Below are 72089 nucleotides of genomic sequence, written 5' to 3'. Positions count from 1 at the left end.
GGAAACCCCTAGAACTACTATTATCAAAAGAGTAAACCAAAGCAATCTCACTTTCCTGAAGAAATTGCAGAGATTAATGCAACCATCAGAGAACTGAAAGAACTGGAGATTATGATTTCTACATCATCATTCAACTCACCTGTTTGGCCTATGCAGAAGAGAAATGGTCATGAAAATGATATTGGTTTCTTATTAACTTAACGAGATGATGACTCCTGTTGATGGTGCCAGTCAACACAGCCCATCCTATCTGCTATGTAGTTGTTGATCCAGAAAATAGTTTTCTTTTTACCTGTTAATAAAAACCACCAGAAGTAGTTTGCTTTCACCTGGAAATGCCATCAATACACCTTTTCTGTTCTACTTATTATTACATCAACCCTCAATCTTCTGTCTTAATCTAGTCTGTAGGGATCTTGATCATCTCTCCATTCCAAAGAATATTACAGCCCTGTGGCATAACTTAGGAACAAAGAGAAAGCTAGGAGGATAGTGGTAGAAGGCAAGGCTCAGAAGATGGGCATGGGCCAGACAATTCAGCTTCTTTTAGAGGATTTCAAGAATGTTAAGGATTTTGGTCTTTAGATTAAACACAATGGAAAGTCTTTAAAGATTTTAAAGCTTGAGGGATTGATAAAAGATGGCAACATTCTTTTAAAACTGTTATTCAATAACAATAAGAAACTTATTCTAGCTGAGAAGAACATGAGAATTGCATTTTGAAGAGATCACTCAGTATCTTGTCAAAAATGGATTAGAATGGTGAAGTACAGGAACTGAGGGGAAATTAATTAAATGACTAGTATGTTATTCAGGTTAGAGATGGTGGTGGCTTAGAATATGGTGACAGAAGATATGGAAAATGTGAATTGATAGAAAAGAATAAAGAATAGATGAATCTCAAAGAAGGATTAACTTTTGGAGTGTGAAAAGAGTCCAATATCATGGATGAATCTGAGATTTTAAAGTTATGCATCTGTATGCATTGTGTAACTGTTCAATGACATTAGAAACATTGCAGAGAAAAATAAACTTTGGAGGGAGTTTGGTGTTTGACATATTGAGACTGAAGCATTCATATGGAGATGTGAAATAAGATATATAGTAGGTTTATTAGGCTTAGTAGACTCAGGCTTAGAAGAGAGATGTGAGCTACATTTAGAATTTTTAAAGTTATGTACATATACTTGGTAATAAATGTATTTGCCTGTAGATATGTAATAGAATGTGAAGAGAGACCAGGCTTGAGTCTTGAGAAAGTCCAACATTTAATTAACAAGTAGAGGAGGATGAATCTGCAGAAAAAAAATTTTTTTAATTACAGAAAGTTAGAATGGCCAGAGAGCCAGGTAGAAAACCCGTAGATAACACTATCTATCCATGGAAACCAGCGGGATTGTTTCAAGACGAAAAGTGAGGTTAATAATGTCAAAATCTGCCAAGAACTGAAAAATGTCCATTGGGTTTGGCAGTATGGAGGTGATTGTTAACCTCAGAGGCCAAATTAAAGAAGATTGAACATCAGTCAAAGTGTTGAAAAGAACAGAGAATCTATAACTCTTTTAAAAGGTTAAAACATTTGGCTCTGAAAGTGACGAGAAAGGTGGAAAGTGAGGTGTTAGCCAGAATGGAGTCTGAGTATAGAGGTAAAAAATAAACTTTAAAACTTTTTTTTTTTTTTTTTCCGGTACGCGGGCCTCCCACCGCTGTGGCCTCTCCTGTTGCGGAGCACAGGCTCCGGACATGCAGGCTCAGCAGCCATGGCTCACGGGCCCAGCCGTTCCGTGGCATGTGGGATCCTCCTGGACCGGGACATGAACCCCTGTCCCCTGCATCGGCAGGCGGACCCCCAACCACTGTGCCACCAGCGAAGCTCTAAAACATTTTTATGCATGTTTAAATGTCATTGGGAATGATCCAATGTTAGGAATCGCTTTAACATGCAGAAAAGAGAGAGGAATTATTTGGTTGTGTAATGTTTATGAAAGATCAGGAAGGAGTAGAATCCAAGACTCAGGTGAAAAGATTGACCTTAAATAGGAGTAGAGACAAGAGAGAAGGAAAAGATGAGTGCAGGTGGAGGTTCATAGAACTGGTAGCAGGAAATTGGGAAAATGTATTTCTGATGGCTTCCAAGTGAGAAAGCAGGAAGGAGGCAGTATGTTTGGAAGGGTGAGGGGTATAAAGAAGTTACAAAGTAATTACTGAGAAAGTGAATTAAGAAGAAAAAAATAGTTGTAAGGTTGCTATGCAAGGTGGAAAACCGATTTGAAATTGGTTACCCTAAATTTATCTGCCATTGCAACCTGCAGTTGAAGAAGAGCATTCAGAGAAAGAGGAAAATAGGGCTGATCCAGGTCTGGGGCTTTCTGAACACTTATAATAAGAAAGCAAAGAGGCAAAGGAACATTTGTTATTGGCGGGAGTGCTATTGAATTTGAGCTTTGTAATCTCTTGACTGATTAAGGAACTGGAGAAAGAGTGGGCAAGCAGATTAGGACGACAGGGAAGGGCAACAGAAAGTCCTGATGTGGTCAAACAAAGGTCAAGAGTGAAATAAGTAAGCTGAATATAGAGGAGATTATGGACAGAGAACAGGATGTTCGAATTATGTGTGCAATATTGAGATGCAGTATTATGATGTAACAAGGTCTAATGTGTTACCAAGGAAGTAATTTGGTGGAAGAATCTACTTGAAACCTTGCTAAATTTTAACCTCACTCTTCAAAGTCAATACAATGACAATTATCATTTTTAACCCTGACATTTGGGGTTTATATTATAAAAAAAAAATAAATCCACTAGGGATAGCTCTGCATGGTTAATCTCTGAATCCATTCTCATAGACTTCATTTACATGTCTTCACCTGCTAGCAACTGTAAAATTTTATATTTAGAGGGCATACTTCCTCTCCATGGCATTCAAATTTCTCTTACCCATTTACCAGAGTTTCCTAAGTCTGTGGTTTCACAACCTTGGCTGATCATCAGTATCACCTGTGGAGATTTTTAAATTCATAATTTCCCAGCCTGCCCAAGGTTAACCAGATTCAGTAGTTCTCAGGTGGTGCGTGGGAATCTGTATATTAAACAAAAGCTACCCAAGTCATTCTGACAATTCACCAGGGATGGCAACCATTGCCCTGTGGGATGGGGGAAGTATTCCGCCTCTGACTTATCAACTCCTCAATACAAACTTCTGGAACTAGACATGTCAAGGGAACCAGGTGGAATTCCACAGACTTTAAAATAATGAAGCCAACATTTACGTTTCATTGAGCTAATTTATGTATTTTGAATAATTTAAAATATTAAGACATTCTGTTACTTTGCCTTCTGGTTGTCTTTAAGGTCAAGGACTGTGACTTGACCTAAGTAAGGAGAAGGGAATATTTCACAATTTCTCTAAGAGTAATACCCAGATAATTTTATTGTAGCATTACTGTATAATAACAGTGTGATAGACTTTACTGTAAAATGGTATAATTATTTGTGATATCGATTTCGAAGTTTTCTTTATTAAAAGATTCCCCTCTATATCTGATTTTTGGAGACTGAAAAAAGAGAGAGGACTTGGGAAGCTGTTGTAGAAGACTACATTAGAGATAATGGTGATGGAATCTACAAAAGTAGCAAAATGAATTCAAAGAAGACAAAAGGTTGAAAGTGATTTATGAGATAGGATAGAGACAATTTGGGATTAGGGATAGTACATTCAGATTTCTACTGGAGTTCTAAAACTAACTTTGTATGAGTTATATCTTTAAGTGCCACAAAGTAGAAAGCGTCTTTATTTTGGCTTAAAGACTGTACCTTTGTCTTATTTCAAATTATACGATTATTCCTAATATTAGCTTATTGTTTTAACCAAAAACAGAGACTTAAAACCAAATTTCAAAGTTGTCACAAACACTCTTAACTCTTCCAACTTAAGAAGGACCAGAAAAAGAAGAATTGAGAAACAAGTGCAATGTACCTTGGTTCCTATTTCATATGGGAAGTCTTATGAGAGTTTAAGCTAAAACCCGTGGGGAAAAGGAGGAAATGAACTTAATTATGTAAGTCAGATCACCAGAGAACAGATAGAATAAAACAGTAACAAGACTCACCAACTCCAGGTGGAGGAAATTAAACCCTTTTAAAGTCCACATGTAAGGAAATAGAGTTCAACACCGCAGGGAAGCATATGCATGATCTATGAGGTTGTGCTTAAGTTAAACTCATTTTATTTTTACCTTAATCCTTACAAAATAATTATTCCTTGCAATTGATAGTTCATTCTAAATAGAAGCATGACTTTGGCTCTCTGGGTGACTTGGAAGAATTACTTATGACTTGTGTATAAAATGTGTGATTGATATGAATTAAGAAGGAACAGCCAGAGCTAGTTGAAAGGATGAGGATCTAAAATAATATTGACCTAGGAAAAGTTTAGGCCCAATGCAGCATGAAGAATATTGTAAATATAACTATAAACACTGGTACTTAATTTTTAAAGCATCTCCAAGTGTTCAAATGTGTAAATTCAGTATGGGAGCTAACATGGCTTAAGAGCGGCACATATGAACTTCAGGATTTAATGAATTCAATATTAGCCAATAATGTGATGAAATAGTCTAAACTGCTTCTGTTATCCTGGAACACGCTGACACAAGTATAGTGTTCAGGAAAAGAGAAATGATAATCTCATTCTTCTGTTCACTGTTTATACTGTGCACTGTTGAGGTCAGCTTTGCCCACCATATTTTAGAAACAACATAAGCAAACTGGGTTGTATCCAACTGCGAGTGAAGACAATCATACTAGAACTTGAATCCATAATGTAATTAATTAAAGAAGCAAAATACTTGCCCTATATAAGAGAAAGACATAGCTGGTATCACATATGTGAAGTAGCCTTAGATTCATTCTGTGTAGTTCTAAGTGGCAGGACTCAGAAAGGCCAATGGGTGAAAATAGCAAGTAAGCAAATTTTGTCTGTGTGCCAAAATAAGTAAGAAGAGAATGGTTTAACAAATTTCAAGCCAAGAGGGAACTAGTAAAGCTTCTTGGGGATAATACTAACACAGAAACTCTTGCATAAGGTATAAGAATAAAATGTTTAGCGGCCTTCAATAATTGTTCAAATATTGGTGCTAAACTGACTACATGCAAACAATCACCTGGGAGATCATTAAAAAAAAGTTCTAGATTCTTCACCTGGGGCTTCTAAGTTATTTGGACTTAATTGTGTTGTGGCACAGGAATCCAGATCTTTAACATGCTCTTGGGTGATTGTGATGAACAGCCATGTTTGGAAACCACTGAATCATATTTTTTCCAAAAGTCTATTTCAGCTCTTAAATTCTATAATTCCAAATACTGAAAAAAGATCATATTATTGGCCAAATGATCTAATGAGATATTCAGTGAGGTTAAGATTTAATGTGTATTTATTAATTTGTCATTGGTTAACATATATGAATGTCCTAAAAAAAACAGGACCTGAAAGAGAATTTGGAAGAATTAAGAAGCAAAACCAAATACTAGGTTTTTTTTGCTATCTAGTCATTCCACTAGATCATTTAAAAACATAGATGTTTGTTAGATGTCATGGAAGCCCTGGGGTCAAATATAATACTCCTTTGCAATCCTGCAGAAAGCACCGGTCTTTCTTAGTTTGATATAGGGGTTTTCCAAAAGGGAGCAAGGGATCTTTTGTCCAAATAGCCAACTGTATTGTCTACTATTGCTGCTCATTTAAAAAACATATTAGAAAGAAAACTGTTTTGATTAAAAGTTTTACAAAGCACAAATGTTCTTTAGTCAGCATGAACATAAGCCAGTAACACTTAGAAATTGTTTCTGCAATATCTGTTTTCTACTCCTGGATTCTTGTCCCACTGTGTGTACTCAAACATGTGGCAACCAGGACCTTGGACAGTAATTTGTTTCCTCAGAACAAGGATACCTGAACTGAAAAGGCTGGGATAAAAGCAGAGTTTTATGGGTGAGGCCGTAGACCTATTTTCAATAGGTCAGTCCTGAAAGTGCTAAGAGACTTAAAAATCATAACACACAAGAGTTGAAACAGCCGTTAAACAGTATAGAGTGCAACCCGCTTTACCAACAAGAAAACAGATCCAGAGAAGGACTGTGACTTGACCTAAGTCTTTCCCTTAGATAGTAATAGAACTGGGACTGGAATCTGAATCTCCAGTCTCAGGCCTGTTGAAAAAGAAAATCCAAGATACCACTTTGAGGAAAAGGAGCCCCATATAAATGGAGAAGTCGTGATGGGAGATGTAATTAACACTTGATATGCTCTGTGCTGACAACCAGAACTGGATAGTGATTTGTTCTGCATGTAGAAGGCAGGTAGATAGGATGACAATGAGGTGGAATCAATAATTGTGGTAATTTAAGAGCCAGCCAAAGAAAAGAACTGCAGGCTAAATTCAGGTTATTGGGATGAAAATTTAATCTGGGATCTCTGGATTAGCCTTTATAAAATGTCATTTATGTCATAAATAGAACATGAGAAATAGAAAAAGAACCAGAAACTTAAGAGTACAAAGAGTGCAATCCTACAAAGAAAGAGAATTAGACACACTGTGGATTCTTTGGGGCTGGAGTGGGAGAGATAACATCTAGAGAGAAAGCATTGGAGTTCCCTGTAGCACCACGGTAGTATCACACCATTCACGTTAAAATACAGTTCTAGAGCAATTTTAAAATTAAAAATGAGGTAAACGTTAGAAGGATCTTCAAATAAATTAGTGTCTAGGAGGGAATATTAGGAAAGAATATTCTAGAAGGAAGTTAGGATTTTGATTCACCTATCAAATTGGAAAACAGTCAGGTATTATAAAATGAGACTTTGTAGAAATGCTACAAACCTAAAACTTAACCAGCTGTCATTCAATCTTTTTGGATAGGAGTGTGGAGTCATAGTTAAATTGGGTAAATGGTTAAGTAAATTTTGGAATATGTTTGGTGAATATTATGGGACTATTAAAGTGACACATATGAAAATTTTAGAAATAAATTTTTTAAATGTAAGGCCTAGCATAAGTGAAACATATCACAGGTTTATTGTGAGGATTAAAATAAATAATCGATGATAGTAATTTTAAACAATACAATGGCATTAAATATAAAATATCATTATTATAACTACAGGAAAAATATTTTTACATTTGGATAAAGATTTTAGAAGACCATAGAATATATATAGCTGTAGTTTTAAGGAGAGTGGTCCTAATTTTTCATAAAACTGTTCAAATAATAAGCATTTCTTTTAAACAGTTAAATTAAATTCTTTACCAAAAGTGAGAACTCACATATAATGTAAACTTCAGATGCTTCATAGATGGAACTTAATGGATAAAATTCAGTTTTATCAAACCATAAAATCTTTAGGAGGAAACACTCAAAGAAAACATGTACTGCACTTATAATGATCTTATTGAAAGTGAAGGAATTGTAGAATTTTTTAGTGAAACTTTTTCACAGTATAGAATTAGAAAGTGGACCAGAGAGCTAATGACTGGGACAACAAAGTTGACCCCCAAACTCCAAACTGGTTTGGAAAATCTGCAAAATAAATGACAAGATCCAGAATTTTGTGTGGGATAAATGGCAACTTCCCAAACAGGTGGTGTCAGAACCACAAGGAAAGAAGTTTGTGTGCATTCTTGATTTAGCTAAGAGAAGTCTTCTGTCCTCATCTCACCTGAATCCTACCACAGTTAGCACTCAAACGGAAGTATCTGGATTGTCTTAATTCTACCATGAAAACCCTATGCAGCTTGGAGATGACTAAGGACATTCTCTTTTTAAAAATGCTTCTCTAAGTCACAGACATCTTGATGTTTCAAGTTTTTAAAATTACCTGCTTCTTTCATTAGCCCTCATCTTGACTTGTGTTGCCCCAGAAGCAAACCTGAGTACAAGTAGTCTGAAATGGAGGCGACTCCAGGAAATACTAATAGGAGTATGAGAAGATGAGGCATGGAAGGGAAAGAGACCAAAAGTGGGCATTATCATACTCCAGTCCACTGGGGAACTCCAACAGTGAAGAACCCACCTCAAATTTATCCCAACCGAGGGGAAGAGAAGGTGGGATGCTTCTCCGCCAACTTCCAATTTGTCACTAGTTGAGAATTGCTTAGGGGAACATGGCTTTCAAACAGTTCTGACTTGCCCTCTTTGGGCCCAATATTCCTTCATAGTAAGAAAAAAGTCCATGGACAGAGGATCCCAGTGTTTACAGTAAACAGCCTTAGGTATGTAGAGGTAAAACAACAAGGGGACCTCTAGCTATAGCGTCATCTGCTACAGACCTTTTCATATAGGACAAAAGATATCCCTCAAGAAGAGTCTCTGTGCTTCTGCTCTTCTATATATATATGAATTTACTCAGAGACCTAGTTGTTACTTATCACTTTACACCTTTTCTGTGTTGCAAATTTGTAATCTGTATTTCACATTCTGTCTTTCCCTCAAACCCTGGTTCCACATCCCTGGTTGTTGATAGCATAAATCCATTTGGATGTCACCATCAACAAATATCCACTAATATTTTCTGAGCCCTAGCTATGGTGCCAGGCATTGCTTAGGTAGTGGGGATATGCCAATAAATAAACAAAATTTGCCTTCACAGATTTTAAAGCCTGAAGATGAAGAGAGGTATATAGTCAAACAAACAGGTGATTTTAGTGTGTGAAATGCCCTGGGATACGGAACAGTCCAGAGTACTGTGGGAGATGCTGGAGAGGCATAAGCCTGGGTGTGAGGAGTCAGGAATGTTCCTTGGAAGAAGTAAGGCATGAATTGAGACCAAAGGATGAGTAGAAGTTAATGATCCTTGTCAAGGCTGTTTTCCCAAGACTCAGCTCAGGGCCTAGAGCAAATTCCCAATTAATGTTTGCCAAATGTGTGAATAAGGAAAAAACACTTCAGGCAGCGATAAAAATGTATAGGGGACTCAGTGTTTTGAGAGAAGTCACCTTACGTTTGGGCAAATGGTAGTAACATTGTATGGATAGAAAAGGGATGAATCTCCATCTGAGATGAATAATACTGATGATAAAAGAAAACTATTCATTCCAATAGATAGAAATGTGATTGCAAACTTTTAAAAGTGCATTTCCTTCCTGTGCATTGTGCACTTCCTTCTAGCTCCAATAACATTGAGAATAGTTAAGTTTGAAACCTGAGAGATGAGTAGTTGTCCAAAAGAGGGAACGTGGTAATAGTTGTGGAAAAGGAGTTGGAAAAATATCCTAGGCAAGGGAATACCTTGTTCAAGGATGAAAGCTCAGAGATTTGGCAACTTTAGGTGGTAAGGCAAGTGATTCAGTAGTGTGGAAGTGAAGACAAGAGCAAAAAGCCCAAAGGACCCTACTCATAAGTCTTAAAGGTCTTGTTAAAATATTTGGACTTTACTTGAGGATAATGATGAGTCAAAGATTTTATATGGAGCCATGTGATCAGTTAGAAAGAAAGAGTGAGGTGTTGAGAAAATCTGACTGGATGGCCACCCAGACAAGGTTTCTCATGGTTACTATTTGCATCCCCACATTCCAAGGTCTAATCTTTGACTTCAGAGTTTCAGAAATTGGCTTTCATCAACATAAGAACAATGGATTGTTCCTTGGTGGATAGTCTCACACTAACAGAACTTCCAAGGAACTTTTTCTATCAGTTATATAAATTTTCCAGTTACCAGTATATTCATGTCTCCTACACGGAATCTCACCTCCTTTCTCTGTATCCAAGTCTGGACCCAGAAATTTACTTCTTAAGTTAGAATCAGAGAAAAGAGACAAGTCAAGTATATTGAGGGATATTTTACCCCAGCCTGCAGCTCTCAACCCTGACTGTTCATTAGAATAATTCAGGGAGGTTTTTTAAAAAATTATTGATGTCTCTTTTAGCCCAGTTAAATCAGAATCTCCAGGAGTGAGCCCCAATTTACTTTTGTAAACCTCTCACATGATTCTAATGTACAGCCATTGACCTAGGCCCTGGTATAACTTGATGAGACAACTCCTCTACTGAGTAGATGTTCACACCCTTCCAAATTCAGTGTTTGCTCACTGGACAAGACAGGATACATATTGCCAACTTCTTGTCTCTGACCCCAGAGACAAGACCCTAGTTTCTGTTGCAAACCACCTCTATTCCATTGACATATACTTTCTTTTTCACTTTAAACTATTTCAAACATAGACTAGAATAGAAAATAGAATAATGAATGACTGTGAATCCAAAACCAAACGTTGTCAAATCTAACAATTTTGTACATTTGTTTCAGATATTTTGTAAAATTACAGATACGAATTTTAGTCCCCTATACACCCTTGTCCAATCCAATTTTCCTCCTTCTCTGCTTAGAGGTAACCATGATCGTTAGAGTGGTATTCATTATTTCTAAGCATATCCTTTTACCAAAAATGGATGCCTTTTTAAACGGATGCAAAAAAATAGAACTGTTTTGTGTACTTGTAATTTTTATATAAATGACATCATCCTTCATGTAGCCTGCAATTTTCAATATTGATCAAGAGTATGTTTTGGAGAATTATTTATTTTAATACATTTAACTTCATTTCAACCATTTTCACTGATGTATAAACTATATGAATTTATATAAATGTAGCTTCCATGCTAGAGTTTCTCTTGGGTATATATCTAGAAGTGGAATTACTGGGTCAATATATATATATATATATATATATATATATGCATATTTAACTTTCCTTGATGTAACTAAATTATTCTCCAAAGAAGTTCTAATTTAGTCACCCACCAGCAGGGTATGAAAGTTCCATTTGCGTCACAGCCTTATCAATGCTAGACATTGTTGCCAATACGAACTTTAAAATTTTGCCAATCCAATGAGTGTAAAATAATATGGGTTTTAATTTGCAATTCCTTTATTACTAGTGAGATTGAGCATCTTTTCATATGTATTGGCTATACAGTTTTCCTTTGCTAGGAAACAAGAGTCAAACATTTTTATCCAGCATAGAAAAACTTAATGATCTTTTTTTTATTTGTTCTATATACAATGGAACTTGAAATGACTACGAATTACCAGTTAAAATTATATGTTAACTGGCAAGAATTTATAGACTTTCTGGGAGATTTACAGTTTGGGGGATGACAGATTGTCTAAGTTTCCTATTTGCTGTCACTACTAATTTTATGGATCTTTGCTCAATAAAAACCAGAATCAAAAGTGAGATTGTATACATTGTGTGCTTTAGTATATTGACTCTATTGTCTTGTGATTACAAGTTGTAGACCCATTATGAACTTTGACTTTTTCATCTACTTGCTATATGTGCAGGTGTTAGCTATCTATTTCTACCAAATATGTATAAAAATACCATAATCCCAAATTGTTTTGTATTACCCAATGATCTAAGAACTTTAAAAAGGGATTTTTCATAATCTCTAGGTCCATGCCAATCACATTATTTCATTCTTTTTTATGGCTGAGTAATATTCCATTGATATACATACCACATTTTCATTATCCATTCCTCTGTTGATGGACATTTATGTTGCTTCCATGTCTTGGTTATTATAAATAGTGCTTCAGTGAACATTGGGATGCATGTATCTTTTTGAAATATGTTTTTTTCTGGATATATGCCTAGTAGTGGGATTTCTGGATCATATGGTAGTTCTGTTTTTAGTTTTTTAAGGAACCTCCATACTGTTCTCCATAGTGGCTGTATCAAATTACATTCACCAACAGTGCAAGAAAGTTCCCTTTTCTCCACACCCTCTTCAACATTTATTGTTTGTAGACTTTTTGATGATGACCATTCTGACTGGTGTGTGGTAATACCTCATTGTAGTTTTGATTTGCATTTCTCTAATAATTAGCAATGTTGAGCATATTTTCATGTGCTTTTTGGCCATCTGTATGTCTTCCTTGGAAAAATGTCTATTTAGGTCTTCTGCCAATTTTCTAATTGGGTTGTTTGTTTTTTGATACTGAGCTGTATGAGCTGTTTGTATATTTTGGAGATTAATCTCTTGTCAGTTGCTTCATTTGCACATATTTTCTCCCATTCTGTGGGTTATCTTTCCATTTTGTTTATGGCTTCCTTTTCTATACAAAAGCTTTTAAGTTTAATTTGGTCCCATTTCTTTATTTTTCTTTTTCTTTTCATTACTCTAGATGGTGGATCCAAAAATATATTTCTGCAATTTATGTCAAAGAGTATTCTGCCTATGTTTTCCTCTAAGAGTTTTATAGTATCCAGTCTTACATTTAGGTCTTTAATCTATATTGAGTTTATTTTTGTGTGTGGTGTTAGAGGAGGTTTTAGTTTCATCCTTTTACATGTAGCTGTCTAGTTTTCCCAGCACCACTTATTGAAGGGACTGTCTTTTCTCCATTGTATATTCTTGCCTCCTTTGTTGTAGATTAATTGACCATAGGTGCAAGGGTTTATTTTTGGGCTTTCTATTCTGTTCCATTGATCTATATTTCTGTTTTTGTACCAGAACCATACTGTTTTGATTACTGTAGCTTTGCCATTTACAGCAACATGGATGGACCTAGAGATTATCATGCTAAGTGAAGTAAGTCAGACAGAGGAAGACAAATATCACATGATATCACTTATACGTGAAACCTAAAGAAATGATACAAATGAACTTGTTTACAAAACAGAAACAGACTCACAGACTTCAAAAACAAACTTATGGTTACCAAAGGGGAAAGGTGGGAGGAGGGATAAATTAGGAGTTTTGGATTAACACATACACAGTACTACATATAAAATAGATAATCAACAAGTACCTACTGTATAACACAGGGAACTCTACTCAATAATCTGTAATAACCTATATGGGAAGTGAATCTGAAAAAGAATGGATATATGTATATGTATAACTGAATCACTTTGCTATATACCTGAAACTAACACAACATTGTAAATCAAATTTACTCCAATATAAAATAAAAATTAAATTAAAAAGGAGATCTTTCAAACTGTTTACAAAATTAACGTTTTATCATGTTTATTGCTGCTATTGCTTTTTATTGTTTTTGAGTTTAGAGGCATTGCTCTTATTTTAATTTTCAGATCCTATGAACTCAAGTGAACATACTGATTTAGAGCTTTTACAGAGGTGTTAAAATTGCTGTAATAAGCTTATCAACTTTTTATGTATATAAGTATTCTTGTCATGAACAAATTAAAATTTTCACTGGGTTAGTTATACTATTTGTCATATTAATTACTAATTTTACAGATTATAGATTTTGACAGAAATTCAAAACTACTTCACTTGATTACTCTTTGTCTTATTTCCGATGTTGAGAATAATTCTTTCTAATTCCTCTTAATACACAAACTGAACTCCATCTTACAAAAATTTGCTTCCTGTTAGAATACCAAATACTCTTGGGCTTATAAAGATGCCTTTATAAACTCATACTTTGTTCTTTGTAAGCTTGTATATATATTTCAACTAACTACTGATAAACTGTATAATTTGGCACTGTCTTTCCTCAATCTTCAAATCTTCAGCGAAAAGTTTAAAAAATATACTTGATTGCTGAGTGAATTAGGGAAAGTGATTTTTTGAAAAATAAAATTATGTCTTAAGTGTTTGGAATTTAAATTAGTGTTATCAGTAAATTAGTCTGTTAAAGTTATTTTTAAAGTGAACTCTCTGCAAGGAACATCAAATGAGGATTTCTTCACATGTCAGGCAGAAATGGGAGACAATGAGCGGTGAGAGTCCTGTGTCTTCTTGACACCAAAGATCTTTGTTTAAATGAAAATTTGGATAAACCCCAAGTAAGAGAAACAAAGGAACCATTAAGAAGGTTGGAGACGTCTGGAAGGAGTGTGAAAGGACACTTTCCTCCACTACGTACTGTCCCCTCACTGCTCTTCTTAATCAGGCCTCCTCAGGAGGCAAGATAGGATGACAAAAAGGACAACAGTCAGTCTCCTTTCCCAGGGCCTTCATGAGGAACATTCAGGGGTTCTGCACTTCTGAAAACTGTAATTGGTCAAGCCTTTGCTTCAGTAACCTATAAACACAGGATCACAGGATATAAGTTAAATATAGAAAAATATGATATGTAAATTCATGAGTTTTGCAGGTAGGTAGATCCAAATGGTAGCAAAATCTCTTCTGCCTTGACTTTAAAGGAATGAAAACAGAAATGGTGATGAAATGAATGTCTATAAAGAGTTAGGCAGCCTGCAAAGCCCCTGTAAATGTCCCTGTCCCCTAGTCTCCTGACCACCCCACACCATTATCACCACTAGCACCACCACCTGGCCTCAAGGCTCCGAATTAGAAATTGATGTTTGACCACTTTTGTGGACATTTCATTCATTGATTAACATTATGTGATAGAAGTATTCTGAGGCAACTTAGTATAGGAGGCACTTGTTTTAAACTGGCCACTCACTGAAATAATCAAGCAGTTTGGGAGGGGGAAGGAATTGTCCTAGCCAGAATCTAGACACTGATTCTACTCAGTCTGAAACTACATTAAATCTGCTTTCCAAAAGAGAAAAGACATTCTTCCTTAGGTGACTCCTAAATGAACTTATTTAACTATTGAGGTCCAGCATTCCACACCCCCAAGCCAGTGTGGAAACTCCCCAAAGGAGCAGTTCTTCTTCTGCTTTTTAAATGAATTGACCATATCTTTTTCCCCTCAAGAAATCCCTAGGGAATCTTTCTTTCTTTCACACACATTACTTTTGTTGTATTCAAGAGACCACATTCCAAGCAACGTTAATGTTAATTAATTAGATGGTAAAAATATTGCAGTTCTTTTAAAACTCCATATCAATGTCACGATAGGATTAGTGTCATGATAGATTTTTTTTAACACTATTTATTTTAAGTTGCGAAAAATTAAATTTCATGGAGAATGATTTTCCTCTCTTGTAGCTATCTGGGTGCTCTCTACCATGTCTATACACCCCCTATACATATGTGTTCCTGGCAATACCCCAGGAGGTTTGCGTCCCAGATCCTGTCACCACTGAACATCACAATATGCAGATGTGGTAGCCCCACTCTTATAATGGCAATTGCTCCATGCTGGAGCCATGTGCCCACCCACAACCTATGGTAACCTAAGCGTAAATATAATTTTGTCGTAGGAAAGGGGGACTGGAGATTATTTATGATGACTTGAAATCAATCTCCTTTATAATTCACCAGAAGTTTGGAAGTTCCAAAACTGCTCATAGTCATAGATAAATATCTTTGAGTAAATCATAGACTGGGAGGCATTTTGCGAGGGAGTTCTGGGTTGATTCATTCAACAAACTTAGCATGACTTTTTTTTTTTTTTTTGTGGTACGCGGGCCTCTCACTGTTGTGGCCTCTCCCGTTGCTGAGCACAGGCTCCGGACGCACAGGCTCAGCGGCCATGGCTCACGGGCCCAGCCGCTCTGCGGCATGTGGAATCTTCCCGGACCGGGGCACAAACCCGTGTCCCCTGCATCGGCAGGCGGACTCTCAACCACTGTGCCACCAGGGAAGCCCTAGCATGACTTCTTGATCCATCTGCAGTAATGACCCTATAGATTTCCCTATTGTGGATTTTCATATGAATGGATCATATAATGTGTGAAATTTTGTGACTGGCTTCTTTTGCTTAGCATGTTTTCAAGGTTCATCCAACTTGTAACATGTATCAGTACTTCATTCTTTTTATTGAAGAATAATATTCCATTGTATGGTTGCTTATCCTTTCATCAGTTGATTGACATTTGGATTATTCCCACCTTTTGGCTATTAAGAACAATGCTACTATAAACATTCATTTACAAGTTTTATTATGAACACGTTTTCATTCTCTAGGGTATTTACCAAGGAGTGGAATTGCTGGGCTTAATCATTTGAGAAATTCCCAAACTGTTTTCCAAATAACCTGCACAATTTTATATTCCCACCAGCAGTGTAAGAGAGTTCTGATTTCTCCATATTTTTAAAGCACTTTTGTTATCTGATTTTGTTATTTTAGTCATCCTTGTGAGCCTTGATTTCTGTTCTCTGTGGCTCAAGAAACTTTTAGAATCAAAGCTCAAATTCTCCCACACCCCCCAAAATACCTAACTGGCTTCCCTCTTTCTCTTTTATTTTGCCCTGATAATTTCACTTACATATTCTGATTACATATACTTATATGGATATCTAAATAGATAAATAGATCCATATCCATACACACACACACACACACACACACACACACACACACACACACACACACATACTAGCACTTAGAATTGTTTTCAGTAGAATGATTTGTCTAATTTACCTAGGACATAATATAACTGAAAGTAGAAATTTGTTCTTTTGTCCATTTTTTATTGGGACTTTTTTATGATTGATTGTAGGAGTTCTTTACATATTCTGCATAATAATCTTAATTTTAGTTATATGTGTTGTAAATGTCTTATGTAGTTTATATTATTTTACTCTTAATACTGTCTTTTAATGAACAAAATTCTTAATTTTAATATAGTTGAATTCATCAATCTTTTCCTTTAGGGTTTTCATTTGTATGTCTATTATAAGAAATACTTCTTTACCCCAAGGTCATAAAAATCCTGCCATATATTTTCTTTTAAATATTTTAATGTCTTTCACATTTAAGCCTTTATCCATTTGGAATAGATTTAGTCTGTGAGGTTGGGATCCAATTTGATTATTTCATTATGTGTAACTGACTGTCCTAACAGTGTTTATTGAACAGTCCCATCTTTCACCAGTGATATAGAGTGCCTGTGTCATATAGCTCTCTTCTATATATGACGTCCTTTTCTTTTTTTCTCATTAATTTGTCTGTGTATTTATAAATACCACACTGTCTTAAATATTAAGAATTTATGTCTTGATACCTAATAGAACAAGTTTCACCAAGTGCCACATTAACTTTCTGTCATTTTGCTTTTCTTATATATTTTAGAATTACATTACAAATTCCTTGAAAGCTGTTGTTAAATTTTGACTATAATTGCATTTAATCTATAGATCAGTTTGTAGAGAGCTGATATATTTTCTTTGTCAAGTTTTCCTACCCATGGGTGAGCTTACTTATCCACTTATTTAGGGCATATTCAACTTCTCTGAATAATATTCTATAATTTTCTTCATAAAGATTCTTCACATATTTTGCTAAACATAGTAAGCATCTTGTCTTCTTTGGATTTAAAACGGGATGCTTCTAATAGTTCACCATAAAAAATGGTATTAACTGTAGGTTTTTTTGCAAATACCTTTATCAGGCTAAGAGAGTTCCTCTAAATTCTGATTTATTTGAGAGGGTTTTTAAAAAAATATATGACTTAAATTTTATTAAATACTTTGATTGTGAGTTTATATTTGGTTGATCTTAATCTCTGAAAAATCTGATAGCCTCCATCAAGTATGCTTCCTCTGAAGGAATGTGTTTCCTTCAGTCAGAAGCTGGAGAATCACAATAGCCCCCTTTTAGGTTACTCAGCTTAATTCAAGAATTTTAGATGGGGACTTCCCTGGTGGTCCAGTGGTTAAGAATTGACCTTCCAATGCAGGGGACATGGGTTGGATCCCTGGTCAGGGAAATAAGATCCCACATGCTGCAGGGCAAGTAAGCTTGTGCACTGCAACTACTGAGCTCACGCTCTCTGGAGCCTGTGTGCCACAACTAGAGAGGAAAGCACGCCACAACAAAAGATCCGGCATGCCACAGTGAAAATCCTTCATGCCACAACTAAGACCCATTGCAGCCAAATAAATAAATAAACATTAAAAAAAAAAGAATATTAGATCAAATTATCTACCTTTTGCAAATCCCTACATGCAAACCTTAGTCCCTTGATTGCAGTAAAACTTGACATTTGCTCTCAGGGAACTGCCTTTTGTGAATACATATAATTCACTGTTACAGTTTCAGTTCCATTTAGATTTTTTAAATTGGCCCCACAGGCAAAAACATATGTATTCTGGATTTTGTTTATTAATAATAATTAGAAAATCCTCCCAATGCATACCTAGTGTCTTAAGTGCAGTACAGGAAGAAAACCCTGTGCAGCATCCTCATTCCTTCATTGGATTCATATATTTTTTAAATTCAACAAATTTCTATTGAGTGTCCACTATGTACCAGACAATATTCTTGGAACTAGGGAGTTTGGTCATGGATAAACAAAGAGACAAAAAAAAATTCTGCCTTCATGAGTCTTACATTATAAACACAGATAAACAAGATCATTGTAAAATATATAAAGCATTCAATAAGGTTAAGTACTAAGGAGGAAAAATAAATAAATCAAAGGGAATATGAATGGAAAAGTAGGTAAAAAAGTGAGATAGGCTATCCAGGGAAGACCAGACTGAGAAGGTGTCATAGAGTAAGACTAGAAAGAAGTGAGGGAGCTGGCCATTGGTATATTCAGGAGAAGAGTCTTCTGGGCAGAGCACACAAGACCCTCTGTGGTCAAATGAGCTTAGTTAGAGCATGAAGGGTCTATTCTAGAGCAGCAGAAGTCCTTGCGATCAGAGGGGGGAAAGAAAGACAAGTTAGCAGAAGGTATACTCAAAGAGGTTAAAGGGAACCAGATCATATAGGGCCATATAGTTTTTACTTTGAATGAGACAGGAAATTATTGGAGGGTTTGGAGCAGGAAGAAGTAATTTTTTTTCTGCCAAAGGTTTAAATAGAATCACTGCAAAACACTAGACACTCAACACGCTTACCTGCTGAGAACTTGGGTTTTGGTGTTGGTGAGAGGTGTTTATTTGCAAAAGAATATACTTTGGAAATCTAGGAATGAGCACAGAAGTAAACACCAAATGTATCATGGATTTACCTGTAAAATCAAGAAAATGATACAAGTGCAAGAACTTGCAAGAACAAGTGGATGAATTACTTTATAACCTGGGTGTATTGCACATAAAGCTTTCTCACTATGGCTCATAATCCAGATACAATAAAAGAAAAGATTGATCAACTTTTGATAAAAGTAAAAGAAAATGTTTACAAGGCAAAATCAACATAAATACACATCACTTGCACACCCCTCAAAAGGGCAAAAATTAGGAAGCTGGATAATGTCTAAGACTGGCAGGGATATGGAGGCCGAAGAAGCCTGATTCAGCTGTTGGTAGGACTGCAGACTGATGCAGGGGGGCCAATAGTAGCAGTGTGTATGGTCGAATAGTACAGGCACTCTGTAACCCAGTAACTCTGCCCCGAGGTAAATTTCCCAATGAAATTCTTTTATAATTCCATATGGTACATATATAGGGATGTTCCTAATAGCATTGCAATAGCAGAGAGTTAAAGGCAATCTAGGTGCCCAACATCACAGGGAGTAGGTAAGTTAAATGTGGTACATGCAGCAGTCAGAAGTAACAGATTAGATGTACATTTAGCAAAATAGATGGATATTAAAAACATAATGTTGACTGAAGAAAAGAAATAGAACAAGGCCTATATGATGATAGCATCTATGTAAATTAAAAGCAGATACCCATAAAACTATATATTTTGCAAGAACATATGCAAATAAAGGGATACACATCAAACACATTAGAATGGTTATTTATGGAGAGGAAGAAGAAGCATGAGAGTGAAGAAGGGAAATAAAAGCAAATGTCACGGAGTCTTCTGAGGCTCACCTATAGGTAATTCTCCTTTCCTCCTAAATGTATGAGAGGATAGCACTTCCCTTCCCCCCTCCACCCTTTACTTGGGCAATGTCATGGGGTTAGTTCTGTCTTAAGAGTTGTAGGTGGAATTCATGTGTGCCAGTTCTAGACCAGAGCATTTAATTTCTGGTGGGAGATCATCCAGTGCTCTAGTCCCCTACTGCAAATAATCATGAAAGCACACATTGAGAAGAAACTTCCATCGGCCTGGATCTCTGAGCGAATACAAGGAGCTGAGCACTCCTCCAGCTTCTAACCCACTAACAGTCATTGGACAGGTAGTTTTAGTGAAAGATATACTTTTGCTGTTTTAAAATTCTGGGATTTGGGGGTGTTTGTTAATACAGCATAGTCCTAGCCTATTCTGATTAATACAGGGAATAATCAGTTAAATAAAACCAGAGGGGGGTCTTTCAGGGACCAGTGATGCTGAAGAGCATGACTAACTCAAATGTGTACACCTGAGCTTTCTCCTATCCCACCCCAAGTGAGATGGAGAAAGAAGACAAGGTAATTGCCTAAGATCACACTGCCTTGAATTAAGGCATGATAAAAACCCTCAAAAGAATGAACAAGAATAAATGCTTCACCAGCCTAGAATTCAATGAAGTTTTCACAGAGTTCCCTGTGCCATTTCCAGAGATAGGATGGAGACTTGTAGGCTGAGGAGTATGGCTACTGGTTTTCTCAAGGATGAAAATCCATCTTATCCTACAAGGGCTGAAGAGTGAATCCATGTTAGCCTGAAGTTTCACCCCATTCAACTTTAAAAAAATAAATAAAGTCAAAATATAACTGACTAACTGGGAGAAAATATCTGCAAAAACTGATAGAAAAGTGGACAAAAGCATGAACAGAGAATTCGCAAAAGAACAAAAAATTAAAATTGCTATTGAACCTATCAAAATATGTTCATACTCACTCATAATAACAGAAATGCAAATTCAGAGTACACTGAGATACAATTTCTCACCTATTTGGCTAAAATTAAAAACAATGATGACAACATATTTGTTTAATGAGACTGGAGAAATAGAGTGCTCTTATGCAACCCAGGTAGAAATGTAAATTGATACAACTCTTATTGAGAGAATTTGGCAATATCTAACAAAACAAAATATTTGTTTACTTTTTAAACCAAGAATCCCACTTTGAGGAATTTGCACTGAAGATAAACTTCCAATAGTAGAAAAATAAATACATACAAAGTTATCTTTTATAGCATTATAGAGCATTGCAAAACATTAACTACAACCTAAATGCCCATATATAGGAAAATGCTTGAATAAACTATGGTTAATGTACATGAGGTCCTATAAGCTATAAAAGAATGAGGAATACCTCTGAACTTATGAATTCCAGCATATCTCTTAAGTGGGGGAAAAGTGCCTAAACTATGCTTTTTTATGTAATAAAGAGAGATAAGAAGACATATGTGGTCTGCCCATTTGGGCAAAATTTTAAAGATATATAAGCCAGAAACTATTGAAATTGGGTACCCATAAAAAGTGGGTGGAAAAGAAGAGGACAGAGTAGAAGTGGTGGGCAAAAGGAACATGTCGCTGATCATATCCTTTTATATAGTTCTGACATTTGAAACTATATTAATGTTTACTGATACAAAAATTAAAAAATAAAAAAGGATGTGGAAAAAAACTAAAATGGAATACAAAGAAAAACAAATACATCTATCTGTATAACATACCCACACTGCAGGGAGGAGGTAATTAATCTAAGCAAATTTTGGACAAAGCAATGTTATTTTTATGCTCTCAGGCTAAAGGCAAAACAAAATAATTTTAAACTAATAGGTTTGATTTCCACCATGGTATAGGATTAGCAATTCCAAAACTTCTTTCTGTGTATTCTAGGACTGAGTAAATAAGTTAATAGATTGTGGATAATGGGAACTAGGTATCTCACTGCTGGAAAGGGAGTTACAAATAAGGAAAGAGGGAAGGTTAAAATAACATCCATGGTATTGGCCTTGAGTTTGAAGAACTGATATAAATTCATGACTTACACATGAATATGAATAGAAATAGATTTAAATAGGTATAGGGATATCTATACAAACATATGTTTCCCAGCTCTGTTTTCTGAGAGAGTCTAGAAACAATGTTACTCCAATGGCAATGAACACACTTAGTATCCAGATCTTGGTTTTCAAATACCTTTCTCTACTAAAGGAACCAGAATCCTTTGGAGAAATGACAAATTCTAGTGCTGGGTCTGGAAAAACACAAGGTGAGCCTGGGGCATCTTGTTTTGCCAGAAAAGAAATGTTCAAAGAATGAGGACAACCAGTCAAAATGACACAGGAGCTACTTTGAGGGCTCCCACCAGACATATCAAGGGCAATCAAAATAAATAATGATAGTAATAGATTATGACTCATTAAATAAATGAAGTCTATATTGATATAGAGTCTGTGTTGATATAAATAAATGAATAAACAAATGGGAGAGAAGGGAAATCTTTTCTTTATAGTGGAATGTCAATAATAAATATAGAATTAATGACTGAATGAGAAAAAAATACAGTTTGGCAACCATCATGGTAATAATCGATTTAGGCAAGAATCATAAAAATATTAAAACTAAAATTAGTGGGTAAAAATTTGATGAAAAATGAGATATCTACATAGTTTTAAAGAATCCCTTCATAAAATGCTTATTAATTACAAAAGGAAAATATTAACTTTACACTAGAACAACTGAGCAGACACCACTTTAACTAAGTGATCAAAATTAACACCATCCGTAACAAAACAAATAGATAATATATGCCTCCTGACATAATGTACTGAAAAGGACATAATATCCCTTCTGTGATGTTCCTGAAAAAAATGCATAATCAGAATCAAATCTGATGAAGAAACATCAGACAAAACCAAATTGAGGCAAGTGCTGGCCAGCCTCCAGGATGGCTCTGAGTGATCCCTGCTTCCTGTTATTCTCATCCATGTATAATGCCTTCTCACACTGAAAGGGGCTGATCTGTGTGTCTGTATTAGTCAAGGTTCTCTACAGAGAAAGAGATATAGAGACAGAGACACAGAGACTCATACACAGAGACAGAGAAAGAGAGAGACAGAAAAAGTGACAAAGAAAGAGAGACAGAGACAGAAACAGAGATTTATAATAAATAACTGGCTCACACAATTATGGAGGCTCATAAACCCCAAGATCTGCAAGGTGAGTTGGCAAGCTAGAGACCCACAAGAGCCAACAGTGTAGCTCTAGTCCAAAGGCCAGCAGGCTTGAACCTCTGGAAGAGCTGATCTTCAGTTCGAGTCTGAAGGCAATATAAAAGCCGATGTCCCAGTCTGAGGGTAGTCACACAGGAGGAATTCTCTCTTACTCAAGGAATGGTCAGCCTTTTCTTCTATTCAAACCTTTAACTGATTAGATAAGGCACATTAGGCAGGACAATGTGCTTTACATAGTCTACTGATATTATATGTTAATTTCAAGGATTCCAGTCCAATATGGTGACCTGGGAGGCTCCTGAACTTACCTCCTCCTATGGACATGCCAAAACACCCATTCCCTGTCTTTCTCTGAAATAAGCCTATTTCCATATCTTAGAAGATATAACCTGAAGGTCAAGCTTCTATTTTAACACATATCTCGAGGTGGATTGCAATCCTCTCCAGAGACCGGGGACACTTGCAGGCACTATCTTCATGTTCTCCCCGTGGCCAGCACCAGGTTGCTGGTGTCGCCCTGGAAAGAGCTTATGTACACATCTGGCATCCTGGCTTTTGCAACTGCCATCCAGGGGATGTACCCCTTGGATAGCCTGGTTCTGGTGGCCAGCACTGCTTGAGGTCCAGTTCCACCGGACTGTAATGAACAAAGAAGCACTTCTTAATCAGCTATCCCTACCCCAACCCTCCAGGCTTAGTCCACAGGGAGCAGACAGAAATGGCCATCTCCTAGTCTTTCCCTAAAAGAGGTCTATTTGCCTGCTTTAAAGGGTGCTGCCCAAGTGTCAGGTTTCTAATTTAGCAGACACCTAGCAGACTGTGATCCTCCCTGGAGACCAGGGATGTTAGCAAGTGTCATCTCCATGTTCTCCCTCTGGCTTGCTCCAGGTCACCAGTATCTACCTGGAATGAGTTTGAACACATGTTTGTCATCCTGGCTTTTGTGGCTGCCACCCAGGGACCTTTTATCACCTGCTTCTGGTGGAAAGCAGGGCTTGTGTTCATGTTACCACAGACTGTAACAAACAAAGAAACAGTTTTTAACCAGCTATCTCCCCAGGGCTCAGTGCAGGGGGAGCAGACAGAAATGCCCAGCTCCCAGTCTTTCCTTGAAAGAGGTCTACATACACACTTTAACAGCTGCTTCCTGAGGTTCCAGCTTCCAATCAGCATGCTTCTAGGTGCTGACTGAGATCCTTCCCTTTGGGACACTGACAGATCTTGACACACCCACATTTATTGGGAGCCTCTGAGAACAAAGAGGTGGCTTGGGCAAAAAAGTTTGAGAAACAACCAAGAGCTAGGGCTGGCATGAACAACATGATTCATTTTCTACATAAAACCACTCTGTCAAGACTGGAAGAGGTACCTGTTTTCTCTAATGCACAGAAATCAACAGAGAGAATAAAGAAGATGAAGGAACAGGAATATGTTATAAACAAAAGAATAAGATAAAGGTCCAGAAACAGACCTTAATGAAAGGGAGATAAGTGATTTACCTGGAAAAGAGTTAAAAATAATGATCATAAAGATGCTCGCTGAGATCAGGAGAACAATGCATGAACAAAGTGAGAATCTCAACAAAGAAATAGAAAATATATGAAAGAAGAAAACAAAAATCACAGAGCTGAAGAATACAATAACTGATATGAAAAATTCAACTGAGTGGTTCAACATCAGGCTAGATCAAGCAGAAGAAAGGATCAGTGAACTAAAAGCAATTCATGCAATGAGTAAAGAGAAAAAAGAATGGGAAAGAATGAAGAAAATTAAGGGATTTGTGGAACACCATCAAGTGGACCAATATTCACATTATAGGGGTCCCAGAAAGGAAAAAGTCGAGAAAGGGAGAGAAAGCTTATTCAAAGAAATGATAGCTGAAAACTTCCCTAACCTGGGGAAGAAAACAGAAATCCAGATCCAGGAATCCCAGAGAGTTCCAGTTAGATTAATCCAAAGAGACTTATACCAAAATACATCATAACTGAATGGTCAAAAGTTAAAGACAAGGAGAAACACTTAAAAGCAGAAAGAGAAAAGCAATGTATTATGTATAAGGGAACCCTCATAAGACTAGCAGCAGATTTTTCATCAGAAACTATGCAGGCCAAAATAGAGAGGCATGATATATTCAATGGTTGATCAAGAATATTGTATCCAACAAAATTGTCCTTGAGAATTTAAGGAGAAATGAGAAGTTTTCCAGATAAGTAAAAGTGGAAGAAATTCATCACCACAAGAACAGCCTTATAAGAAATGTTAAAGGGACTTTCTCAACCTGAAATAAAAGGGTGCAAATTAGTAACAGAAAAACATATAAAAATATCAATCTCACTGGAAAAGATAAATATATAATTAAATTCAGACTACTCTAATGTTGTAATGGTGGTGGATAAATCACTTATAAATCTAGTATGAAGTTTAAAAGATAAAAGTAGTATAAATAACTATAACTACAATAATTTGTTAATGGATATAATAAAGGTGTGAATTGTGATATCAAAAACAACATATGGGTGGGAGAGTGTGAAAATATAGAGCCTCAGTACGTGCTCAATCTTAAACTGTTATGAGTTTAAAATAGACTATTATAAGTACAAGATGTTTTATACAAGCCTTGTGGTAACCACAGCACAAATACCTATAACAGATGTACAAAAAGTAAAGAGAATGAAATCAAAGCATAATACTACAGAAAGCCATCAAATCACAAAGGAAGAGATACAGAGAAGAAAGGCACAAAGGAATTACAAAACAGTCAGAAAATAATTAAAATGACAATAGTAAGTCCATACTTAACAATAATTACTTTAAATGTAAATTGACTAAATTCTTCAATCAAAAGACATAGAGTGTCTGAATGGGAAAAAGAAAAAAAAAGAGCCAATTCTATGCTGCCTACAAGAGACTCATATCAGCTTTAAGGGCACATACACAGTGAAGGAAATGAATGAAAAAAATATATTCCATGCAAATGGAAGCTAAAAGAAAGCAGGGGTAGGTATACTTATATATATTAGACAAAATATATTTTTAGTCAGAGACTGTAAAAAGAGACAGATGGTCAATATATAATGATAAAGAGGTCAATCCAACAAGAGAACATAATATTTGTAAATATTTATGTCCCTAACATAGGAGCACCAGAATATATAAAGCAAAGATTAACAGAGCTGAAGGGAGAAACAAATAATACAGCAATGTTAGGGGACTTCAAAACCACACTTTCAGCAGTGTATAAATCATCCAGACAGAAAATCAGCAAAGAAACATTATACTTAAATGACGTTAGACCTGATGGTCTCAATGGAAATTTATATTACGTTCTATGTAACAGCAGCAGAATACACTTTCTTCTCAATATAGAACATCTCCCAGCATAGATCATATGTAGGCCAAGAACAAGTTAATAAATTTAAGAAGATTGAATTGATATCAAACATCTTTTCTGACCACAAAGACATGAAACCAGAAATCAATTACAAGAAGAAAAACTGAAAATTCCATAGGTATGTGGAAATTAAACATACTACTGAACAACCAGTGGGTCAAAGAAAAAATCAAAATGGAAATTAAAAAATATCTTGAGACAAATGAAAATGGAAATAAAAATACCAAAACTTATAGGACGCAGTAAATGCAGTTCTGAGAGGGAAGTTCATAGTGATAAATGCCTATATCAAGAAGAAAGATCTCAAGTAAACAATCTAACCTACACCTCAACAAATTAGAAAAAGAACAAACACAGCCCAGAGTCAGCAGAAGGAAGGCAATAATAAATATCAGAGAGGAAATAAATAAAAGAGGGACCAAAAAAAAAAAAAAGAGAGAAAAGATCATTGAAATCAATAACTGTTTTTTGAAAAGATAAAAAAATTGATAAGCCTTTAGCCAGGCTCATAAGGAAAATAGAGAGAGGACCCAAATAAATAAAATAAGAAATGAAAGCAGAGAAATAACAACTAATACCACAGAGATACAAATATCATAAGAGAATACTACAAAGAGTTATATGCCAATAAATTGGACAACCCAGAAGTTGACAAATTTTTAGAAACATACAACCTTCCAAAATTGAATCAGGAAGAAACAGACAATCTGAACATGCCAATCACTAGTGGTGAAATTGAATTTGTAATTTAAAATAACTTCCAGCAGACAGCTTCACAGGGGAATGATACCAAATAGATAAATACCTACCCTCCTCAAACTATTCCAAAAAATTGCAGACTACAGGGCACTCCCAAGTTCATTCTATGAGGTCACCATGACCCTGATACCAAAACCAGACAAAGACACCACAAAAAAGAAAATTACAGGCAATATATTTGATGAATATAGATGCAAAAATCTCAGCAAAATATTAGCAAACCAAATTCAACAATATATAAAAAGGATCATACACCATTATCAAGTGGGATTTATTTCAGGGCTGCAAGGATGCTTCAATATTTATAAATCAGTCAATTTGATACACCACATTAACACAAGGAAGAATAACCACATTATCACCACAATAGATGCAAAAAAAGCATCTGACAAAATTTAACTTCCATTCATGACAAAAACTCTCATTAAAGTTGGTATAGAAGTATATATCTCATATATGTTGGTACATATTTCAACATAATAAAGGCCATTTATGGCAAACCCACAGCTAACTTCATACTCAATTGTGAAATTGAAAGTTTTTCCTCTAAAATCAGGAACAAGACAAGGATGCTCACTCTTGCCACTTCTATTTAAACATAGTATTTATTTAGCAACAGCTACAGCAATCAGACAAGAAAAAGAAATAAAAGGTATCCAAATTGGAAGGGAAAAAGTAAAACTGTCACTATTTGCAGATGACATGATACTTTATATAGAAAACTCTAATATCTCCACCAAAAACTATTAGTGCTAATAAATGAATTTGGTAGAGTTTCAGAATACAAGATTTATATATAGAAATTTGTTGCTTTTCTATATACTAATAATGACCTACCAGAAAAAATAAGGAAACAATCCCATTTACAATTTTAAGAAAAAGAATAAAATAGCCAGGAATAATCTTAACCAAGGAGGAGGAAGACCCATACTCTAAGAACTATAAAATATTCATGAAGAAATTTGAAAATGATACAAGGAAATGGAAAGATGTCCCATGTTCTTGGATTAAAAGAATTAATATTGTTAAAATGTCCATGCTACCCAGAGTAATCTACAGATTGAATGTAATCCCTATCAAAATACCCATGATATTTTTCACAGAACTAGAAAAAAAATCTTAAAACAAATTATATGCCAAATCTTGAGAAAAAAGAACAAAGCTGGAGGTCTCATGCTCCCTGACTTCAGACTATACTAAAAAGCTACAGTAATCAAAACTCCATGGTACTGGCACTAAAACAGACACATTGGTCAGTGGAACAGAATACAGCATCCAGAAATAAACCCACATGCATATGGTCAATTAATCTACAACAAAGGAAGCAAGAATATGCAATGGGGAAAAGACAGTCTTTTCAATAAGTGTGTTGGGAAAATTGGACAGTCACCATGACCCTGATACCAAAACCAGACAAAGACACCACAAAAAAGAAAATTACAGGCAATATATTTGATGAATATAGATGCAAAAATCTCAGCAAAATATTAGCAAACCAAATTCAACAATATATAAAAAGGATCATACACCATTATCAAGTGGGATTTATTTCAGGGCTGCAAGGATGCTTCAATATTTATAAATCAGTCAATTTGATACACCACATTAACACAAGGAAGAATAACCACATTATCACCACAATAGATGCAAAAAAAGCATCTGACAAAATTTAACTTCCATTCATGACAAAAACTCTCATTAAAGTTGGTATAGAAGTATATATCTCATATATGTTGGTACATATTTCAACATAATAAAGGCCATTTATGGCAAACCCACAGCTAACTTCATACTCAATTGTGAAATTGAAAGTTTTTCCTCTAAAATCAGGAACAAGACAAGGATGCTCACTCTTGCCACTTCTATTTAAACATAGTATTTATTTAGCAACAGCTACAGCAATCAGACAAGAAAAAGAAATAAAAGGTATCCAAATTGGAAGGGAAAAAGTAAAACTGTCACTATTTGCAGATGACATGATACTTTATATAGAAAACTCTAATATCTCCACCAAAAACTATTAGTGCTAATAAATGAATTTGGTAGAGTTTCAGAATACAAGATTTATATATAGAAATTTGTTGCTTTTCTATATACTAATAATGACCTACCAGAAAAAATAAGGAAACAATCCCATTTACAATTTTAAGAAAAAGAATAAAATAGCCAGGAATAATCTTAACCAAGGAGGAGGAAGACCCATACTCTAAGAACTATAAAATATTCATGAAGAAATTTGAAAATGATACAAGGAAATGGAAAGATGTCCCATGTTCTTGGATTAAAAGAATTAATATTGTTAAAATGTCCATGCTACCCAGAGTAATCTACAGATTGAATGTAATCCCTATCAAAATACCCATGATATTTTTCACAGAACTAGAAAAAAAATCTTAAAACAAATTATATGCCAAATCTTGAGAAAAAAGAACAAAGCTGGAGGTCTCATGCTCCCTGACTTCAGACTATACTAAAAAGCTACAGTAATCAAAACTCCATGGTACTGGCACTAAAACAGACACATTGGTCAGTGGAACAGAATACAGCATCCAGAAATAAACCCACATGCATATGGTCAATTAATCTACAACAAAGGAAGCAAGAATATGCAATGGGGAAAAGACAGTCTTTTCAATAAGTGTGTTGGGAAAATTGGACAGCTACCTATAAAACAATGAGAATAGAACATTTCCTGACCCCATATATGAAATAATCTCAAAGTGGGTTAAAGAGCTAAATGTAAGACCTAAAACCATAAAACTAGAAGAAAACATAGGCAGAACACTCTTTGACATAAATTGGAGCGATATTTTTTTTGGATCTGTCTCCTAAGACAAAAGAAATAAAAGCATAAATAAACAAATGAGACTTAATTAAACCTTTTTCACAGCAAAAAAATGAAAGGACAGCCTACTGAATGGAATAAAATATTTGCAAATGATATGACCAATAAGAAGTTAATATCCAAAATATAGAAACAACTTATACAACACGATATTTAAAAAAAAAATCAAAAAATGGGCAGAAGACCTGAATAGACATTTTGCCAAAGAAGATGTACAGATGGCCAACAGGCACATGATAAGATGCTCAACATCACTAATCATCAGAGAAATGCACATCAAAACCACAATGAGAAATCACCTCATGTCATCAAAAAGTCTACAAGTAAAAAACGTTGGCAATTATGTGGAGAAAAGGGAACCCTAGTAAACTGTTGAGATTGTAAATTGGTGCAGCCACTGTGGAAAACAGTATGGAGATTACTCAAAAAACTAAAAATAGAATTGCCATATGATCTAGCAATTCCACTGTTGGGTATCAATGTGAGGAAAATGAACACACTAATTCAAAAAGATACATGTGCCCCAATGTTCATAGCAGCATTATTTACAATAGCTAAGATATGGAAGTGCCCATCAACAGATTAATGGATATCATTTCAAACATTTAATGCCATAAATTTCTCTCTACATGCTGCTCTAGTTCCATCCTACAAATTTTGTATATTATGCTTTTATTATCATTCAGTTTGAAAATTTTAAATTTCTCTTGAGATATTTTTTCTTTGACACATGGGTTATTTATAAGTATTTTTTATAGGTATCTAAACATTTGGTGATTTTCTGGGTACCTAATATTTATTGATTTCCAGTTTAATTTCATTGTGATCAGCGAATATATTTTCTAAGGTATCAATTATTTGACTTTTTTGAGACCTACTTTATGGATCAACATGTGGTTTATATTGGCAAGTGATACATGTGTGCTGAAAAAACTAATAGATTCATTGCAGTTGGGTTATTTAGCAGTCATTTGGTGTTGTGTTCTTTGTTTTCACTTTTGTGCTTTTCATTAAATGCATGCACATTTAGAATGTTTGTTTTCCTGATGATTGTTTCTTTTAATATTATGTATATTCTCTCTTATGCTCTTGTAAAATTCTTTGCCTTGAAGTCTACTTTGTCTGATATTAATGTAGACATGCCAGTTTTCTTGTTGTTACTGTTTGCATGTTATAACTTTTCAATTATTTTACCTATCTTTGTCTTTACAATGCATTTCTTGCAGAAAGCATATGGATTTGCAATAAACTGATTTTCTAAGAAAAAAAAACAGATGGATGGATAAAGAAGCTGAGTAATATGCAATGGAATATTACTCAACCATAAAGAAGAATGAAATTCAGTCATTTGCAGAAATGTGGCTGGACCTAGAGGGTATTATGCTTAGTGAAATAAGTCACACAGAGAAAGACAATTACTCTATGTTATCACTTATATGTGGAATCTAAAAAATGAAACTAATGTATATAACAAAACAGAAACAGACTCATACATATACAGAACAAACTAGTGGTTACCAGTGGGGAGAGGGTGGGGAGAGGGGTGAGATAAGGGTATGGGATTAAGAGACACAAACTATCATGTACAAAATAAATAACCTATGAGGATATATTGTATAGCACAGGAAAATGTAGCCATTATTTTGTAATAACTTTAAATGGAATATAATCTATAAAAACATTGAATCACTATGCCATACACCTGAAACTAATATAATATTGTAAATCAACTGTTCTTCAATAAAAATAAAATAGAATAAAGTAAAATGAAAAATAACTATACAAGACACACATAAATGCAAAGATATTCTGTGCTTATGAATTAGAAGACTTAATATTGCGACACTATCCATACTACGAAAAGTGATCCACAGATTCAATGCAATCCTAATTAAAATTCCAATAGTAGTTTCAACATAAATGGAAAAAATGATCCTAAAATTCGTATGAAGCCACAAAATACCCCTAAGTGCCAAAGCAATCTTGAGAAAGTAAAACAAAGCTGGAGGTATCACACTTCCTAATTTCAAACTATAAAGAGAAGAATTCAGCTTTTTACTTTCCGGTGTAGGGAAAAACCCAGTTCTTCCCCACTATGTTTTTCTTTCTTGTGTGTCTCCTTTTCTTTTAATAGAACACTCCTTCTGACACTTCTGGTGACCAAATGTGTGGAGGATTTTCCTCACATCAAGCAATTCTCTGCAACACCTGCTGAGGTCCTACACTACAATTCTGACACTACCTACACAGAGAGTGCATTAGATCTCACAGGTTAGGGGCTCAGTCCCACAAAACTGCCCCCTCACCCCAATTCAGATGTCAGTCAGAAGCCCAGTTAATTTCCTGTGGCCGTGACCAACTGACTATAGATTGGAGGTTACAAAGACCCCCTCCTTGAGTCTGATAAATTTGCTAGAGCAGCTCACAAAACTCAGGGAAACACTTCCTTACGTTTACCAGTTTATTAAAGGATATAATAGAAGATACAGATAAACAGCCAGATGAAGAGATACATAGGGCAAGGTCTGGGAGGGTCCCAAGTGCAGGAGCTTCTGTCCACATGGAGTTGGATTGTGTCACCCTCCTGGTGTGGATGTGTTCACCAGCCTGGAAGCTCTCTAAGGCCATGCTATTGGGATTTTATGAAGGCTTCCTCATGTAGCTATGGTCAATTATTAACTCCATGTCCATCCTCTCTGGAGGATGTGGAGGGGAGGCAAAACTTCCAAGCTTCTAATCATGGCTTGGTCTTTCTCATGACCAGCCTCAATCCGGATCCCATCCAGAGTCACGTCAAGGGAATAAAAGATGTTCCTCGTGCTCTTATCATGGGAATTTACAAGGGTTTTATGATTCCTGTGTCAGGGATGGGGTCAAAGACAAATATCAGAACAAGAGATCCTCCTAGTACTCTTAACAGTTATACAATTTCAAGGGTTTTAGGAGGTCTGTGCCAGGAACAGGGGGCAGAGACCAACATATATATTTTATAGTATCTCCTATGAACTATATTACAAAGCTATAAAAATCAAAACAGTATAGTATTTGCATAAAAACAAACACAAAGATTAATGGAATAGAATAGAGCACTCAGAAATATACCCACACATATATGCTTAATTAATTTACAACAAAGGGGCCAAGAATATACAATGGGGAGAGGACAGTCTCTTCAATAAAGGGTGTTGGTAAAACTGAACAGCCACATGCAAAAGAATGCAACTGAACCCCTATCTTACACCATACACAAAAATCAACTCAAAATGGATTAAAGACATGAACATAAGACCTGAAATCATTAAATTCCTGGAAGAAAGCATAGGGCCTAAGCTCCTTGACATTGGTCTTGGTAATTTTTTTTTTTATTTGACATGAAAAGCAAAGGCAACATAAGCAAAAAATAAACAACTATGACCACATCAAACTAAAAACTTCTGCACAGCAAACATGAAAAAATGCTCAATATCATTAATTGTCAAAGAAATGCAAACCAAAACCAAAATGAGATATCACTTCACACCTGTTAGAATGGCTACTATCAAAAAGGTAAGGGAAAACAAATATTGGAGAGGATGTGGATAAAAAGGAACTCATATAAATTATAAACTGGTGCACCTACTATGGAAAAAGAGTAGTTCCTCAAAAAATGAAAAATAGAACTGCTATATAATCCAACAATTCCACTTCTGGGTATATATCAGAAGGAAAAGAATTACTATCTTGAAGAGATGGATGAATAAGGAAAATATGCCATATATATATATATATTCAGCCATAAAAAAGAATGAATCTTGCCATTTTTGATACCATGGATGAACTTTGAAGGCATTATACTAAGTGAAACAAGACAAGCAGGGAGACACAAATACTGTATGATCTCATTTATATGTGGAATCTAAAAAAACTGAACTCATAAAAGGAGAACAGACTGGTGGTTGCCAGAGGTGGGGGGTGGGAATCAGGGAAAATGGGTGAAGGTGATTAAAAGGCACAAAATTCCAGTTATAAGATAAGTAAGTTCTGGTTATACAATGTACAGCAGGATGACTATAGTTGACAATACTGTATTGTATATTTGAAAGTTGCTGAGAGAATAGATCTTAAAAGTTATTATCAGAAAAATATTTGTAACTATGTGAGGAGATGGATGTTAACTCAACTTACTGTGCTAGTCATTTGCAATATGTACATATATCAAATCATTACGTTGTATACCTTAAACTAATACAATGTTATATATCAACTATATCTCAATAAAACTGGAAAGAATTAAAATAAATATATCAGTTGCCCCCCAAAATTAATCTCATTCAAAAACACCCTTACAGAAATTCTCAGAATAATTTTTGACCGTATATCTGGGCACTCATAGCCCAGTCAAGTTGACATAAAATTAACCATCATAGTATCCAACAGGATATTATGGAAGTAATACAGTGTGAATTCTGAGAATAGGTTTTAAGTGACACTGAGGTTTCTGCTTTTCTCTCTTGTTCTACAGGAAGCCAGCTGCCATGTCACAAGACACTCAAATAGTTCTAGGGCAAGGTCCTCCTGGTGAGGATATCCGGCCTCCAGTCCACAACCATGACAGTGAGTCATCTCAGACTTGGATCCTCCAGTGTCAGTCAAACTTTCAGATGACTGCAATTCTGGCCAATGTCTGCACTGCAACCTCCTGAAAGATCCCAAGCCAGAACCACCTTGCTTAGCTTCTTTTAAATTCCTGACACCCAGAAACTGTGTGAGATAATACATGTTTATTCTTGCTTTAAATTAATAAGTTTAGGGTAATTTGTTCCTATGCAATAGATAACTGATTTAAAAGTCATTCTACAAAAATAATTGCTGTGTACTCTTCAAAAATGTCAAGGTCAGAAAAACAGAAAAGACTTAGGATTTTTACCAGATTAAATGAGAAAAAAGACAATCAAGTGCAATGCATGATCCTAGAATGATCCTGGACCAGAAAAAGAGGGGAGGTGTGTGTTCGTGTGTGTGCACGTGCGGGCACCCTCCCGCCCGCACGTGTTTGCTATAATAAGGAATATTAGATGATTGGAGAAATCTGTACAATCTGTCCCTTATGTAATATGTTAATTTCCTCTTTTTGATCATTGTACTGAAATTGTGTAAGACTATGCTCTTGTTTTTAGGAAATACATACTAAAGTATTTAGAGGAGGGGTATCGTGCTTGTAACTCATCTCAAAGAGTTCCAAAGTAAAAAATTATGTAATTATACTTACGTACACATATAAATTATGTGTGTATATATCTAGATCTCTCTATATATAACTATACTATAGCTATTTATCTAGAAATAGAGATGGAGAATGATAAAGAAAATACAGTAAAATGTTAACATTTGGAGAATCGAGTGATGGGTGTATAGGGATTCTTTGTATTATTTTTGCAACTTTTCTGTAGTAATTCCTTCAAAAGAAAAAGAAAAGAACAGCAGAGCTGGTTGCTGTTCCTAAGTTTCCTTTGTAAATAAACGGTTTTCAAACGGAGGGTTGGAAACATTAATAACTTTTGAAATGAATTTAGCGAATCCAAACCAGAATTTTCAAGAGAAAGAAGGGAGGGGAGTGAAGGGGAAGGGAGGGAATGGGAGGAAAGGGGAGGAGTGGAAAGGTAAGGCGTTGATAATAGAATAGAACAGAATAGAATAGAATGGAAGCGAGAGTTGTACATTAGTAAAGCCAGTACTATTTTGTTTCAGTTCTCCAGAGAGACAAAAGTGGATGCACTGGGTGGCGTGGTCAAAAACGTTGGAAAGCCACTGCACTGACGACTAGAGTCTGAGCCAAAGACTGAATCAGAGTTCTTCTGCCCGCCCGCCCCCGGCCAACCCCTCGCCCCCTCTGCAGCCCTCACCGCGTGGTCCCGCCCCCAGCAGCCAGCAGGTGTGCGCTCAAGCTAGCACGTGGTGCCAGACACTACTTAAGGGCCCACCTTCCCCTGCTTGCAGCTGCCCTCTTCTCCAGCCCTGTCATCCCGGAGCTGCCGGAGGCTCGCGGGTCTCAGACGCATCCAGCCGCTGGGGCTGCAGCCTTGGCATGGGCGCCTCGGGTCCGCTCTGGGTTTTCTTGGCTTTCGCCGTGCCAGGGGTCCTCGGTGAGCTGGGAATGGGAGCACGGAGGTAGGGACGCGTCTGGGGCTGGGACGGACTCTGTGCCGCGATGCAAAGGAGACAGTCAAAAGTTAGAAGGCGGGGAAGTCTTGCATGCCTCGCTCGCTTTGGGAGACCCCGAGATCTCTTGGTCCTGAACGTCCCCGCTCGCTCCTCCTGGGCTGGGACCACCAGAATTGCAGGCTGCATCAGAGACGCACTATGCGATCTGCACTATGTGATCTGCCCAGTGTGGCTTGTGGCGTGGCGTGCCCGCTCTGTGCCCTCCGGGCTCCCCGTCCCCGGGACTCAGCAGGTGCTCAGCGCTCTGGGTCTGGAGGTCTTTGAGCTCTAACGCCCAGACGGGTATCCGAAGCCTACTCGTGCTGAGTGCATGCGACTCGGTTGCATGCTCCGCTAGGCGCGGGAGTTTCTGTGCACACTGAACTCCCTCCTGCCTGGTAAAAGCAGCACAGCCTCCTGCTGCCTTTCCAGAATAAGAATAATGTCTGATCCCCAGGCGTGGTTCTAAACGGCAAACATCTGGAGTTATTTAGAAAAGTTGATACGTGAATAAAAACTGCAGTTCTTTGTGTTATTTACCTTCTGTAATGGTAAGAGCTCCAGAAGGTGTCATTAAACGTTTATTATAATTTTCTTCCTTCAGATTGGCTTAATTTTAAAGAAGTATTGTAATTTTTTAAGATTGGAGTCTCTAAGTGATGATAGGTATAACTTTAAAATAATTTTCAGAGTACATTGGATTCCCAGTTTATTAAGAAGTTTACTGTATACAGACCTCAATACTGTGTGACTTTTGGCAAGTCATTTCGCTCCCTCGCCTCAGTTTCTTCACCGGTAAAATGAAACTAGAGATAAGCAGCCCTACCCTTACTCAGCTGCCCTGAATATCAGATGAAATTAGGCAAATGAAAGTTAGATGTTGGATGTTACTACTAGATGCCAGTAATAAGACGACTGTCTGGACCTGTTTTGATGGAGTCAGCATTTAAGCTTGACCACGCCCAGCTTGTTAAGGGACAGTGCATACGTTTGTTCTATTACAGTTCACTTTGTCTGCTTCCTGACATTCAACTTTATCCTGACCCTTAACTGAACATTTCCCCAAACCATTATCTTCATCTCTCTTTCTCCTACATGTTAACTCTTTGAACAAACACTTTCACAGCATTCTCTAACACCTCCATGTGTCACAGTTCCTGACCTGACTTCTTACCAGAATTGCATTTCTTCTTCTAAATTTCAGAGAGGATACTATCAATTGAAAATCAACTTCTTTTCCAGTCCTGTCAATTCATTGTACCCTACAAGGATGCCAGAGCATCCCCTTCCAGTACCAGAGCAGGACCACCCTTTCGGTCATTTAACTCCAGATGCACGAAAGATCAGGTCTACCTTTCTGTCGACTGTCACAGCTAATGTGCTTCTGTTGTTTGTCTTATTCTTACACCAACATTCTAATCATATTCGTTATGATTACCTTTGTAACAACCTCCTCTCTTACAGGTAATTCTGATACCAGTCTTTAACTTTTCCAATGGTGAAAACTAAAATTGAAAAACATTTTTTTCATTATTCCACTCCCTTGCTCAAAAATCTAAAAGGGCTTCCTACTGCCTTTGGAATTAAAAAAAAAAATCTGTCTTCAGCCTTTCAATCCTTTGGTAATTGACTCTCACCTAAGTATGCCCCTCCTGATTCCCCACTGCTTCCTATCACAAATGCACTGCTCATCTTCTTGCCTGACTGAGACCCCAAAGTCCTTTGCTCATGCTATACCCATGCCCCCTCCTGACTTTTGCATGATGGTTTGATTTACATATATTGTGGAATGATTACCATAGTAAGTTTAGTTAACATCCATCATCTCATATAGATACAATAAAAAGAAAAGAAAAATTTTCTCCTTGTGATGAGAACTCTTAGGATCTACTCTATTAACAATTTTCCTATGTATCATAAAACCATGTTAACTATAGTTATCGTGTTGGACATTGCATCACTAGTATTTATTTTTCTTATAACTGGAAGTTTGAACCTTTTGACCACCTTCCTCCAATTCTCTCTCCTCCCACTCCCTGCCTCCAATAACCACAAATCTGATCTATTTTCCAAACTTTGTCTTTTTGTTTTTAGATTCCACATAAAAGTGAGATCATACATTATATGTATGTCTCTGTGTGGCTTATTTCACTATTTCACTTAGTATAATGTCTTCAAGGTCCATCCATGTGGTTGCAAGTGGTAGGATTCCCTTGTTTTCTTAATGGCTGAATGATATTCCATTGTATATATTCATCCACAACTTCTTTATCCATTCATCTATTGATGGACACCTAGGCTGTTTCCATGAGTTGGCTATGTTTCCATTTGTAAATAATGCCACTGTGAACATGGGGGTGTAGTTATCTTTTCAAGTTAGTGTTTTCATTTCCTTTGTATATATCCCCAGAAGTGGAATTGCTGGATCATATGGTAGTTCTGTTGTTAATTTTTTGAGGAATCGTGGAGCCTTTTAAAAATACAGGTTTCTGGGTTCCATCTCACCTTCCAGAGATTCATATGCTTGGGGTGGGGGTGGCCCAGGAAGTTGAGATTTAACAAGCACTCTGGAAAATTCTGAAGCAAGTGTCTTAAAGAGCAAATTTCCTTCTCAGAGTGTTTTCATTTTTCTCCTTTTATCTATTTGCATAAGCCAATTCAAATTTCCCGTGCTCTTAAATTTCACTCCTGCCTTGACTGACTGCCTCACCTTAACCAACACTAAGAAAATAAAATCATCAAGTAGGAATTCCCTTATTTTCCAATCATCTACCTCCATCTGAGATCAGATCTTTTTCTCTCCTCTGGTTAAAACCTGCCAAGGGCTACCCATCACATTAGGACAAAATCCATGCTCCTTAACCTCAACTCCAGGCCTCTGCTTCTCTGAAGTTCTCTGTACTCCTCCCTCACTGATTCTTCTCCAGCCACACTGGCCTTCTTTCTATTCCTTAAATGTAGTCATGTTTGTTTAGCTATGCATTAGGTGTTCCTCTCTTAAAATGCTCTTCTATGGGTCATCCCTTACCTGTCTCCTCAACATTCAGATCTCAGCTCCACTGACACTTTTCTGTGATGCTCTGACTCTTACCTGAAGTAGTCTATTCCCCAGGTCACTCTCTATCACATAAACATGTTTTATTTTCCACAGAACACCTATCATCATATAAAACCTTCTTATTCATTTACTTGTTTGTTCCCTCACTGGTATACAAGTTCTATGATATCAAGGCCTTTATCTGTCTTTATTGCCTGATGAATCTCAGTACATGGTATTACCATCAACCAAGTCGCTCAAGTCAAAAGCCTAAAAGTCATTACTGAATCCTCCCATTCCCTTAGCCCCACATTTAAGTACAACAGAGTCACCTATTTCTCACTGTCTCCTTGTGCTCAAGCTTCATTATTTTGGTCTAAGCTACTATAATAGCTTCCAGACTGCACTCCCTACTTCTGAAAGTAAAAGTCCAGTCCATTCTCCATCCAATTGCCAGACTGTTTTTTTAAAAAGTTAAATCAGGCCATGTGACTCTCTTGCTTGAACTCTCCAGTGACTCCTACCCAGAATAACATGGGAACATCCTCCTGTGGACTAAGAAGCCCTGTGCAATCCTACCTTCTGGGCTTTATAACTCGATTGCATTTCACTCTGATCACTAAGTTCCAGCCACACTTGCTTTCCGTTTATCCCTAAAGCATAGTAAATCCATCCCTGCTGTTAGGCTTCTGCCTAAAATGCTTTTACCCAGCACTTTACCTGTCTGGCACCTTCTTATCCTTCAGTCATAACTCAAACGTCTCCTCTTCATAAGCCTTCTTTAACCATCATAACTGAAGTCATATGCCATCCTGTCCCCCCTTTTTCCAATGCATTACATTTTGTTACATCGCCCTGTTTATTTCCTTTACCTAGCATCTATTTATTTATTGGTATTTATTTATGGTCTCTCTCCCTCTATTGGAATATAAATTCCATGAATATGAGAGCCTTGTGTCTAATGGTCACTGATGAATATTCTGTGCTTAAGACAGTATCTTGGTTCATATGCACACCCATCATTCAAAAATGATCAGATAGACAGGAAACCCAGTGTTATGTTATCTGATCATAATAATTCTCATTATCAATAATAATATTTCCTCCTACCTGCTATCTGACCTAAATTTCAGGGTTATTTTGATCATCTTGTATATTTGTTCTTCATTCATTTCAAATGGATTTCTAAGCCAGTCCAGGTAAATCCCCTTAGACACAAATAAAGAGTTAAATGTATTTCTGTTCTCTAGAAAGTCCTTTGCCTAGTTACTTTTAACATGGTTCAAGAGATGTGTATGTCAATGTTTTGTCACTATATTCTATTTTAGATCCAGTCATGATCTACCCTGATGTTTACTTCTGATTTTAAAAAGATGTGAAGAGGGTCCAATGACTCTTAAGAAAATTAATGTTACTTAAGGGTTCATAGGCTAACTTTCCCTTTTCTGATATGGAAGAGAACACGATTGCTGGAAATTCTGTCCTGTGACCTGGAATTTTGGCAATATCATTACTAATAAGAGCTGGTGTCCCCCGAGAGAGAGGTGTCCCTAAGTCTCATTGAAGATAAAAATTTCCCATTGTTTCTCATCCAGAAAGTATGATTCTTATCTCCTTTCACCTTCTACTTTCTTTGCTTCAAGATCTTGGTTACTTCTCAGTCCATGTCATCACTATTGATTAAATCTTGTAAACCCAAATTGGTTTTCAGATTGTGGAAAATTATTTAGGATTGTTCTTATTCATATTGGATAATTACAGGTTAAATCATTTGATTAGGGTGAATTAGTACAAATAATGGCAGGGTCGTGAAGTTGGTCTTCACTGAGGTCAAACCCTGACTTTCCCTATAGAGTCTTGCTGTTTTGAGAAAGTATGCATTTGGAAACATTTGTAGGTGTTAATGGAGGAAACCAAAGGAGTTGAGGAAAGAAATAGGAGACCTACAGTGGGATCTGGGTCCCAACAGTAATGGCTATTCTTAGATCCTGTCCATATGACTTCTCCAACAGAAGTGTTGGGCCACAAAAAGGTTGGGTCTGGCCACAACTTTGGGAGTTCTGTGTTTACCTTTGTGTCAATTAGTCCATGTTTGTTCTTTGACTTGCACCTGTATCAGTTTCAGATTTGTTTGAAAAAGGAGATTTATAAATTTGATATTCAAATATACCACCATTCTGGAGTTGAAACTTGAACTCTCTTTCATACCTAGAAAAACTCTTTTTCAGGTACATCCTCAAGTATCTGGATGTTACAGTTTCTTACCCATCTCCTAGAATAAGATTTGTTTCATCTTCATCATCATTATCATAATTATTTTAAGTCACAGAGAAGTGTCTTGAAAAAACTGGCTCCTTTTATCTGGTACCCATCAGGAAGTATTAACTCTTTTGGGGGTATATTACTCTACTAGGTTAATTCTAGGTTAATGGAATAAAATAATAAAGAATAAAAAACAACCCTATTTTCTTCTTGCTAGGACCTAAAGGTTTAATGACAAAGATAGTAATGTTAATTCATTTAAGTAATTTTAGAGGATCATACATGTGATGAGCTTTCAAGGTCTGATATACTTGTTTCCTGTGCTATTCCAGAAAAGTTTTTACTTATAAGGTTTTAGTTTTTATTTATGAGGTTGTAAGAAGATAGAACAACTCCAGGGCCTTTATGGAATTTTTAAAAATGATTTTCTCCAGCTCTTCTTCTGAAGTCTATCCTAAAAAGCCTTTGAACTCCCGAGCTTATTTCTCTTGCATTCAATATGCCTTCATACTGCAAGATATATCTTCTTTGACCCAGAAAATATTGACATCTTGGGTTTACTGTCTAAAGAGCAAAGTTGTCATTGTAACTGGTGACAAAACAAGCCAAATAGAGATTTTAGTCTCTCTTAGTTTTGATATTCCTGTGGTCTTTGTCTCTAGGTCAGTGTAAGTTCCTGCCAAGGTATCCTTTTGCTAAGCCTAAAATTCAGAGTGATCAGTCTGAGTTTGCTGTTGGGACAACTTGGCAATATGAATGTCTTCCTGGGTATGTCAAGAGGTCATTCTTTATCACCTGCCTAGAAACCTCCAAGTGGTCAGATGCTCAGCCAGTCTGTAAACGTGAGTAATCAGTAATAGAAGAATCTTTGGGTCTATAGCATGTCTCTATGGGCTAATCTATTATTTTCAAGATAAAAGATGAGAAAGTAAGTAATCTCAAATGAAAATGGCTCCTAGGTTCTCCATGTTTTCTTTTACTCCTAAGGGTATTAAGTATCAGGTATTAGGGTTAAGTTGCACAGCTGGCCAACACTGTTTATCCTATAATCTTCATGACCTTGTTCTATGGTCTCTGTACTGTGTTACAGTGATCTTAGAAGTTAGTATACAAGGAATATTAGTTTCACCTCATATTAGTTTTCACCCAACTCAATTCAAGAAATATTTTTGAGTAACCACTGGGTATGAAGCATTAGGCTAGATGGTGGGGCTTGGAAGAGATATAAAAATTAATCTGCTAGTCTCTGTCATTGAGGAAGTCCTATGTTATTTGTAAAGACTGGTTTTTAAACAAATACTGTACTATGGTGTAATTTCTTTTATTTATAGAGATAAAATTTTATGATATCATAGAGAAGTAAGTGCTATCTAGGAGGATAGAGAAATCTAGGCATTTCAGACAGAGGAAACAGCATATGCCAACACATAAAGGTATGGAAGGATATGATGTCTCTGGAAAATAGAAAAATTCAGAGTGGTTAGAATATAAGGTGCATGATGAGGAATAGTAGTTGATTAAGTGGATTGGAGTTTAAGTGTGGTGAGCCATGCATTCTTTTCCAATAAACGATGGTAAGTCATTGTAAGTTTTTGAAAGTGGGGAGTGGCGTGACCATATTTGTACTGCTGAAAGATAATGTGTGCAGCAGCATAGAAGATGTGCTGGACCAATGGCGACCAGCATTAGAAAGGTAAATTTTATTACTCGATGATCCAATGAGAGATTATAGTGGTGGCAAAATAGTTGTCTTGGAGAGAGATTTCTGGAATCCAGTCATGAGAATTTGGTGATCTATTGAATTAAGGACAGAGGGTAGAGAAAATGAGTTACAGATAGGAAATGATGACTGTGAGTTTTTTTTGTTTTTGTTTTTGTTTTAAGCCATAAGACTTGGTAGATGTTGCCATCAACTGACAGAATATAAAAAGGGGAAATAGAGATTATAAATTATGGCTGACTACAAATAATGTTTGCATCCATGCTCAGAAACATAGACTACATGCATTAAACAAATAGTGTTATGGTGTTGACTGATCCTTTGGAAGACAGAAGTTTTGTAAATGCCCCAAATTTCTTTGAATAAACATAAGTAGACTACTCAGCAAGTCCAGTCAGGTTGGAATTTAATGTAAAACACAAAACATCCCCCAAATCCCAGTCCCAAATCCTGTTTTGTCTTGTTCTCCCTTATAGGTAAATCATGTGTGAGTCCTAGAGAACTCCTCCATGGCTCTGTCCTTGCACCCAGGGGTATCGTGTTTGGGTCAACAATTACATATTCTTGTGATAAAGGGTGAGTCGCCAGGAGACATCTCCAGAGTACATGGATATTAGAACACTAGTTTCAACCAGAAATCACCCATCTTCCAAAAGAGAGCTGAGTAATTGCCACGCCCCCCTTAACCATAGATAAGTAAAAAGAGAATCACCTCTCTGATCTGCTCCAGAGGCAACTCTTCAGGATTACCTAGTAGAGAGAGGATCCCTAGAAGAGAAAAGGGTTTGGGCTATTCTTCTTCCAATTTTAAATCTTCAGTGTTACTGACCAGGAGGTCAAGTTTCATTTGTCTTTAGATTGTTGAATCTTTTGTATGAGTCCTTAATCTGTCACCATTATTTGTCATATATGATATTCTATTCTTTGCCATTCTTTCAGTGGGAAAAGAACTAAGCTTTCCTAAAATGTCCAGCTGGGAGATGATCACTCATCTCTTTGTCTTTAGATATCGACTCATTGGTGACTCCTCTGCCACATGTATTATCTCAGACAATATTGTAACCTGGGATAAGGAAATGCCTTTTTGTGAATGTGAGTAGAATTTTCCCTTTATTGCACCTAGGTAATTCCTCTTGTCCCCCTCCAAAGAGAAAGTGGGCATCTACACATCAAAATAAGTACCCAGGTGGGTTACACTTGGCTTGAGTAGTTCTGAACACAGATTTGTGGTTTATCTTCTTCCATGCCCCCAATCCCATTACACATTCCTTTGCTTATTGTCTTTTGATGATACATTATCTCATAGTGAATAAGTGCTCAAATCTAAAATATGCCACAAGATTACACACTGCCAACTTTAATCCATGCAAAATGTTCCCCACCCTAGGTGCCTTTTTTAAACAGTTTAACTGTACTCTGGGGGTCAGGATGGGTGACCAGATAATATTTTTGTGGGTTTTTATCAGGCCAGTTCCGTGTATCTTCCTACCTTGCTACTTCTCATTTAGAACCATCTTTGAGATGAGGATACAGAATTTCAATAATAGGAGTAAATTGCAGGCTAAGTGGAAGTTTGGTTTGCAAGAGTTAAGACAAAATTTCCAGAAGGTATAACATTTAAATGCCTTCTCTCTTTTCCTATGTACCCCATCCTCCCCAAGCTATTCCTTGTGAGTCACCCCCAGCCATCTCCAATGGAGACTTTTACAGCAGCAGTAGCGAGGACTTTTACTATGGAATGGTGGTTACTTATAAGTGCCATGTTGGACAGAATGGGAAAAAGCTGTTTGACCTCGTGGGTGAAAAGTCAATATACTGCACCAGCAAAGACAATCGAATTGGCATCTGGAGCAGCCCTCCCCCTCGGTGTATTCCTGTAGTCAAATGCCCAATTCCAGAAGTTGAAAATGGAATTATGGAATCTGGATTTAGACGCTCATTTTCCTTAAATGATTCTGTGATGTTTAAGTGTAAGCCCGGCTTTACCATGAAAGGCAGCAACACAGTATGGTGCCAACCAAACAGCAAATGGAACCCTCCACTGCCAAGGTGCTTCAAGGGTGAGTTGGGCTGAAACTCTGGGGATCTAGAAATAAATTGAGACTTTGGGAGGAATAGATACATGGTACCTATGAGAAGAGGAGGATAAAGACAGTGTATGTAGTTGGGTATCCTGGTTAAAGAATTTAAAAGTAAACTTTGAAAGTAGTATCTAAATGTTGAAGAGTTGGGAAATTTACTATATTCTGGGACAGTGCTAGATATGCATTAATGTAGGGGAAATTAGAAGACACTTTTAAAAAATGCAGGTAGTACCAGAGCTAATGATCAGAGATTTTAATATGATTAAAATCATATGTGATTGCCAACAAACACATGAGATTGCCAACAAACACATGAAAGGATGCTCAACATCATTAATCACTAGAGAAATGCAAATCAAAACTACAATGAAATATCATCTCACACCCATCAGAATGGCCATCATCAAGAAATCTACAAACAATAAATGCTGGAGAGGGTGTGGAGAAAAGGGAATACTCTTGCACTGTTGGGGGGAATGTAAATTGATGCAGCCACCATGGAGAACAGTATGGAGGTTCCTGAAAAAACTAAAAATAGAACTACCATATGACCCAGCAATCCCACTACTGGGCACATACCCTGAGAAAACCATAATTCAAAAAGAGTCATGTACCAAAATGTTCATTGCAGCTCTATCTACAATAGCCAGGAGATTGAAGCAACCTAAGTGTCCAACAACAGACGAATGGATAAAGAAGATGTGGCACATATATACAATGGAATATTACTCAGCCATAAAAAGAAACGAAATTGAGTTATTTGTAGTGAGGTGGATGGACCTAGAGTCCATCATACAGAATGAAGTAAGTCAGAAAGAGAAAAACAAATACCATATGCTAACACACATATATGGAATCTAAAAAAAAAAAAAGTTCATGAAGAACCTAGGGGCAAGACGGGAATAAAGATGTAAACCTACTAGAGAATGGACTTGAGGATACAGGGAGGGGGAAGGATAAGCTGGGACAAAGTGAGAGAGTGGCATGGACATATATACACTACCAAATGTAAAATAGATAGGTAGTGGAAGGCAGCCACATAGCACAGGGAGATCAGCTCAGTGCTTTGTGACCACCTAGAGGGGTGGGATAGGGAGGGTGGGAGGGAGGGAGATGCAAGAGGGAAGAGATATGGGGATATATGTATATGTATAACTGATTCACTTTGTTATAAAGCAGAAACTAACACACCATTGTAAAGCAATTATACTCCAATAAAGATGTTAAAAAAATCATATGTGATTAGATTTTATTTAAATGAGGATAAAATAAACTCTCAATCCTATTGGCCAGGCCCATGGGGGAAATGGGCTGATCAGAATTTGATTCAAATTACTATAGGTATTATACATTCTCCTATTGAAAAATGTAGCCTTTATGGAATAAGGCTAGAGTTAAGATCAAGTCACTTCCCCCATTCCCCCTTTCTCCCCTACTCTTATTGAGAAGTGCCTGACTTACTAAAAACCTGGCAACATTGGGAGCCCCTCCCATAAGGCTCAGAAACTTCATCAGTGGTTTGGGAAGCAGGAAGAAAGAGGAGATTTTTGGTGGTAAAAATGCATTATAATAGTTTGATTCCCTTGGCTACAACATTAATGAGAGTATATCCATTTATATGAAATGGGAAAATGATGAATGGGAATAATGTTTCCTGGCATAGATCAAGGTACAGAAGGAAGATAGATGCAAGGTTGATCGTGTCTAAAATATGTAACACATGTTAGCCCCACTACACCTCACCCAAAATAGTGTCTGCCTTATACTTTGGAGAATTGACATGACCACCTTCATTCGACTCCTGCCAACCTCAAGTTGGCTTAGGTTGTAGAGAAGAAAGTTCTTATTTCAGAAATAAAAGGACTCTGGTCCTGTTCTTTTCTCAGGGTGTCTACCACCTCCACATATCTACCACGGTAATTATAACAAATTGGATGAGGAATTCTTTGCAGTTGGACAGGAAGTGTTCTACAGCTGTGAGCCTGGCTATACTCTCATTGGAACTAACCCTATGCAGTGTACCTCCTTGGGAACCTGGAGGCATCCAGCCCCCAACTGTGAAGGTGCCTAAAGGTCTATTCCATCTCAAGGAAACTTAGCTGTTTCCTGACTCTTCATGTGCCAGCCTTGTCTCTTTTTTCCTAGCGAAATCATGTGGTGCCATTCCAGACCAACTTCTCAACGGTCATGTGGTAGCTCCTCCTAATCTCCAGCTTGGGGCAGAGGTTGCATTTGTTTGTGATAAGGGGTGAGTGCAAGGTGATGGGGCCTGACTTGGGGCCTATGATCCATAGCTAAGCATTGCAAAGTGTGATCTTTAAAGGTAGTTAAAATTCTTTTCTCTCCTTTTCTTTACCCTTTATGATTAAGAATTCTGTTATTAAGCAAATTCCATTGATTTTCTCCAAATGTGTATATTGTGCATGGCCAGCCAAAGCTGAGAATTATCCTTTCATCATTTGCAAAAGCAAAGTTTGGGCTGCGAAGTTAAGGCTTCTATTATGGAGTCTGAATAGACGTTGGGGGTTCAGTAAGAGGAGCTCTTTGAAGTGAGATTAGGGAACAAAGTCTTTGATGTTTTCTTTACTAGGAACTGAGGTTATGCTCTTCTAATGGTCAAGAAAATCTTGATATTTGGATGTCAAAGAGGAAAGAGAGAATTCAAGAAAAGAACAGATCATTAGGACTGTTTTCTCTGTGTTTTTAGCTGGTCTGAAGTCCTCACGTAGCTTGGCTGATTCACAATCTTAGATATTTTCCTTAAGCCAGAAATGCTTATAAAAATAGAGGCCATTTAATACCATATACTTGAGAGAAGCGATGAATTCCATGCAACCGAGAATTGTTTTGTTCTGGTGATGATTTGCTGCCCCTTATTGTTTAAGGTACCGGTTAAATGGCCAATCTTCTAGTCAGTGTGTCTCAGAAGGAATGAGAGTACTCTGGAATAATAAGTTTCCTGTCTGTGAACGTGAGTAGAAAGCAAAAATAATCGAGTATGGATCGTGCCTCTTGATTTTTGGTGTATTCTCGTGCATTTATCAATTATAAAATCTTATCAATATGAACATATATATGCCACTTTTCTGTATGTTCTAGAATGCAGAACAAAACTAAATTTATTCAGTTGACTACATATGGTATTGAGTATTCTATGTGTATAAGGATAAAGGCTCTCGAAAGTTACCCCTACTGAAAATGAATAGCACTGATGGGCTGAAATGGTTTGGCTGTGTCTTCTTATGCCATTTCCTCATCTGATGAGCAATTCTTGGAGCTAAATGGAAATCAACCAGAAGTTTTGGAGGTTGGCAATTTTTCCTTTATTCTAAGACTCACTCAGGAAAGGTGTGCATATACCAACACAACTATAAACAATTAATATTCTTCATGCCTATTAGGACAAATAAATAAAAGGTATGAGGTCACTATTCCAAACCTCTGATCACTTCCTGTGGGTCTTTCAACTGGGACCAGCATCAAAGGATGACAAATGACTTGCAGTGAGGCTGCAGTATCTTTTGTAATGGGACAGAATGTGGTCTCACTACTTATAGCACCAGCTGTGTGTTTGAAACAGGCACTGCACAATTAGTATGTTCCAGGTACTGTACTTGCCCCTTTCAGGTAGTTTTATGTCACTGGATTCTCATTACAACATTGAATTATACTAGACTAGGAAACTGAGGCTTAAAGAGGGTGAGACTTGCCTAAGGTCACACAGCTATTGAATGACTGTGGGGATTTGAAACCAGGTCTAATGAGCACAGATTTCATTAGTCCATGTGCCTCTCCACGTGTGATTAGTATGTCATTAACATATTATTTTCATGTACTGTTTGCCTTTTGTTTCATTATTAAAGTTGATTGGACACAGAACTATTCAATAAGTTCTGTTTCATTGTTATTGTTTGGTCAAGATGGCTTATAGTCCTATATTGCTTTGTTTGCTGAGGATCAAGAGAAAGGTAAGAATTTAGGAACTTGGGGACAGGAAGGGACTATGAGTAAGAAATAAATTATACAAATTTCTAGGTCTATTTCTGAAAAAGTGACATGACCTATATTTGGACTTTTATCTAAATTTGAATCTTATTGTCATGATCAGTATGACCACATATTTTCTTTTCTACTTTGCAGGGATTTTTTGTGACCCTCCTCCTCCTATCAAAAATGGGCGGAATAGTTATCATTCTAGTCCCATAGCTGTTAACTCTGTGGTGAGGTACAGTTGCTTGAGTGCCTTCCGCCTCATTGGAGAAAGTATTCTTTTTTGTATAACTAAAGACAATGTAAATGGAATCTGGGATAAAGCTGCTCCTATCTGTGAATATTACAATAAAAATTCTATTTGCTCTGAGCCCATAGTACCAGGTGGATACAGAAATAAAATGTCTAGACCACCATACAGACATGGTGATTCTGTGACATTTACCTGTAAGACCAACTTCACCATGAAAGGAAACAAAACTGTTTGGTGCCAAGCAAATAAAACATGGGGACCAACACCACTACCAACCTGTGAGAGTGGTGAGTAGAATGAAAATAAAACTGATTCAGGAGCTTGGAGCCTCGCATTTCTGTGCAGATTAAGTTTGGTATCATTCTGAAGGAAGAACAGTGTGGATGTGTGAATGGTAAGGGTGGAGAGAGGAAACAATGGAAAGGGTGAAAATTACAGTTTCCTGGCTTTTTCTTGGTTGTAGAGGGATGTAAATGTTCATTCAACAAACATCTGTAGAGCAAAGAATTTTAAACTGTAATGGCAAAATCTAACTAAACACACCTAATAATTGAATGGAATAAGTCCCACAAGGATGGGGGCCAGAGTTTGTCTGGACTGCGGGAATTGGGTTTTACAGTTTTCAATTGCATATCTGGGTTATTGTTAAAGCGAGAAGAAATGTGGGCTCTAATAGCAAAAACACAATGAGTGGATTTAAAATTGATCTATAAAAACTGTTAGTATAGTCTGGCAGAAATGATGTGCTGTTCTCTTTGGCCTCTATAAATGCTTTTTGAGTGATCCACTATTTTTCAAACTCATGTCCTAAGCCATAACATTTCAAATCAAGTAACTTTGAAAATAAGAACTACTGTAAGCTCTTCCTTTCCTTATTATTTGGTGTGGTTTATGTTGCTGCTGAACTCTAAATCTGAATTTCAGTTATGTAATGATGGGAACCGGCAATATTTGACAAAAATTATACCATCAAAATAAGGTATTTATTTTCTTAATAAAGAACAATATTGATAAATTCTAAATTGATTAAAGAGTTGAAAAATTATTATTAGAAAAATATGGTTCTATCTGTCTGTAAACAGATATATAATCTTGGAGGGAGGGAAGATCTGAAGATAGTCTCAAATGGGGTGACCATGCAAAACAATTAAAGATTGTAGATAGGATTAAAGATTATAAAGATTTAGATAGGCCTATATATATTGACATGGAAAGATATAGATTATTAAGCAAATAAAGCAGGGCCTAGAATAATATGTATTGAGTATACATACACACCCAAAATATGTGTATAGATATATCACATATAGGATCCAGAAACACTATATTACTAGTATCTGGCAGGATAACCCCATAAATAACAACATGCTACTTTTGGAGCAGAAAATAGGCTTAAGGGTAGAATGAGAGTATGAGTGAAAATGGACTTTTTTTTTGGTAATTGAAGTTTTTCACGCTGCAAATGTGATTCATAAAGTGTAACTAAAAATAAAAAATAATGTACTATTTGTGGTATAAAGTGGATATAATTAAACCATACCTGTTTGATCTTTAAAAGACTGAGTCAAAAATTAATGATGACTGCTTAGCATAGACCATGTATCATTTATTTGGATGTATGTACTAAGTCAAAATACAGACTGTGAAGGAGCTATCTGATGACCTTTTTCCTAATGCGTGTGTGTAAAGATATCTCCCTGGAGTGTCCATCACTTCCCACAATCGCCAACGGGTATCACACAGGGGAGAGCGTTGATTCCTTTGCCCCAGGATTGTCTGTGACCTACAGCTGTGAACCTGGTTACTTGCTTCTTGGAGAAAAGACCATTCGCTGTTTGTCTTCGGGAGACTGGAGTGCTGTCGCTCCCACATGTAAAGGTACCCTAAATTTACAATCAATGTTAAGAATTTGGGCTACTATGTTACTTGCCACACTTTGCTCATCTTTGGCTTGTTTTCTTAGAGGCAGAGTGTGAGCTTCCAGGACCATTTCTCAATGGGCAGTTAAAGAGGCCCGCAAGTCTTCGGGTTGGTGCAACTGTGAACTTTTTCTGTAGTGAAGGGTGAGTGTCTAGAGGGCCTATGAGATTTAATTCATTTGACTTATGTGTGCATGGTGTGTACTGTGAAACCTGCAGAAGGTTTCTCTGTGACGGTCGATGGGCAGCTTAAGGTTGTGAGAGATAATGCCAATAAAAGGAGTTGGTGCCCACAAATTAAGTGAATTTGGATTTTAAATAGAGGGTTCTGTTCTGCCTAATAGTTCTGAATGACCTCCCTTTGTCTCCAGGTATCGATTACAAGGCCAACCTTCTAGCCAGTGTGTAATTGTTGGACAGCGTACTTTTTGGACCAAATTTCCAGTATGTGAAGGTAGGTTAAGTGACTGTGGTTTGCAACTAGTTCCTTGGCCAGAGGTTCAACAGGACACCACATTCTCAGCTTAACTGAAAGTTTTCATCCATTTCTTACTATATAGGATCTTATAGAGCAAAGATCTCCCCCAGAGATCTTTAGATCTTTAAGGGATATGTTCTTCACTGAAACATCCTTGAATTACCTCTTTGTCCTTTGCTTACTCAAGTAAAACAGGGTTTCTAAGCTTTTCTTTCTCTGAAAACTATGTACAATTGCCAGCCAGGCCATGCACATAAAGGAGATTATATACTTGGTAAAAGAAATCAAAGGATCAGCAAAGTAGATATATTCAGGAATAAAGTTTTAAATCATACTTTCTGAATTATATTGCTATAGCCGCTTTGACAGATTCATTACTGATTCCAATATTACTGTCTGTGAACCCAGGATGTGAGAGTGGCATGTAGCAACACCCGAGACATTCTTTGTTTGTAGTATAGTTGGAATCTTGTCATCTCTCTCTGTAATTTCCTAGAAATTCTTTGCCCACCACCTCCTCCTATTCTCAATGGAACACATACGGGCAGCTCTTCAGTGAATGTTCGGTATGGAAGCACAGTCACTTACACCTGTGACCGGGGCCCAGAGCAAGGAGTGAACTTCATTCTCACTGGGGAGAGAACTATCCGTTGTACCACTGATAGTCAGAAGACTGGGACCTGGAGCGGCCCTGCCCCACGCTGTGAACTTTCTGTTTCTGAGGTTCGGTGTCCACCTCCCCAGATCCTAAGAGGCCAAATATCATCCGGGCAGAAAGATCAATATTCCTATAATGACACTGTGGTATTTGCCTGCGTATTTGGCTTCACCATGAAGGGCAGCAAGGGAATCCGATGTAATGCCCAAGGCACATGGGAACCATCGGTACCAGTCTGTGAAAAGGGTGGGTATTCCAATGCTCGGAACAGGTGCCACTGATTCATCCTTCTGAAGCGTTAGAGAAGGGGTTATGGACTTCAGCAGGGCCTTTTCCAACTTCCAGTCCCCTCAATTTTACAAAATATTGTGAAGATAAATTATAAAGAAGACTTTTTAAACACTGTCTCCCATTCATTTTGTAGGATTATCCTTGGGGGGAAAAATCATTAGGGACCACTAAGTTGCCTATTTCTTTAAAGGGGAAACAACTGGGAAAAAATGTTTGTCTTAACAGTGATTTCTTAAAAGAAAAGTGATTTCGACTTCAGCAAAATAACCCTACAGATAGGTCAGAATCTCCCATTAGAAATGTACAAGATGATTCCTTGTACAACAGAGGAATTGGAGCACCCAGTGGGAACGGAAAAAAAAAAAATCTGCAGCTGCCTAAATGCAGAAAAAAAATTGACAACCACTGGTCTAAAATTACCCAAAATTGGGCTGCAAGATTACTTCTGTACTGTACAACTGCCACCAGAGTGGAATTGTAGCATAAATGTCACTTTCTTTGGCTCAGTTTCTTTCTATCATTGTTTACATAAGAAAAATTCTCTGTCTTTCTTTTAGATTGTCAAGCTCCTCCTAAAATCCTCCATGGGCAAAAGGAAGATAGACACATGATTCGCTTTGACCCTGGAACATCCATAAAATATAGCTGCGACCCTGGCTATGTGCTGGTGGGAGAAGAATCCATACATTGTACCTCTGAGGGAGTGTGGATACCCACTGCCCCCACATGCAAAGGTTCCAGGCTTTGAATGTCGATGTCTTTTGGTTTTGAGATTGCCTTGAGTTGATTTCTCATCCTCCTCTCTTTTCTTAGTGACAGAATGTGAACCTATAGGAAAGCAAGTCTTTAAAAAACCCAAGAACCAACTTATTAGACTAGATGTCAACTCTTCTTGTGATGAAGGGTGAGTGAGGACTGTCTCAGTCTGAACTAAGTCTGGCTTATCAGTTACACTGCAAGCTCTGTGTAGGAGTTTATCTCAAAGACCCCCCTGTCACGTGTTCATGGAAGTGTTGATCACTATGTTTCCATTAATGGAAACCATGCTGTGCAATGGGTGGGTCGTGCTGCTGCTGGCTACGTTTTTGTTCCTATTGATTCCTGTGCTGAAAGTAATGTGTCTGCTATTGAGCCAATAGCTCTTGCTTAGGTTAGTGGTCACCAGATGGCAAAATGTCATGACTCTTTGTCCCTAGGTACCGGCTAAGCGAGAGTGTTTATCAGCAGTGCCAAGGCACAATTCCTTGGTTTATGGAGATTCGTCTCTGTAAAGGTGAGTAGAAAAATAACAAAGGATCTTGAATAATGTAAGATCTACAAATATGAATAACAGAGGGTCTAGAATCCTGTCAGATTTCTGTTTTAGGCATGTTATGGAATTAAGAATATTAGATCCCATTCTATTCACTGTGTCAACAGTTATAGTTGCACAGTTTTGTTTTCTTTTACTTCAAAGCCTAGCAATCACTTAATTTAAATGCGTTTAGTTACTGATTCTCTTTTGTGATATGGGAGAATAAGAGTAGTGAGGTCAATGAGTATATGAGCCACCACCCTTAATTTTGGGTACACTGTAGTTTAGTGGAGAGAAAGGGAACTGGTGTGGGAGCTGAAGTCAGGTTCTATTTCTGCTGCTTATTGACCGGGGGCAATTTATGTAACTTCTCTGAACTCTAGCCTCTTATCTGTAACATTAGCATCAGACTGCAGACCTCAAAGTTATTATAATTAAATGGTACTATACCTCCTTTGCAGATGAGACAATTGCCTGTCAAAAAGTAGATGTTCAATCAACAATAAATATTCTTGGCTAGTCTATCATATCACCGCAGCAAAAAAATGTACCATCTCAAAAAAGTTTAATTCTATCCCCCTGTGCCTTTTATTGACCTGCTGGTTATTAAAAAAAGAATTCTTTTCTTAATTAATAATTTGCTATCAGACTTTACTGCCTCACAATATGATATTGATCTACATCTTCACTTTTAACACATTACAAAAATCTTTCCTATGAAATCTTTTAAACTGAATTTGAGCTTTGATAGAATGCATATCATCACATCTCACCCATATCCTTCAAGAAACCAGATAACAAAAGATTCATACCAACCTCATTTCTCTTCTTTGGTGTTTAATACTGGAACAGAATTGTACAGTAACTTTTCATCTCTCCAGATATCACCTGCCCACCACCCCCTGTTATCTACAATGGAGTACACACAGGGAGTTCCTCAGATGTCCTATATGGTACCACAGTCACTTACACATGTAACCCCGGGCCAGAGAGAGGAGTGAAGTTCAACCTCATTGGGGAGAGCACCATCCGTTGTACAAGCAACGATCAAGAGACGGGCATCTGGAGTGGCCCCGCTCCTCTCTGTAAACTTTCCCTCCCTGCTGTTCAGTGCTCACATGTCCACGTTGCAAATGGATACAAGATATCTAGCAAGGAAGCCCCATATTTCTACAATGACAGTGTGATATTCAAGTGTAATAATGGATTTACTTTGAAGGGCAGCAGTCAGGTTCGTTGCAAAGCCAATAACACCTGGGATCCTGACATACCAGTTTGTGAAAAAGGTAAAAACTCAGTGGAGAGGAAAATGAGGTATTTACTTGTTTATTCTTGTTTGTTATCTCCCACCCAAAGCTAGAGTTATGGAAAAAAGCAAGGGGGCATAGATTACTGTCCCATTTCTTCCATGCTGTAACAAAACAGTCTATGTGTGTTGTATATATTCTTTGTGCAAATGCTCCCTTTGATCTGGGATACAGTCAGGGTAGATAATTGAGAGGATCTTTTTTAAGGTTCCAGGTTCCTTCAAAAGAGTAGAAAGCATTCAGTAATGAATAAGAGCTTGATGATCTTTGGCTTAAAAGTTTCAGACTGTCTACTGTCAAACGTTGTATACTTAGTGTTCTTGAGTTTTTGTTGGTATTTATGTGGGAAGTTTTTTCTTTAGGCTGTCAGCCACCTTCTGGGCTCCACCATGGTCGGCATACAGGTGGAAATAGGGTCCTCTTTGTCTCTGGGATGACTGTAGACTACACCTGTGATCCTGGTTACTTGCTTGTGGGAAACAGATCCGTTCACTGTATGCCTTCAGGAAATTGGAGTCCTTCTGCCCCTCGGTGTGAAGGTACTTTCAGTTCCTGAGTTGTCTTTCTCTTTTATATCAGGCATGTATAAGTAATTCCAACTTTACTCCTCTAGAAGCACCATGCCAACCTTTGAAAGAAGGTCTTCAAGATGTTCCAGTTGGTTCACCTGTGGTACCAGTTAATATGTCCTGCCAAGATGGGTAAGTATGATTCATTCTCAGAAAGGGTGTCCACCTTGCTTTGTGCATTAATTCTAGCCTCAGTTTGTCTTGGTGACTCCCTCTAGAGGTTCCTCGTTGTCACACTAACAGAGATTGTGAGGTTCCAAAGGTCTAAGTAGCATCTCTGACTTTTCAGTCCTTTCTTGACACGGAAATGGCTTTGCTGGGAGTAACTCTAAGTCTAAAGTAGTTTGCTTACTTGAAGGGCCAGGAGTTTTGACTCCTTTCTGCCAAATTTCTTATTTAGAAGTGCTTCTGTATTAGTGGTTTGAGGAGGCCAGGTTTCAGAGATGTGATTTTTAGGAAGAGAAAACGTATTATAATCTCTCTCTAGGTACAAGTTGACTGGACATGCTTATCGGAAATGTCAAGATGATAAGAATAGGGTTTGGTTCCAAAAGATTCTACTTTGTAAAGGTAAGTTAAAAAAAAAAGTTGTCAGTGGGTTGTAGGGGGTTAAAGAGAACAGGTCACTACAGAACTAATCTATACCTTAACAGTCGATGTGTTCTAGCTCAGTGTACATAAGAAACATGTTTTAGTGTTTGGATGGTACTAGCATTGGGAAACAAAATTGTCAAGTAGGAAATGAGTACAGGTGACCCTCTGTATCTGCAGGTTTCTTATCCATGGAGTCAGTAGACTGCAGATCAAAAATATTTTTTTAAAAACCCTGAAAGCTTCCAAAAGCTAAACTTGAATTTGCTATGTGCTGGCTACTATTTACCTAGCACTTACATTTTATTTACAACTATTTACACAGCGTTTACATTGTATTAGGTATTATAAGTCATCTAGAGATGATTTAAAGTATATGGGAGGTTGTGCGTAGGTTATATGCAAACACTATGCTATTTTATATAAGGGGCTTGAGCATCTCAGAATTTGGTATTGATGAGGGATTCTGGAACCAATCCCCTGTGGATACCGAGGAATGACTGTATTTGCCATATACCTGCTAATTGCTCAAAATTTTAAAAATAACAAATATAGACTATTTCTCTATTTCATGAGAACATAGCTGTATTTATTCCTTTCTTAATACTTTACTGTATTTTCTGAACTTTTTTTGGAATGAGTATGTGTTATTCATGTAGTCAAAAATTTAATAAAGCTTTTTAAAAGAAAACATAATCTAGCATCTAAAATTTAAATAACTTAATATCTACGTGCACTACATGCAGTTGCATAGTTTTATTATTTAGTTTTATAGTATCTGATTGAAGACTGTCCACCATGGTGTACTAGCTGAAGTAGAATTTCCTAATCTCTTCTGCAGTTATCCACTGTCAACCTCCACCAGTGATTAACAATGGGAGGCACAGGGGTGTAATGACAGAACACTTTCTGTATGGAAATGAAGTCTCTTATGAATGTGACCAAGGATTCTATCTTCTGGGAGAGAAAAGTATACGGTGCATAAGTGATTCTAAAGGACGTGGATCTTGGCGTGGACCTCCCCCACAGTGCATAAAATCTCCTCCTGTGACTCACTGCCCTAATCCAGAAGTCACACATGGATATAAGCTGAATAAAACTCGTTCTTCATATTCCCACAATGACATAGTACATGTCGCCTGTGATCCCGGCTTCATCATGAATGGGAGTCACTTGATTAGGTGTCATACTGACAACAAATGGGTGCCAGCTGTACCAACTTGTATCAAAAAGGGTAAGATTTTTTCAGGACTAAAATATGGGATGTTGCACAGAATAAAGAAAAAGGGTTTTGAACCTGCACTTGCCATGCCGCCTAAAGAAAAGCAAGTAAAAGCCAAGGCAGTCATATTATTTTACAAAATACCTGCCTTGCCTTATCTTCTCAACCCATTCTTTTTTTCCCTTTTCTTTCTAAGCTTGTTGGAAAAAGGTACATGAAAGGATAATGGTTAACTTTGAAACTGATGGAGTCTCCCAAGTTTATTATTTTTATTACTTTAGAATGGGGAAAATGCACATACCATTTTGGGCAAATGTTTGGCAGTAATATTGCTTGATAATTTGATATTTAAGGCTGTGATACCAGCCAGAAAGGGATCTTTGAGTATTCTGGAGAATGGAGCTGGCCTTAAAACTCACTGAATTGTCTTGTAATTTTAGTTATTATCGGTAGTTTTATTCCTATCAGTGGCTATCTACAACAGAGGCTGCCAACTGGCGACCAAGAACTGAGTTCAAAACTGTTTTCTTTGGCTAGCACAGTATTATTTTAAATGAAACCTATCTCCACCACCCAAGGCAAACAGTGAACCTGTGATACAGTGAGGGCCCCCTCTGTTTTCCTGCAAGGTACCATTATCTTGAATTGGGCAGTGGCTGCCATTTTTAGAATGACAGGTGCTCTGTGACTTACCATATCTGGTGACTTCACTTCCTGGCTCCTGTAGATATTTGAGGGTGTGACACTTGACCTTTTTACCATTTAAAGAGAAAAGAAAAGATTACTATTCTCTGATAGATTACAATTGTGGGCTGTAACCACTGATGTTTCATTATCTTACATTTGGCATTTGTCTTCAGATCATATATGATATAGGTAGGAAATGCAAATCTCTGTCCTGTACTGTTTGGTTTGGGCTAAATGAATATTTTTGGATACTGACTAGTTGGCTTGTTGCCTGCCTTCTTTCTGTATCGCTATCACCCATTTGCTGGCTATACGTTCCTCTGTACTAAATTAAAGATCTTTTTAAATTGGTGTCTAAGCTTTCTTAGGATGTCAACATCCGTTTAAGATCCCCCACGGAAATCATACCGGTGGAGACATAGCTCGATTTTCTCCCGGAATGTCAATCCTGTATAGCTGCAACCAAGGCTACCTGCTTGTAGGAGAGGCAGTCCTTCTTTGCACACATGAGGGAACCTGGAACGGACCTGTCCCTTATTGCAAAGGTGTGTTGTTTATTTGTTTTCTTATTTTTTAAATAAAATTTGTCCCAAATAGATATATTCAGTTAGGTACTTTCAACTTAAAATAGCCAAATAAATGCATTAATTGGATCATTTAATTAAATGCATTTAATTGGATTAATTTAATTGGATTAATAGATGAAGTCATCTAAATACTGCAAAATAAGAAAAATGGCTGAGGCTCTATCTGAGCTATCACTTATGTAGTCATTTAAATATGGAAAGTTGAAGTCTTTATGTAAATCAAACAACTAAAGTACAGATTGAATTTACACTGTGGTTACAGTTATGATAAGTGTGCATTTGGCAAAATACTCATAAAAAGTAAAGTTATCTTTTGAGTATATTTCCTCTAAGTGGTGATAGGATTATGGGTATATTTTTATAAAAGTTTCAGAATGTCATTTTCATTATCATAAGCAGTGCATATGAAATATGAGTAATGACTTAATACTGAATATTAGTTGAGACTTCTTACCATATGCCAGATACTGTACACAGCACTTTGCATGCATTATCTCATTTAATCCTCCTGAGAACCATATCAATGATTGGTGCCATTACCTCTGTATTATAGATGAGGTCCCAGTAGAATGGAGAGGTTTGTAACTTACACAAAGTCTCACAGCTAGAAAACCCTAGAGTCAGGTTCAAATCCAAAATCTCACACTATTGGCCCCTACACTGAAAAGATGAAAGAAGAAATGAGGAAGCATTTACATGTAAGAAGAATTGGAGAATAAGATTCAAAGTTGATGAAACAAAAATTCAGAAGTCTTAATGTTACCCATTCAGCCCTCATCATTTCTCTAAGAATCCATAAAATTTACTCAACATTATTGGTTTAGAAACTAAAGCACAAAGAAGGAAAGTAATCTAGTATGATTACCTGGACGTTCCTGAGGTAGATGGCTGACACTAAAAGGCTATGCCTAGGACATCATTTTGTGTTATTTTAGTGAAGTTTTACTAACTGAGAATAAACTAAATTGGTTCCATAAACCTTTCCATTAAGGGCAGTATCTACGTTCTTGGTAAAATGTCAAAATATGACTCAGCTTCAACTAGATTTCTTTAATTTCAGAGGTGAACTGTAGCTTCCCAGATCATATAAATGGAATCCAGAGTAGGCTGGAGCCTGGAAAAATGTATCAGTATGGAGCTGTCATCACTTTAGAATGTGAAGATGGATATACCCTAGAAGGTAGTCCCCAGAGCCAGTGTCAGGAAGATCACCGATGGAACCCTCCCCTGGCTGTTTGCAAATCCCCAAGTAAGTGCAAAGGGCTTCACTGCAGCTCCTACTTGTTTCACTGGAAGAAGAGAGTGAGCAGTTTCCCTCAATGTTAGGGACTCCTGGGTTTTAAATTGACATAGGTCTGTGACCAGTGGTATAGTAACAGACGAATTTGAAGTCGGTGGTCTATTGTAGTAAAAGTGAGACTTTCAAGTAAAGAAAGAAAATAAAGAGAAAAGAGCACTAACTTAAAAGGTGCAAAACTAACAACCTTATAGAGTTGTCATTTGGTATACTCAGGGGGATTGGTTCCAGGACCCCCTTGGATACCAAAATCTGCAGATGCTCAAGTCCCTTTTATAAAATGGCATAGTACTTGCATATAACCTGTGCATATCCTCCCATATACTTTAAATCATTTCTAGATTACTTATTATACCTAAAACAATGTAAATGGTTGCTGGGCTCACAGGGTGAGTTTTGCTGTTTGGAATTTTCTGAAATGTTTTGCTTTTTTGAATATTTTTGACCTGTGGTTGGTTGAATCCACAGATATAGACTGTATTTTGAAAGGAGTTGCTGCTGAGACTTCTGTTATTGCTGAATCTTGATTTATAAGTGCTTAGCAATATGACAGGGGCCTCCAAAAATATGTTAACCAACCTGGTGTAACAGTTAATGTTCACATTCTGACCTGAGAAATCCCTGATTATAAAGCTGATTTTATTGGTTTTTTTCATGGATGAACTACCCCAACTTAATTAAGGTGGAAAAAAAAATGTAAAGGCCAAGGGAGTTGTTACATAAGAAATGAAGAAAAAGTGGGTAGGGACTTGCTGGTGGCACAGTGGTTAAGAATCCGCCTGCCAATGCAGGGAGCACAGGTTCGAGCCCTGGTCCGGGAAGATCCCACACACCATACAGGGTGAGTTTTGCTGTTTGGAATTTTCTGAAATGTTTTGCTTTTTTGAATATTTTTGACCTGTGGTTGGTTGAATCCACAGATATAGACTGTATTTTGAAAGGAGTTGCTGCTGAGACTTCTGTTATTGCTGAATCTTGATTTATAAGTGCTTAGCAATATGACAGGGGCCTCCAAAAATATGTTAACCAACCTGGTGTAACAGTTAATGTTCACATTCTGACCTGAGAAATCCCTGATTATAAAGCTGATTTTATTGGTTTTTTTCATGGATGAACTACCCCAACTTAATTAAGGTGGAAAAAAAAATGTAAAGGCCAAGGGAGTTGTTACATAAGAAATGAAGAAAAAGTGGGTAGGGACTTGCTGGTGGCACAGTGGTTAAGAATCCGCCTGCCAATGCAGGGAGCACAGGTTCGAGCCCTGGTCCGGGAAGATCCCACACACCACGGAGCAACTATGCCCGTGTGCCACAACTACTGAGCCTGTGTTATGGAGCCCGCGAGCCACAACTACTGAAGCCCGCGTGTGCCACAGCTACTGAAGCCCATGCGCCTAGAGCCCATGCTCTGCAACAAGAGAAGCCACTGCAATGAGAAGCCCGCACACCACAACAAAGAGTAGTCCCCTCTCGCCGCAGCTAGCGAAAACCTGCACGCAGCAACGAAGACCCAATGCAGCCATAAATAAATAAATAAATAAATTTATTAAAAAAAAAAAAAAAGAAGAAAGAGTGGGTATAATTCAGGGTTCCAATACCTCTTTTTAAGTAGACTTAGAGAGGAGGGGGCTGAGATTAATTTCTGGGACATTACCATGGGACTTTGAGATATGTGGAACCATGCAACTAGACTAATATTTTCATGATTTTGTATTCTCCTTAGGCTCACTTGTTCCTCTTATTTGTGGTAAGTTTTCTTAAATACTTGAAGAAAACTTCTAATGGTGATTTATAAAAATGTATGTAAAATGTGAGGCCCTATATCCTGACTGCTAATTTTTTTTTCACTTTAACTCATAAGAAGTTATCTTTTTTTTTAGTGTTTTAAGGATCTTTTAATGTGCACTTCACATCACAAACTGTCACTTTTGGATAGCATGGAATAAATGACTTGAACAGCTATTCCCAGTTTTTAAATTGAAAGTTAAAGCTTACCAAAAATTTAGTTTAACTCTTGGTCTTTTGCATGATTTTGTTACTACCAACATAGGCTGGCTTATTCTGCAGTAACAAAATATATTTCACAACTGAGAGTTAAATGTTGCTATGCAAAGTCATGGGATCTTGGTGTCCTGAGCTCCTAATTTCACCCCAGTGACAAGAATATTACTGATAAAACTGAAAAGAACAGAAAAGCTCAACAGGAACTTGACTGGAGCCCTGTGGTCAAATGCTTGGTCCTTTAGATTTAATATGGACTGGATTGAATCCAAAACTTTAGGCCCACATATGATGATCTAGGAATTCAGTATTTATATGGCTGAAGAAGAACAAGTAGAAAAGTCACGTAACATTTTCCCCACCACTAGGAATAGGCCCCACAGTCACTTCAAAACAAGGTAGGTCACATTTTTCTAGCATTTGATACTCTGATTTGTTTTCTAGGTTTTTCGGCAGGGATAGTCACTCTTTTCTGCTTGGGTGCTATCACCTTACGCATGATATTAAAACACAGAGAACGGTAAGTTCAACGCATGCTTGATCAAAACGCACAAAAGATTTTGACTTCTTGCCTGAAACTAAACACAGAAGGACAAGTTAAATGAAATAAATACTGCAATGGGATAACTGCAATAAGGTATCTTGTGTTAAATAGAAGGCCCTTTCTGTAAGAACTTAAAAGATAACAAACTAATTTTATTTGAATCATGTTTATTCAGATCAGATTATGTTTATTTATACATAATAAAAAATCTGGAAAACAGAAAAAAATCCCAGTCATAACACCTGCAGGTATTTGGTACGTTCCTATACAGGTATGATCATTTTTCTTATATTATTCCTCTTTTTCCTTTTAAAACTGAAATTTTGGCCTTAGAGTCTCCTTCCTTAATTTTTTTTTCATTTAGCCTCAGGTACAGATTTTTTTTAAATTAAATCATGTTTTCTTCTTACCTACTTAATTGCATATTTTTCTATTATATGTATCTATATTGTGGAAATTTTAGGTTGCTTCCACATTTATTCTGATAATAAATAAGATATGAGAAACACCTTTAAAGAAACTTTTTCCACATCTCCTTATTTCCTTAGCCTAGATTCCTAGAATTGCTAGGGATAAGTGTATGAACATTTAGATGCTTAGTAAATATAGCCAAATGCCTTTCTAGAAGGTTAGTTCTAACTTGATCATATGTCAAATAATTAACATATCTGGATGTATTGTGTTTCTGGATTCTTTTGTTGTTGTTGTATTGACCTGTCTATTCTATCACAAACTACTTTGTGTTTAAATAGTACAGCTTTCTACTGTTATAATATCTGATAAAGCAAGAACCCCGTCACTATAATTTTTTAAGCTTTTCCTGTCTCTTCTGTTTGTTTTTACAGGAGTATTAGATGATTTGTCATTTTCTAAAAACAGATATATTGTGATTTCATTTAAGTTTATAGAGTAATCGTTGAAAACTGGCACATTTTCTGTAATGCTTTCCCATTCAGAAATTTACTAGGCCTTTCTATTTGTTCAAGTAATCTTTTCTCTCACTTGGTTGTTTTCATGACTCCTTAAATATACTACTAGGTTTCTATATTTTGCTATGTTTTATTAACCAGAAATTAGACATACTTTTACATTTTAACTTATTCTTTTTAGAAAACATTTGTATCCATAAAGTAATGTTGCCATAGTGGGTCATGTGATATTTGGTGAGGACACAATCAAATGGACAGTGCTTGGGAATTTTAATCAGAAAAGTTTCCATAGTGGAGGAGATATTTCAGATGCATCTCAAGAGAGTGTAAACAAGGGGAGAAAGGTATTCCAGGTAGAAGGAGCAGTTTGAGCAAAGACCCAGAGGCTTGTCATTCCATCATATATTATGAGAACTACATAAGCAGTTGACATGACTGGGAAAATAGTATGTGTGATGGTGATTGAAGGTGAAGGTGGCATAGGTTTATGCGGAGGAGTGGCATAAAAGACCCCTCTGACCACATAAACCTTGTGGAAATTACAGAATATTCTGATAGGTGCAAAGGATACATCTTTAGCAAATGATATCATCAGGTATCAGCCTGGAAATGTTCCATGTGCTCAGGTTCTTAAGTCTCCATACATGCTAGTGTTAGGGCGGATAATTATGTAAAGTCTTACCAAATCTCAGGTAACTTCCAGTGGGGGATGACCAAGTCATGTCACCCTAAACATGTCACCCACAAACTCCAGCAAAATTACTTTAACATGCCAAGTCACTAGGATCTATCTAAATGATCTGATTACACTGTTCACAGTTCTATAATGCCTAGGGCAGGCATCAGACATGAAGGGGTTACATTGAAACTATGTAATAGTGGCATCTTTGAACCTGAATAGTTTGCTCTAAGCCTGGGAGGGTCTGAGTACTGTTGGTCTTGCAAGGGTTTACATTTGAGATGTACTTTTGGCAGTAGTGTTTATCAGAGTATGTATCACATAACCCTGGTTTTGTGAATGATTTCAGGAGAAACAGTGCTCTCTGATCAAAAAAGATTGGGAAATACTTCATACTACATTTTTCTCATGGTGATTCACAATGACCAGGAGAATATTTAAAGTCCTACAATAAAGACGCTTGTTTAATTTTTTAAAAACTAATCTCTCAAACTAGTTGGACTGCAGAACTTTTTTTTTTTTCTCATATAATGAATGCTTTTAACATCCCATTGAACTAATGTTTAATTTAACAGTCTTGGGGAAATCTGGAAAGATGGTCAAGAGCTAGATCATCAAAAGCCTTGCATGTGATGACAAGGAATTGGTGTTTATCCTGTAGAATCTTAAGCAAAGAAATAATACGTTCAGATTTGCATTTTCAAAGGAAGGGGTGGTACTGGGCTGTCAACCAAAGCAGCAGTGTGGGGCTCAAGAGGATGGAATAGATGTAAGAAATACTTTCACTATGAAGAAGATAGGCTTTCCAGGATTTAGTGAATTGAAGAATGTGGGGACAAGGGGACACAAAGAATGAGTCAAGCAGATGTCACTGGGTGGACCCAATGGTTCATCAAAAGAAGAGAGGGACATGTTTGTGGGGAAAGATGATGAGTTCAGTTCTGACCTACTACTTCCAGGCACCCATGACGTAGGACTCAAGAGAGAGGACTGGACTCAGGTAGATGACATTTAAATCACAATTGAAGCCTTGGTACTGAACAGAACATAGACGATTAAAATAGGGATGAGAACAGATCTCAGGACAATAATGCTTAAGAGGCAGGAGGGGAAGGAACAGTCAGAAGTAAGATGAAAGGAGAAAATAGTTTCACAGAATTCAAGATAGAAAAAGGTCTCAAGAAAACAAAACTAGGCATGTCATTTGCATGGCTTTCCTCACAGGAAGTTAGAAGATAATTTTAGCCAAGGGTAATTTAAATAGAAATTTAAGTAGAAAATGTGGTCTCTATCTCCTTCCTTCCTGCTACTAAGTTTGCTATCAGAGCATTGCAAAGTTCAGGAATGCCTACAAGCTCAAATAATTCATAATGTTCCAGTCTGATTATTAAGGTTATTAACATGTTTTTATCAAATACTATATGTAAGTGCCTCAGTTGATATGAACCAAACATATATGTTAAACTAAATTCTTAAGCATCACTCACTTGTTTTATTTCCATTTTCTAACTGACTTCAATTTAGTTTCTGATACTTGATGTAGACATTTGAGTTGCCTTCAATACTTTTTGTAAGTAAGATGAGTAATGAATCATTTGAAAATTGATGTCTAGTAACAAAATTAAATATTTTTAAAAGTCATCCTAACACGTGAAGAAGAGACTATGTTATTATTTTTCTTGTCTTCTAAGATATTTTAATAAAACCTAAATCTCACATTAACCTAAAAGTTACCATTTTGTAATAATTTTAATGTATATTCCCCTTAAATATGTAAGTTGACCTCTTAAATATGATAGTGAGTGACAGGCTGTAAGTACCCTCAACAGTAATCTTTCTTACCCAATAATTTTGTATTACTTTATCTCAGAGTTCTACATGATGGTACAATCACATTTTATTGTCCTTTGCTAATTTTGGCAAAGAGTTTTAGAAGCACAGCAAAGTACATGTGCTTTCAAAGAATAAAAGTAAAACTGTCTTCAAAATAATTTAAAGCTTTTAGTGCTGCATGACTATGTAAGGATTTTGAATTAAACATCAAATCTAAAAAATTTATTTTTAAGTTACATTGGAAGATTGGTTCCCCAAAGGTAAATTTATGATCATATTATAAAATGAAAGCTTATGACTTTTTTTCAGTCTGGGAGTCATAGTTATTAGTCATTAAGAGTCCTGCCTAATATCAACTTCTGTCTTGGATACTTAGCAGCTTAGCAAGTTATTTTCATGGGTCTTTCCAAAAAATGGGGGTTACCTCACAGGATATTTAAGACAATAAAATGAAATCATCCGTGAAAAGTACTTACCTGGTGTTGGGAATTATGGAAAGGAAACAACTTTTACACCTTTATAGTAATCATAGCCAATGAGTAAATAATTTCTCTTTTCTTTTTTCTTCCACTTAGCAATTACTATACAAATGCAAGCCGTAAAGAAGACGTTCATTTAGAAACACTGGAAGTATATTCTGTTGATCCATACAACCTAGCAAACTGATCAGAAGACAAACTGGTATCTTATTAATTCATATGTCAAATTTTCCTTCAATTTAAATGTATCACTAAGCATAGTACTAAATATATATGGTTCTGTTGCACGTCTTTACTAATCATGCACAAAAATTGTTAACTTATCTATTTCACATTGCCAACTGTGTCCCTGTTTTTGTTAAAATTTATTCATCTATTCAACAAATATTTAAATAAATAGAAAAATAATTAAGAATAAGATAAATAAGAACATGATAAGTATTGTGGAGAAAAAGAAAGCAGGAAAGGGGATAGATAGGGCAGGGTAGTTGGAAGAGAAGTCCTCACTAAGAAAATGACATTTGAGCAAAGACTAATGTGAAGTAAGGAACTAGCCTTGTAAAGGAAAGAGCATTCCAGGAAGAAAGAACAGTAAGTGCAAAGATCATAATAAGGTGGTGTGTTCCTGCTGCAGTGTGGCCTTGCGTGGACTGACCAAGGGAGAGAGCGGCAGAGACGAAACCAGAGAGGTACAGGAGGAGGGTGAGGATGGTCGACCCTACAGAGTATGCTAGGTCATTGTAATGAGCTTAGTGTTTATTCTGAGATGGGAACCACTGGAGGGTTTTAAGCAGAGAAGCAAATGATCACTTTAACTGCTGTGTTAAGAAGAGAGTGTAGGTAGCCACGGGTGGAAGATGGGGAATCCCTGTGGACCCTATCACAGAACTCCAATAAATTGTGAGTGGCTACCAACAAGCTGGTATGAAGAGTTCAGATTCTGCATGCATTCCTGAGATAGTGACAGTAGAGTTTGCTGACAGTTTGTATCAGGATATAAGAGAAAGGGAGGAGTCTATGATGCCTGGGTTCTTGGGCCTGAGTAACTGGAAGGACAGAATTTCCATTAATTACGACAACTGAGAATGAAAAGCAACTGAGAATGAAAAGCAAAAGTTACACTTTGGAGATGTTAAGTGTGACATATCTAATAGACATCCACGTACAAGTGCCGAAAAGGTAGCTGGATGTACAGGTCAGCACTTCGGGAATAGGACCAGGCTTGGCATACAAATTTGGGCCTTGTCAGTATATGGATGTACAGAATAATGAAACTGAGTAAGATCAGCAAGGGGGTGAAAGAGGTTAGCAAAGAGGAAAGGTCCAAGTGCTGAGCCCTGGATCCTCCAACATTAGGAGTCATGGAGTGGGGAGGAGTCAAAACAGGGGTGAAGAAGCAGCTCTGATACAGGACAGAACCCCAGGGTGTGGTGCTCTAGAGTCATGCAAAGAGAGAACTTTAATGAGGAGGGACTGAGAGACCCTGTCAAATGCTGCTGAGAGATCGGGAAAGATTAGTCGTGAAAACTGACCATTGTGTTTAGCAGCACAAGATTTGCTGGTGAACTTGACAAGTACAGTTTTGGTGTAGAGGAAAGAGGCAAATTAGAGCTGATTGAAGTGACCTTAAGAGAGAATGAAAGGAGAGAAATAGGAGATATTAACTCTTTCAAGGAGTTTTTCTATAAAGAAGAGCAGATAAGTAGAGTAATGGCAAGAATAAGAAGTAAAGGGAAGTATTTTTAAGAGTGGAGGAATAGCTGTTATTCCTGTAAGCTGAAGAGAATATTTAGCAGGAAGGGGGGAAATGATGGCAGGAAATAAAAGGAAGAATTGCTGGAGCAACATCTGGGTAAGCTAGAAGGAGTGGGATCTAGGACTTAAGCAGAGGAGTAGACCTTAGATAGGAGCATGGCCTTAGTAACAGGAGGGTAGGTAGAATATATGGGTGCAGATGAAGGTAGGTGGGGAGATGTGATGATGAAAGCACATGTGGAAGTTCTCTTCTGTTGCTTCTGTTTTCTCGGTGAATAAAAAGAAAAATGATCAGCTGAGAGGGAGATTAGGAAAGGAGATGTTAGAGATTTAAGGAGAAATGAGAAGGTATTAAATAGTCACCATGAGAGTTGAAGCCTGAATGATAGGGAGTATAGAAAGGTTGACAGGCAACATGAAGAGTCCCCCTGAGGTTCCCAGGAGAAAAAGGGTGTGAACATTTGACAGTTTGCTAAGCCCAGGCCGTACGCTGAGGCTCTTTCATGCCTTATCTCATTTAGCCCTCACTATAGCTTTAAAAGGTGTGTATTATTCCAAGATAATACCTAGGTGAGCATATAATATCCCAGCCGAGAAAACCAAGGCGAAAAGGCTCTCTTGGCCAAAGACTTGGGGGTCAGTAATTAGCAAAGGTAGAATTCAAGCTCCAATCTGACTTCAAACTGCTTTCTCCTACATAATCTATAAGATATAAAATAAAGATACCACCTCTGCCCTCTTGGAACTTATTTTAGTAACAAAAATAAGACATATACATATCATAGTGTAAGATTAAGTGCTAAAAACAAGATACAGAAAAACTGCTGTGGCAGTTGAGGAAGAAAAGCTTCCTTGTTGCTAGTGAGTCGTAGCCAAAGAGAAGAAGAGAACAGGAGAGACTACCAGAGTGATCTCTAAATCCAAAGCCGTGGGAACCCAAAGTAAAGTTATTACCTAAATGTTTGTTGAATGAATATTTGAATGAGTGAGAATGAAGCCATTGCTTCAATTTCTCCCTCATTTATTTTTATTCATATTTATCAGTATAAAATTTAATTATTATTTGCTTTACTTCATGTTATATGAAGAAGGACCACTTAATTGAATGATACCTTCTCATAGGCTTGATGCTCCATTATTTATAGCACTTTTAATTGGTATATATAGAGAGAATGTTAAAGCTCATATTTAAACTTTGAGTTATACCACTGCCTTTCATGCTGTCTCCTAAATAGAAATTCATCTATTTCAGTATGCCTTGTTGCTTGGAACCCAACTGAACATTGGTTGGAGAGAAACCTAATATCAGCAAGTCTGTTGGCATGGTCTCAACATCAGTGAGATTATTTCATAAGTTTTAGCTCCTATATGCACTTAGCCTCAAGCAGAACAAAGAAAATTTGCTTGATGATAAAGATGGAAGCCCAGTTTTACTGCTACGTGCTCTTCAAGGACTTCTTGAAGCCTCACCTGTGACATATTTGGAGCCAGGCTATGGATATAAACAGTTAAATACCTCTGAAAATTGTCACCTTTTCCAGGAAGGCACTAAAAAGAGCTGTCCTTGTGTCTAGACTCTTCTTTTTATAATCAGCATACTCACTGTTACCATATACTTTTGGTTGTAGTGTGGTTTAAATTATTTAAGCAAAGTATGAAGCATATCCTGCGGTTATGATGGGCATACATTTTGGGGGAAGTCTGATTTTATTTTAATAGGAGTATCTTTCTCTGATATAGTTAAACGTTTCACTTTTATTTCCTCTTGGTTTGAGTTTTTCTCATCGTATATACTTTGCCTTTGCATAATCGCTCAGTAATTCCAATTTGCACAATTTTTGTAAATTATGGGAGTCAAGTTTTAATTCTGAAGTTTAATTCTGAAGTAACTGTAGTTGCTTGTAAAATGTCATTTGATAATGTGTACATTCATCAGTCAAATAAATGTTGTCTTTAAAGAAAAACACTTGCCTTATGTGATTTTTTTTTTTTCTGGAGTCAATGAACTCTTGAATAACGGCATAGTCTTAGGGTTTTTAGAGTTCCTGATTTAACGTTGATGCATTCTGGATCCCACCACTTCGTCATGTTAGCCAAACTCTCAACCCCCAAACTCAGTTCCCTCATCCTCAAGGCTTAGCAAGCCAATACTTTCCCCCAGGGCACTCATTCTCTCCTTCCACACTCTAAATCCAGCTGTCAGTTTGCTCTGTTCCAACATTTCAATTATTGAGAAAATAAGATCTTGCTCATTGGCTACCACAGATTTACTCTCCCCATTTTCTCTTAGACTGTGTATGCTGTTTGACATCTTTTTTTAAAAAATTGTGGTTAAAAAAACATGTAACATAAAATTTACGATCTTAACCATTTTTAGTGTACAGTTCAGAAGTATAGAAGCGTTAAGTATATTCACATTGCTATGCAACAGATCTCCAGAACTTTTTCATCTTACAAAACTGAAGCTCTATATCCATTAAACAGTAACTCCACATTCCCTTCATCCTTCAGCCCCTGCCAACCACCATTCTACTTTCCATTTCTATGAATTTGACTACTTTAGATACCTCATATAAATGCAACCATACAGTGTTTGTCTTTTTGTGACAGGTTTATTTCACTTAGTATAGTGTCCTCAAGGTCCATCTATGTTGTAGCATGTGTCAGAATTTTTTTTCAGACTGAACAATATTTCACTGTATGTATATACAATATTTTTTATTCCATTCACCCATCAGTGGACATTTATCTTGTAATGCTGCTATGAACATGGGTGTGTAGATATCTCTTCAAGACATTGCTTTCAGTTCTTTTGGATATATACCCAGAAGTAGTATGCTGTTTGGTATCTTATTCATTCACAGTCAGTACCATTTTCCTTTCTACAACACATCTGTTCTTGCACCTCAAGCCATCTGCTCTATTATACCTTCGTCTCTACTCTATTCTCCTTCTTTATCATAGCAGAGGATGAAAACATCACAGGATAACTCTATTTCCTCTCCCTTCACCTCCAAGCTTATCTATACCCACTCATCCTTATTCTCATTTCCACCTACCACTTTTTACAGACTATACAGTTCTCTTCTCATCCCTTTCTGTTTCTTCCAGGATACTGCTCCCTCAGTAATACCATCTCTCATCACTGGCTTCTTTTTTCCACCTACAAATATTTTCAAGCCAGTACCCACTTGCGTGACAGAAATCCATCTCACACTGGCTTAAACCAAAAAGGAATTTTATTATGCCACATGACAGAAAAGGTCAAGCATGCAGCTGGCTTAAGTCAAAATGTGAATTAACTATTTAAATCATATCCTCAGGACTCTGTTCCATTCCCTGGTTCTGTTTTTTTCTTGCTGGACTCATACTCTGATAGACACTCCCTAAAAACTGGCAAAATGTTTGTTCATGATGCCAAGTGCACATCTCGTCAGCTTAGCATTCCAGCACAATGAACTTCTCTTGTCCAATAACTCCTGCAAAAGTGCCTTCATTACCTCTGATATGTCCAACTAGGATCACATGTCCCCATTTCAACAATTTACTAGG

At 37.0% G+C, this 72089-nt stretch overlaps 1 protein-coding gene across 4 annotated transcripts; it reads left to right on the top strand.

The window, feature by feature from the left end:
- The first annotated feature begins 35872 nt into the window (after nt 1-35872).
- On the top strand, nt 35873-70491 carry CR2 (complement C3d receptor 2). Of its 4 annotated transcripts, XM_024750953.1 has the most exons (27): nt 35873-36014; nt 42034-42213; nt 43568-43667; nt 44098-44183; nt 44753-45151; nt 47062-47238; nt 47321-47423; nt 48061-48146; nt 49316-49705; nt 51108-51296; nt 51382-51481; nt 51709-51791; nt 52312-52719; nt 53322-53498; nt 53578-53668; nt 53961-54037; nt 54940-55344; nt 55728-55904; nt 55979-56066; nt 56422-56504; nt 57367-57759; nt 58794-58979; nt 60082-60270; nt 62041-62064; nt 62763-62838; nt 66879-66984; nt 69790-70491. In XM_024750953.1, exons 1-26 carry the CDS (start codon nt 35957-35959, stop codon nt 66967-66969), a joined length of 4416 nt encoding a protein of 1471 aa, XP_024606721.1. In that variant the 5' UTR covers nt 35873-35956; the 3' UTR covers nt 66970-66984; nt 69790-70491. The 4 variants fall into 4 exon arrangements, with proteins under 4 accessions (XP_024606721.1, XP_024606722.1, XP_024606723.1 ...); XM_024750954.1 differs by lacking the exon at nt 55728-55904; XM_024750955.1 differs by lacking the exons at nt 42034-42213; nt 43568-43667; nt 44098-44183; ... (2 more) ...; nt 47321-47423; nt 48061-48146.
- Nucleotides 70492-72089: the final 1598 nt, after the last annotated feature.

The sequence above is a fragment of the Neophocaena asiaeorientalis genome, unplaced genomic scaffold (genome assembly GCF_003031525.2).
Source record: "Neophocaena asiaeorientalis asiaeorientalis breed wild unplaced genomic scaffold, Neophocaena_asiaeorientalis_V1.1 scaffold67, whole genome shotgun sequence".
NCBI classification, from domain to species: domain Eukaryota; kingdom Metazoa; phylum Chordata; class Mammalia; order Artiodactyla; family Phocoenidae; genus Neophocaena; species Neophocaena asiaeorientalis.
This window is presented reverse-complemented; position numbering and strand designations above follow the sequence as displayed.

Coding starts and splice junctions, on each gene's coding strand:
- CR2 (XM_024750953.1), top strand. CDS start 35,957: ATGGGCGCCTCGGGTCCGCTCTGGGTTTTCTTGGCTTTCGCCGTGCCA. Junction 43,668..44,097: donor ACATATTCTTGTGATAAAGG/GTGAGTCGCCAG, acceptor CTTTGTCTTTAG/ATATCGACTCATTGGTGACT. Junction 45,152..47,061: donor ACTGCCAAGGTGCTTCAAGG/GTGAGTTGGGCT, acceptor TTCTTTTCTCAG/GGTGTCTACCACCTCCACAT.